We start from the raw sequence: 72,089 nt of genomic DNA, 5'->3' as shown, positions 1-72,089 counted from the left end.
TAATATTGGACAGATAGATTTCACTTTAAGCTTACCTGTAGTTGTAGTTGTTAGCGGCTCTATAAACACAAAGATGTCATTAAATATAAAATTATTAAAACTAATGTTGATCCAGGATAAACAAAAATATATATTTTTTTAATTATTAGATAGATAGATTTCACTTTAAGCTTACCTGGAGCTGGAGTTGTTGGCGGCTCTATAAACACAAAGATTTAATAAAATATAAAATGAATAAAACTAATGTCAATTCAGGAACAAAACTATTTTTTAATTATTGGATAGATTTCACTTTAAGCTTACCTGTAGTTGTAGTTGTTGGTGGCTCTAAAAACACAAAGATTTAATTAAATATAAAATTAATAAAACCAATGTCAATTCAGGAACAAAACAATTTTTTTTTAAATTATTGGATAGACAGATTTCACTTTAAGCTTACCTGTAGTTGTAGTTGTTGGCGGCTCTATAAACACAAAGATGTCATTAAATATAAAATTAATAAAACTGATGTTCATCCAGGATATACAAAAATATATATATATATTTAAATATTGGACAGACAGATTTCACTTTAAGCTTACCTGTAGTTGTAGTTGTTGTCGTCTCTATAAAACACAAAAATGTTATCAAATATAAAATTATTAAAACTGATGTTAATTCAGTAACAAAACTATATTATTTAATTATTGGATAGATAGATTTCACTTTAAGGTTACCTGGAGCTGGAGTTGTTGTCGTCTCTATAAACACAAAGGTGTTATTAAATATAAAATTAATAAAACTTATGTCAATACAAAAAAATCTACTTTGTTTTTCAATGATTGGATAGATAGATTTCACTTTAAGCTTACCGGGAGCTGGAGTTGTTGTTGTCTCTATAAACACAAAGATGTCATTAAGTATAAAATAAATAAAACTGATGTCAATTGAAACAACCTCCTTGATTTTTAGATTGATATATAGATAGCTAGATAGATAGATAGAACTTTAAGCTCACCAGCACTCTCAGTTGACATTCCACCTATAAAAACACAGACATCATTGAATAAAAAATAACACTACTACTGTCAATACATAAGAACAGTTTAATCTTTGTGTAGGTAGGTAGATTAATAGATTGATATATCTATAGAAGAAAGACAATTATATAGACAGATTAAACATTCAGCTCCATCTGATGTTTGTATAGATAGATAAATTACCCTTTCAGCTCACCTGAACTCTCAGTTGACATTCCCCCTATGAAAACACCCAGAAATCATGAATATAAAATTAATAGAACTATGTTCAATACATAAGAACCGTTTAAGTTTTGTGTAGGTAGGTACATATATAGCTATATGGATAAATCTATAGATGAATAGACAGTTATATAGACAGACAAATTAAACAGTCAGCTCACCTGAATTCTGAGTTGTCATTTGATCTACAAAAACACACAGAATTAATTTAATATAAAATGTAATGAACTATCAATTACACAAGTACCATTTGATTTTTCTGTAGACATATAGAACTTCAAGTTCACCTGAATTCTCAGTTGACATTCCATCTATAAAAACACAGACAACATTGAATAAAAAATAACACTACTACTGTCAATACATAAGAACAGTTTAATCTTTGTGTAGGTAGGAAGATGAATAGATTGATATATCTATAGAAGAAAGACAATTATATAGACAGATAGATTAAACATTCAGCTCCATCTGATGTTTGTATAGATAGATAAATTACCCTTTCAGCTCACCTGAACTCTCAGTTGACATTCCCCCTATGAAAACACCCAGAAATCATGAATATAAAATTAATAGAACTATGTTCAATACATAAGAACCGTTTAAGTTTTGTGTAGGTAGGTAGATAGATAGCTATATGGATAAATCTATAGATGAATAGACAGTTATATAGACAGACAAATTAAACAGTCAGCTCACCTGAATTCTGAGTTGTCATTTGATCTATAAAAACACACAGAATTAATTTAATATAAAATGTAATGAACTGTCAATTACACAAGTACCATTTGATTTTTCTGTAGACATATAGAACTTCAAGTTCACCTGAATTCTCAGTTGACATTCCACCTATAAAAACACAGACAACATTGAATAAAAAATAACACTACTACTGTCAATACATAAGAACAGTTTAATCTTTGTGTAGGTAGGAAGATGAATAGATTGATATATCTATAGAAGAAAGACAATTATATAGACAGATAGATTAAACATTCAGCTCCATCTGATGTTTGTATAGATAGATAAATTACCCTTTCAGCTCACCTGAACTCTCAGTTGACATTCCCCCTATGAAAACACACAGAAATCATGAATATAAAATTAATAGAACTATGTTCGATACATAAGAACCGTTTAAGTTTTGTGTAGGTAGGTAGATAGATAGCTATATGGATAAATCTATAGATGAATAGATAGTTATATAGACAGACAAATTAAACAGTCAGCTCACCTGAATTCTGAGTTGTCATTTGATCTATAAAAACACACAGAATTAATTTAATATAAAATGTAATGAACTGTCAATTACACAAGTACCATTTGGTTTTTCTGTAGACATATAGAACTTCAAGTTCACCTGAATTCTCAGTTGACATCCCACCTATAAAAACACCCAGAAATCAATGAATATAAAATTATTAAAACTACTTTCAATACATAAAACCCGTTTATGTTTTGTGTAGGTAGGTAGCTGCATAGATAGCTATATGGACAGATCTATAGATGAATAGACAGTAATTTGAATAACTGTCTATGGACACACAAAGTAAACAGTCAGCTCACCTGAATTCTGGGTTGTCATTTGAGCTAAAAAAAACACACACACAGAATTTATTGAATATAACATTTATATAACTACTGTCACTACATAACAAATGATGGATTTTTTGTGTAGACAGATAAATTTAACTTTGCGCTATTGCAACTATACTCAACAAAAATATAAATGCAGCACTTTTGGTTTTGCCCCCATTTTTTTATGAGATGAACTCAAAGATCTAAAACCATTTTCACATACACAATATCACCATTTCCCTCAAATATTGTTCACAAACCAGTCTAAATCTGTGATAGAGAGTGCTTCTCTTTTGTTGTGATAATCCATCCCACCTCACAGGTGTGCCATATCAAGATGCTGATTAGACACCATGATTAGTGTGCAGGTGTGCCTTAGACTGCCCACAATAAAAGGCCATTCTGAAAGGTGTCGTTTCATCACACAGCACAATGCCATAGATGTCGCAAGATTAGAGGGAGCGTGTAATTGGCATGCTGACAGCAGCAATGTCAACCAGAGGTGTTGCTCGTGTAAAAAAGGTTTAAGATCTTTGAGTTCATCTACATCTCAAAGATCTAAAACTTTTAGATCTTTGAGATGTAGATGAACTGTTCTACATCTATCTATCTATCTATCTATCTATCTATCTATCTATCTATCTATCTATCTATCTATCTATCTATCTATCTATCATAGATAGATGTAGATAGACTACATCTATCTATCATAGATAGATGTAGATAGACTACATCTATCTATCATAGATAAATGTAGATAGACTACATCTATCTATGATAGATAAATGTAGATAGACAACATCTATCTATGATAGATAAATGTAGATAGACTACATCTATCTATGATAGATAAATGTAGATAGACTACATCTATCTATGATAGATAGATGTAGATAGACTACATCTATCTATGATAGATAAATGTAGATAGACTACATCTATCTATGATAGATAAATGTAGATAGACTTCATCTATCTATGATAGATGTAGATAGACTACATCTATCTATGATAGATAAATGTAGATAGACTACATCTATCTATGATAGATAAATGTAGATAGACTACATCTATCTATGATAGATGTAGATAGACTACATCTATCTATCATAGATAAATGTAGATAGACTACATATATCTATGATAGATAAATGTAGATAGACTACATCTATCTATGATAGATAAATGTTGATAGACTACATCTATCTATCTATGATAGATGTAGATAGAGTTTATCTACATCTATCTGTAGTTTATTTTAAGGGAGTACAAACAAATGCTTTAAACAGTGTCAATGTCAGGTATAAACTTCTGAATTTAATTTTATTCCCAGGAAATTATTTCAGATTGACTTTAGTGAGAGCTTACCTGTAACTGACATAAGCAGCACTGCTAGTATGATTATGCGTGCCATTTTTCAAAAGTTAACAGCCAAATCTGCAAAAAAATAAATAAAAAATAAATAGAAAATAAAAAGAAATAGACTTTTAGGAAATGTGAATACACATTGATACAGATTGCACAAAACAAAACATTCCTTAATGCAATTTGTTTCCCCAAATACTAGAGGGTATTTGATTCATTACAAAAAGATAACACCTTTTACCTTTTCGATGTGCCTTTCTGCTGGGTACACACCTTGAATGACAGCCCAGGGCTGCAACAAAGCTTTATACAGTGACAGTTGGCACAAATCCAATGTTCTCTTTTACTGAAACAAAAAACAAAAAGTTGCTTCCTCATAGTTAAGTACACCAATGTTCGGCCAACAAGCATCACCTCACAGGTTCCAGATGTAAACTTAAATGTGACTGGTACTATTGGACCTTAGTGCAGCATTTGATACTGTAAATCCCTTCATTCTGTGAGCACTCGACTGGTTTAAATCCTACTGAAAGGACAGGGACCTTCTTGTGTCAGTAGGTAACTTCACATCAGCGATGAAAAATTACATGTGCGGTTCCCCAAAGGTTCATCTGGGTCCCCTCCTATTTAATATCTACATGCTCCCTCTAGCTCAGATTATAAAAAACAACAACATCAAATAAATGCTGGTTTAGTCAGAGAGCTAGGGTTGTCAGACCTCCCAGGTACAGATTAAGACTTCACATCATCTCTAAGATTTAGATATCTATTTGCACACTTTCTAGCTTCTCAGAAGGGGCTTCTTTGTACATTCAAGCAAATTGCATTTTTTTATGTTCTGTAATTGTTGCTGCTTTTTCATTTAATATTTATTTGAATATGCTTAATTTGTCTATTAATTGCACAATATATTCATCCTTTTGATAAGTTTTTCAGCTTAACTTTACATTTTTGCTTTTTTCATATCAATTAATCTTGTGAGCCAGTCTGGTGTCTTCTGTCCATGTGTCTTTTGCCACTGCCATGACCGAGTTTCCCATTTTTGGGACAATGAAGGTATCTCTATTTGTTTAAAATATGAATACATATTTTACACTTCATCCATCCCATCCATCCATTTTCCAAACCGCTTATTCCTCATGGGGTCGCGGGGGTTGCTGGTGCCTATTTCCAGCGTTCACTGGGCGAGAGGCAGGGTACACCCTGGACAGGTCGCCAGTCTGTCGCAGGGCTATTTTACACTTCAATTTCCTTTAATTTTTATTTTACTGGAGTGAGAATTAGATGAGAATAATCATCATTATGCATGACTTACACCCAGTCCAACTAATCAGGCCTGCTTTACCTTTCAGAACAGGATTGTAAGCCTTAGCTTTTACTACTTCTGCAACTTATTACAAAAAATGCCGCTGTAATGGGTATTTTTGTTTATTTATTTGTTTTTTTGTGTGCAGTGTTTTTATGTAAACCATTGATGGGCATTACATTACTACTAGGTTGACCTGTGAGAACACCTCACTGCACGGAAAAAGTGCACACTCTTCAATGTAAACAAATCTCCAGTAATGTCACTACTGGCCTATATTTTTTTCAGTTCCTTACAAAACTCTTGAATTTTTTAGCTAAAAGATGTTAATGATCAAAGCTGCAAAAAATTATATTAGAACATCTGAAGTTTATTAAGGCAAAAACTATTTCCAATAGTTAATGTTAGATGTGTCTCCAGAAAAACTGCTGAAATAAGCTAAAAGTTCATCAAAACAAGGTCAACATTTAAGGGTATGTATACCTGTGCAACCAAATTCTTTCAGCTGCTTTTCTTAATTTTTTTTTTTACAAATTTCTTTATTTTCAGTTGTGTTGTACATGCGAGTGTCACCGCAAAGCTCGAAACAGTTTTTAAACAATTGATTACAATCTCTTTTTTTACATCATAAAAATCTGAAAACTTGAAGGACCCATGTACACCTTTGATATTCACTCTCAATTAAAAGTCAGGAAAATGATACAGACAAGACTAAACCTTAATTTAATTTAATCAGATCAACTGTGATTTATGGGAAGTGTGTACCCAAGAAAACTGAATGCAATAATTAATCAAAATGTGGTTGGACAAAGTCTTTGTTTTAGACTAAACAAGCTTAGACAACAAGGTTATTGGGGATTTTTTATTTAGTTCATGATAGATTTGTTTGTTTTATTGTTGAATTATAAAGGATATATTACATATTTAAGATGTAAAAAGCTCTGAAGCACATACGGGTGTGTTCAGTTTTTCGGTCCACTCTGTATTTTGTAAACTGATCTAGTCAGGCTCCTCTCTAGCAGAGTGAGGGAAAATGCTTGAATAACAGGGACATTCTCAAATCCTGCCAGCCTGATTTAAAATTGGTCTGTTCTTTAGAAACCTAAACGCAAGAGAATGGCTAACCTAATTCCCTTGAGATCAAGTTCCTGTAATTAAAGCTGAAAATATTTGAAGGAGGTGTGTATGACCTCATTTGAAGTGAAACTACGTGTTGACTAGAAGAACAGGGTCCAAGCTTTAAAAGAATGCAAATTTTAATAAACACTTGGAACAACAATGCAACTATGTAATTAAGCTTGCACCCCCAGATGAGGGAGTGGCAGTTTAATGGGTTAGCGTCACATATCGTCATCTTTCCGCATTGACTTTGCACCAGCTCACTGACTGTGAAGCTACATTTTGTTTTATGAAGAACAGTTAGGTTTTAGAGTTAGTTCAATCAGAACGGGATTAATTGATTTTCTTTTGCATTTTAGGATCAATTGCTATTAATTAGCTGGGATGTTTGTCTCAGAATCTGAAGAATACAGAATTTCTCTATACAGTTTTTGACTGTTGTATATGTTCCAGTTTTGTTGCATGGAAACCGTGGTGTTGCTGGAGTTTTAGCTGGTTTGAGGTTTTGCAGACACCTTCAGCTCTCATCCTTGTGAGTTACTCTAATGTGGATTTCCTGTTGACTCTGTAACATTATCTTGTTGTGTGACTGTTGTGGGAGTTTTGGGTGGAATATTAAACAATAGTAACTGAGTTCCCATCTTTACTAAATGACGAGACGGTGGTATAACGTTCCAGCACTTTTATTGAGAAACAGAGCAGAGATTCACATAGTTGGAAAGTAATCGCACCCCACGGTTCCGCTGCAGTCTCTGTCTGCCCTGTCTCTGTCTGCCTAGCTTTTCGGGCTTCCCCTAATACTGCACCGTGGCCTTACCATGAGACAAAACAAAGACAGTCTATCGTAAACAATCAGTATCCCTCAGCAGCTGCAGCATTTGGCCTTGCAATCAGAAAACAGTGGATCTTATACACAGACATCAGGTCTCCAGGCCTCCTCTGTCCGAGTGGTGTGAGGCCATAGTGACTTCAGAATAATAATTCTTATAACATTCCTCTCTTTTTTTTTTTTTTTTTTTTGATGATGGCGTCGTCAGCATCAAGTCAAAACAAGATGACCCATCATATGAAAATGTGAACAAAGCACAGAGGAACCATTTCTGTAAACTCGTAAAGTGGGACCCAAAGGGTTCCCGTGTTGGAACCGGGTAGTGCTGGAACTTTTAGTACAGATCAACACTTCACATCCTCTGCTGTCCCAGGTTCCTTCTGAACTGTGGGCAAAGAATAAATATGATGTTGGTCTCATCAAAGGGTGTGAACCAGTCATCGTAACCCCTAAATCAGATTACAGACCCTGTCAGAAACAGTACCCTCTGAAACAGGAAGCAGTTGAGGGCATCAGACCTGTTTTCGAATCCCTTCTAAAAGAAGGGGTGATCATTGAATGTCCAAATTCACCCGTGAGCTCGCCTTTATTCCCTGTGAAAAAGGTGAGAGACCAGGGCAAGCCAGTTGAGTGGAGATTCATCCTAGATTTGCAGAGGGTGAATTCAGCTGTAATTGGTCGAACGCCCGTACTACCGAACCCTACCACGATCTTGGCGCAGATTCCTATGGATGCTGCGTTTTTCTCTGTCGTTGACTTGTCCAACGCCTTTTTCAGTGTGCCAGTCCATAAGGACTCGCAGTACTGGTTTGGTTTCCAATTCGAAGGGAAACTTTACACTTTCACGCGTTTGGTCCAAGGCTACACAGAGAGCCCGACTATCTTCAATGCAGCTCTGAAGGCTAGTCTGGACTCTCTGCAGCTGCGTCCAGGTACAACGCTGGTCCAGTATGTCGACGACATTCTTCTCTGTAGTCCCACAAAACAGCAATGTGAGGAGGACACAGTTGCTCTTTTGAAGCACCTCCATTCTGAGGGACACAAAGCCTCTCTATCTAAGCTGCAGTTTGTGCAGCCTCAAGTGACCTTTTTGGGTCACCACATCTCTTCAGAGGGCAGGACTCTATCACCTAAGCGTGTGGCTGCAGTTCAAAACATCCCTAAGCCTGTCACGAAGAAGCAGCTTCTGTCTTTCTTGGGAATAACATCTTACTGCAGAAACTTTGTTCCAAACTACTCAGTGCTGGAAGCTCCTCTGAGTGCCATCATGCATGGTAAAGATCTTCAACCTGCTGATAAGCTTACTTGGACATCTGAAGCCGAGTCTGCTTTTTCTCAGCTTAAATTAGCTTTACAGCAGGCCCCTACCTTGGGTCTTCCGGACCCTAAAAAACCCTTTGTTCAGGCTGTTGATGAGAAACATGGATGCATGACCTCTGTCCTTATGCAGGACCATGGAGGGAAGTTGAGACCAGTAGCCTATTATTCTGGGAAACTGGATCCAGTTGCGGCGGGACTGCCTGGCTGTCTTAGGGCAGTGGCTGCAGCTGAGCGGGCTGTTTTAGCATCACGTGACATCGTGGGCTATTCTGAACTAACAGTGCTTGTGCCTCACAACGTTGCCATCATTCTTCTAGAACAAAAGACTTCACATCTTTCTGCAGCGCGCTGGCTGAGGTACACTTCTATCTTGCTGGACTTGCCAAACATCACTGTGAAGAGGTGCAATGTGTTAAATCCAGCTACACTTCTTCCCACTCCTGAGGATGGGGATCCGCATAACTGTGTGTCGGTGCTGGAGGAAGTTTGCACACCACGACCTGATCTTTCTGATGTTCCAGTGGAGAACCCAGATTTGCAGTTGTTTGTTGATGGTTCGGCTTACAGGGATCGTATCACTGGTGTGAATCGGGTGGGATTCGCTGTTTGCTCATCGCATGAGACCCTGTGTTCGGGTTCTCTTCCTAAACACTTTTCAGCGCAAGCAGCTGAACTGGTGGCTCTGACTGAGGCCTGCAAGTTGGCAAAGGGGAAGACGGTAAACATCTTTACGGATTCCCGGTACGGATTTGGTGTGGTTCATGACTTTGGTGCCCTATGGAAACATAGGAAGTTCTTGAAATCGAATGGAAAGCCAATTCTGAACTCTAAGCAGGTTGCACACTTGTTAGAGGCCATCTTGTTGCCCAAAGGTCATTTCAGTGTGCCGGTGCGCAGCTCACTCCTCGTCTGGTGACGTTATCTCGCAGGGGAACAGGAGGGCCGATGCAGCTGCGAAGCGTGCGGCTGGGAAAGCTCCTCTGTACACTGCCTTCTCCTCCTCTGAGGGCAAGGAGGAGGGTACACCCCCATGTTCTTCTTCACTCACAGACTTGAGTGCGATGCAGAGTTTTGCATCTGCTGGTGAGAGGCGACTGTGGGCTTCTTCTGGAGCGAAGTGCAGAAATAACATTTGGTATGGACCAAATGGGTTACCATGCTTGCCAAAACACTTCTTCCCACACTTTGCAAAGCTAACCCATGGCTTAGACCATTCCTCATACATCAGCATGGCAGCTGCTTTAAAATCTCAGTGGTTCACTAGAGGCTTCAGCTTTTATGCAAAAAAGTTTTGTCAATAATGCATGATCTGCTGTTCATTCAATGCAGGGCGTGCCCCTCAGAGGACTCTAGGTGCACACCCTCCTCCTGGTAAGCCATTTGACCACATCATGATGGACTTCATTGAACTGACTCCTTCTGAAGGTAAGAAGTTTGTCCTTGTCATCGTGGATATGTTCAGTAAATGGACTGAGGCTTTCGCTTCTAAAAAGGCTGACAGCCATGCTGTCACAAAAGCCCTTTTGACTGAGATTATTCCTCGTTGGGGGATCCCGGCTAGGATTTCAAGTGACAATGGATCCCACTTTGTCAACGCGGCTGTGACGGAGGTGGGTAAGTTCTTGGGCTGTGACTTAAGGACACACTGCGCGTATCATCCCCAGAGTTCCGGTGCGGTTGAACGTGAGAACGGAACTTTGAAGTTGAAGCTGGCAAAATGCTGTGAAGAAACAGGTCTTTCCTGGCCTAAAGCTTTGCCTATTGTCCTCACTTATATGAGGATGAGAAAAAGGGCGAAAGTTAACCTCAGTCCATTTGAAATTCTGTTTGGAAGGCCGCCAAACTTGGGCTTTGGACCTAAAAACCGTTACTTGCCCTCCACTTCTTTGTGTGATGATGACATGTTATCATATTGCATTAGGCTCACAAAGGTGCTTTCTGAAATCTCTCAGACAGTGAAGGAAGCATTGCCTGTGGCAGCCGACAGAGCCCTCCATTCGTTCCGTCCAGGAGACTGGGTTCTGATTCGGGACTTCCGCCGGAAGCATTGGAGATCCAAACGCTGGCTGGGTCCATTCCAGGTGCTCCTCACGACGCACACGGCAGTGAAGGTCGAACAGCGAGTTCCTTGGATCCACGCATCACACTGCAGGAAAGTGCCACCGCCGCGGGAGACCGACCGATCGCAGGACAAGAAAGATCACACACTGGCATCATCATCATCCACCTGAGCCACCGAGCTGGCTGTGAGGACTGCGGCCCACCACAAGTTTGGTTCCTAGCAAGAAGAGGTGGGTGAAGAACACTGCTCCGACGGAATCACAATAACATTCCGGGCAGTGATTTGCGTTGCTTGTCTCCAGAGACTGATTCAACAGAGTTTGTTTTGACACGGCTGATCTGTGGAACACAGCGGTTCCAAGAACTAGATTTGTTTGCTCATTGCTTATGCTCCCTAAATATCAGAGAACTGACTGATTAAAAAAAAAAAAAAAAAAAGAGAAAAAAAAAAGGGGAGAGAAGAGGAAAGAAGGACGACGCGTTGCCATCGTCTTATTCATCATCATTCTACATTCTACATCATTCTACATCATCATTCTACACGGCACATCAAGATGACCTTCTTCAGAACGGCTGAGAAGCTGGCAATATGTTGCCTTATGGTTGCATTTTTACTTATACTAATCACATGGTTTTGTGATCAAAATGATTCTAATGTCCTTAAGCGTGTTCCTACTGTTGCTGTGTTAAATTCAGCTGATCCAACCATCACTCAGGCTTTTAAGACACCTCATTTGCAAAGAAGGGTAAAACGACATGTTATTGCTCATCATGGCGTGACTGACAATCTCTGGTGGCAATTGGCAGCTACTACTGCTCGAAAAGTTACAAATGGTAGTTGTTATGTTTGCACCCGTTTGCCGCATGCAACGCAGGGGTCATCTTTACTCCAACCATGGCCGGTTAACATCACCACTGTGTTATCATTTTTTTCTGCCTGTACAACAGCGCCCCGTAACAGGTCCCATATCTTGGGGGCTTCTAAACCCCTGAAACATTTTCCCTGGGCAACTAATTTTTCTCATCATTCTGTGCGCTTCCCTTATGGTTTCTCAAATGCTACAAATGTTAGTGTTGCGGGTTCTGTTATGACCCATTCAGTTTCATCACATATGCGGTCAGCACCTCTGTGTTTTGTTCTTCCCTGTGTCAGATCCAGTTTTAATTTGGGCAATGCAGTTAACTGTGACAATACTGTGCCAGCTTCTTGTGCGCTTACAGATAAAAGACCTTTATGTGCAGACGACCCATTGAAACCATGGCTGAGACTTTTTAATTTGACCAAATGGGGTTTAAGGGGTGGTGCCTTTTCTTCCCTCCAGGTGTATACTCCATCTCCTGATGGTTATCCGTGTCCTACTAATATGGTATGGGTTTGTGGTCATCGTTCCTACCTGTATCTCCCAAGTAATTGGTGTGGTGCCTGTTATTTGGCTTATCTTATTCCCTCTGTTAGGATAGTTGCGTCTGTACCAGTGGGTGCCCAGAATCGCAGGAAGAGGGGAACCAGGATATCAATGGGACGCGAGATAGCCTCAGCAATTTTCCCTGGGTATGGTGCTGTTAGTAATGCTGAAGCCATTAACAGACTGGCTGCAGATTTAGAGAACTTGACAGCTTTGGTGGATGAGGGATTTCAAAGCTACGCCCCGGAATTGAAGGCTCTAAGATTAACTTCCTTACAGAACCGCATGGCTTTGGACATGTTACTGGCAACACAAGGGGGCGTCTGTAAAGTCATTGACTCAGAGTGCTGTACTTATATCCCAGACTCTTCATCAAACATAACCTCTATCCAGCAACACCTGCATGATTTGTTTAACTCCATGGTTAAAGCTGATTCTCCCTCAGCTGAATATGACGGATGGGCATGGCTTACAGGGAGTGGGTGGCAGTCGATCTTGGTTCGTATTTTCACCCCAGTCCTAGTGGTCATTGCCCTGCTGATTGTTTTGTCGGGCTGCTTAATCCCTCTGGTTAAACGAATGTTAACTTCTGCAGTATCAGTTAGCTTCTTTACAGGTCAACCGAATGCAGAACCTGGTGTTTCCCTTGAGAACCATGCCCAAGAAGTTGAAAGTTCTGATCTTAGTAATGATGATATTTTTGATCTGAGTGATTATGACGATGGTGATTATGATAATAATGATTGTGATGTTAATGATACTACCTGCTAACATGGAATACTTTTCTTTTGGGTGACTGTTCCTTGAATTTTATTTTAATTCTTTAAATGTTCCTGACAATGATTTGTTTGATTCAATCCTTTTTTATCAGGGGCTATTCCACAGTCATAATGTCAGATGGGGTTTCCTATTTTCCCTTCATTCGTTGTTTTGGTCTAATGTCAACTTTGATTTAGGCATAGATCTAAGTTTTGATGTGTTACCTCGGTTATGCGTAATCATTTTTTTGTTATTGGAGTTTGAATGTTTACCCAATATGATTCTCAATTGTTCTCACTATCTGCTGAAAGAAAATGGAATGTTTTCTCACACTAAAGATCACTGATTTATGCAACCATTGATTTTCCCTTAGGTGGACCTGGGATCTGATTGGCTCCAAAGATCCTTTAATATTAGCTGGTAATGATAACACTTAGATTCAATACAGGGTTTTCAGGCTCAGATTGGCCGAGAGCAGATTTCCCTGGGAGGGGGCTTGCCAGTTTTTACTGCCCCCTAGGGGTAGCTTTTTCTGGCATTTCCCCTGCCCGCACTGAACCTCTCCTGCCTTTGCTCCTGGTGTTGTAAGTTTGGAGTGCTGGATTATTGTCCATCGTAGGGGTGAGTGGAGAAAGGAGTAGGAGGGTATTCAGGGTGGGTCGGAGTAGACGGATTTGACCTTGGTTACTGAACAGGTTTAGCTTACCATAGTCTAATGTAATTTTAAAATAATGTGCGCATAGGACCTAAAACAGGCCTTACTTTAATTAGAGGAACCCTAAATTGTAGGCAAATGCTAAACTTTGATCTTGTGTGTTAAAACTCTCCGAAGCATTCATGTTAATCACAACTGAAGTTCCAGCACACATGATTTGTACTTGCATGTTCATGTCACGAGTCATCTTGTTTTTGATTTGTAGGTGATCACATAGATTATACATATTCTATGCGATCAAGGGGTGGAATGTTGTATTAATCTTTGCCCTACAGTCAAAGTGACCTGTTGCCTCTCGGACACAGAGCCAGGAGACGAGATGTCTGTGTATGTAATCCACTGTTACTGAGTGCAAGGCCGAATGCTGCAGCATAACACTGTATGGCTGACGACTGTCTAGGATGGGCTGTCTTTGCTTTATCTCCTGCCAAGGCCACGGTGCAGTATTAGGGAGAGCCGAAAGCGAGGTCGGGCAGAAACAGGGGCAGATGCTAGGCTGCAGCCGCGCGGTGCGAATACTTTGTCCATGTGTTGCTCTGCTCTGTTTCTCAATAAAGTGCTGGAACAGTAACACTCCACGTCTCCTTCTTCAGTAAATCTCAGGGAAGTCAGTTATCTGTTCAGAACTCCCATAACAGTGACTTAACCGGGTCAAGTTTCTGGTTCACAACAGTTTGCAGTAAATTCAACATTACCGTTTATGACTGCAAAGTGCAAATGTTCCTAGGGTCATAAATCTATTGAACCATCACTGTTTCACCCTCATTGTGTGTGTCAGTGCATTTAAGATAATTATCTTAATAAACCAGTGGTTTTGCTTTTAATTAAAAGGGTATATGTGCTTAAATGATGGTTATCGAGGATTTAATAAAGAAGTCGTTAACCCAAATACCATACGTATGACTGAAAATTTGAATATTTCCATTGATCAGTTTGTGTCTTTGTTGCAGTTGTAACGATGCAACAATGACACGGTGTGTTGAGAATGTTGGAGGATCAGTTCCCAAACAATTAACTCACAATCAGATTAATAGCAATGAAACCCACATCTAGGTCAGATACACCTGCCAATATTTAGTTCCTTGTTAACACAGGCAGGGTATCAGCCAGTGAATAAGCAAAATGTCATTAGTTCAGATAGAAAGACGTGAAAAATAGCTTTGTGAAGAACTAAATGTATCTTTTTAGATGGACTATGGTATAACAGTCACACACCATCTCTCTGTGTTGTTCTCAAGTCTTTTGTTTACAGAGCTGGACTTGCCGTGAGTGCATGTACTTACATATGAACAGCTGCCATTCAGGGCTGAGCCCCTCCCTGCCCATAAAATGCCACCACCAGGCACAAAATGGTGGAGAAGACAGCCAGTGGATCAAAACTTTCTTTCTCTAACAGCATTATAAAGTCATGAGTTACTTCTTCACTAGACATGTGCCTCTAAAAGGTGATGCTGTTTTGCTGTGCATTTATACAAGGGTTGAAGCCGGAGCGAAGGATGATGATATTGAATTACATCAGCATTTAATTTCCCTCTGGAAATTATAAAAAAAATTTAGAAGGGAATTTTGAATAGAATTGTTGTCTTTGAAATGGCAAGTAAAACGCTTCAAAGACTGTCATCACATAATACATTGTTACTGACTGACTGACAGGTAGGTCGATGAATAAGTCTGGGTAAATCTTTACCTTTTTGTTGCACTAATTGTATTTTTTATTGGTGTATTTTATTTTGAAATACAAAAAATCTACATAAACACCAATAAAGATATTGCTTTAAGCTGGATGAATTAGTAAAACATAACACAAACCAACTTAGAAACTTACAGTATTTCTATATATCAAACACCTGTTTTTTTCTGTCCAGATTCCAAAGGTCAGAGTACAGAACCGCACATTATATTCGTTACTGTCAAGAACCATCAGCACTGGTATCCCCCAGGGGTTATTATTCTTCTGTTTCCCTGTACACAAGAACTGCATCTCTGAGGCTGTGAAACTCTTGATGTTTACAAATGACACCATTGTCATTGGTCTGTTCCAGGATGGTGACAAATCTGCAAGTGGATCGTCCACTGGTGAGGTCAGAACCACCTGGCGCTTAACACGCTCAAGACGGTGGAATCCGGAGAACAATCCCAAACTGAAACACTGTGTCTGCCGTGGATCACGTCCAGTCTGTAGCAACCACCCTTTCCCGGACCTGAGCTGGTCCTTACTCATAGGTGTTGTGTGATTTAGCTCATTCACAAAGTAGGCCAGGTCCAAACTATAGTACAATGAACAATTTGGTCAATATAGAAGATATTTGGGGCTGACCTTCCCACCATTCAGGAATTATACAGATCTACAATTAGGACAAATTTCAAATAACGTTTCTTCAGACCCCGCACATCTTGCAAATAAATAGTTCACACTTTCCACTTGGGTTGTCTACGGAGCACTTTTTCTAACAGCCAGTTGCCACATAAAACAGTTTGTGGCCCCAGGCCTTCAATCTTTTAAACACAATAGACACTTTAAAGCCTGATTGTTCAACTATACTGCTGTGAAATCAAAATGAGTATGATGCACTTTCACAACTCACAATCCCTTTTTCTTTCCTCTACATAAAAACATATAGTTTTTTTTAACAGTATCAAATATCTGTGTTCTGAGAGCTGTAAGTCAAATTTCTTGATTGTGCACACAATCATGGCTGAATTTAGAAAATTGTTACTTAGATACACAACCAAAAAGCCAACAAGAAACTAGTAAATATATTTGATTAATTTGTCCACAGGTATGGGAGCCCCAATTAAAACATTTGTTTAAAATTAGTGTTAGAAGGCAGGTTACAATGCAAAATTAAGTTTGGAAACCTCAGCAATGACCTTAGAGAAGCATCAATCTGGGAAGGATATTTCCCAACTCAAAAACATGTAAGACAGCTGCCAGTCTTTACAAGCATGGATGTACCAGTACATTTACCCCGAGGTTTGAGCGTTTGGTACAGGGAAGGCAAATAATCCCACAACCTCTACTTTTACAGGCCTCGGGAATTTAAGGCAAGTTTCTGGCAATGCGAAGTGAAATAGAGTAAACATGTATGGCTGGTTTGGAAGGTTTTTCAGGAAAAGTTTCTCTCGTTAAAAACAATGTGGCAGCACAACAACGCCCTTGGGATAGATGACAACAAAATAGAGATGTGTTACAAAACACAAGCATTAATTCGACAAAGAGCCTCATACCAACTGTTAAGCCTGGTGGTGGAGATTTGAAAATTTGGTCATGTTTTGCAAAACGTGGGTAATTTGCAGTTGCTGAGACAACCATGGACACCTTGTGATACCAAGGCTTTCCAGGTTCAATGGGAGATCATCTTTCCATAACCTGAAGCTTGGTCCAGAAGGCCTCAGGAATCACGCTGCAGTTGGGGTATGTGGGGATCAACTCACTCATCTGGCAGAACTCATATACATTCCTCTGTACTATATTATTTGTACGTTTCTTCAATTTGTATTCATGATAATTTTATACATTTCCTTCTATTAATTAATCCAAAAATAAGCAAACCATCACTGTTTCACCCTCATTGTGTGTGTCAGTGCATTTAAAATAATTATCCCTATAAAACAATGGTTTTACTTTTAATTAAAGGGTTGTTTGTGCTTAATTGATGGTTACTGAGGATTTAATAAGGAAGTTGTAAACCCAAATACCATACGTATGACTAATGTGACAAAATTGTAAAATTTCCATTGTTCAGTTTGTGTCTTTGTTGCAGTTTTAACAATGCAACAGTGACACGGTGTGCTGAGAATGTTGGAGGATCAGTTCCCAAACAATTTACTCACATTCAGATTAAAAGCAATGAAACCCACGTCTAGGTCAGATACACCTGCCAATATTTAGTTCCTTGTTAACACAGGCAGGGTTTCAGCCAGTGAATAATCAAAATGTAATTATTTCAGATAGAAAGACGTGAAAAATAGTTTTATGAAGAACTAAATGTATCTTTTTAGATGGACTATGGTATAACAGTCACACACCATCTCTCTGTGTTGTTCTCAAGTCTCTTGTTTACAGAGCTGGACTTGCCTGACAGTAATGACCCGACCAAGAGAGGGCCAGGCAACGGGGCTGGAAATAATCGGGCTGTTTAATCAGCTCTGGAGACAGAGGGAGAAGGTCTCCGCGCCGTGCTGGACTAACGCCCCGCATTCCTCCCGCCCAACAACCTTCACCCCGGCTTCGAGGCATCCGACCGCACCTCCTCCGCCCGGCAAGCAGCAGCCTCTCATCTGCCGGTCTGCGGGGAAAGCAGGGGCGTATAAAGGAAATCTCAGGATGGTGCCCAGGCCCCTGCAGCAGCCCCAGTTCAGCCACTCCGAAATGAATAATTGGGATGACCAGCCTCCTTTAGTTCCACGCTGTCCTAAAGCGCCTCACGTGGAGGAATCCAGTCTGTGGGACTTCTTCTATGGAGACAGAGATTATCTGTTCCCCAGCTGGACCATTCCTGCTGCGCACGCCACGGCCAAAGCCTGCGTGGGTGCGCACGTACCCTCATCAACCTTCGCCTCTGCTGCTGTCTCCACCGCGGCCTCACCACCACCAGCAGTCTCCGCATCGCAGTCTGGCTTCCCCCGGCGCAGACGCCGGGCTCACCGGCACAGAACCTCCCTCGAGGCCCAGCCAGACGCGTTCGTCTCCAAGTTCTCTGCTCTGCCGGCCGCAGAAGACAGCCCAGTCCCGCTGGCCGCTAAAGTAAGCACAATCCCACTGGCCGACGCTGAAGATCCCCCTGCACACGCCACGGCCCAAGCCTGCGTGGGTGTGCACGTACCTGTACAGCCGCCGCCGAAGAAAGCTCTTTCCCGCCGGCCGAAGAAAGCTCTGTCCCGCTGGCCATCCAAGGTCCTGCTCCGCCCGCCACGGCCAAAGCCTGCAAGGGTGTGCACGTCCCGCCGCCGCCGGCCTTCGCTGACGTCCCGCCGCAGTCCGAGGCCGCCGACGCTCTCAAGTCCCGGGAGGGGTTCCAGGGGGACCCGCCTCCCTTCCACGACGCTCCCGAGTTCTGCGAGGCGGTCCAGGGGGACCCGCCTCCAGTCTCCGCTCCCCAGTCCGGCGCGGCGGTCCAGGAGGACCCGCCTCCAGTCTCCGCTCCCCAGTCCGGCGAGGCGGTCCAGGGGGACCCGCCTCCAGTCTCCACTCCCCAGTCCGGCGAGGGTCCTGCTCTGGAGCTCCACGTCTGGCAGACCAGGATGAAGCTCCGTCACCGGCCGCCTTAGACCCTGCTTCGCCGCCGCCGAGGTCGCCCTCTGCGACGCCCGCCGAGGACCCTGCTGCTTCGCCGCCGCCGAGGTCGCCCTCCGCGGTGCCTGCCGAGGACCCTGCTGCTCCGCCGTTTGCCACACCCGGGCCATCCTCCGCCGGCCCCATCTGGTCCCAAAGTCGTTGCTGCCGCAGTTCAGTGCTCCCAAGCCACCGTTTTCAGCCACCTGAACGCTTTGTTGACATATGGGAGCCCCAAATAAAACATTTGTTTAAAATTAGTGTTAGAAGGCAGGTTACAATGCAAAATTAAGTTTGGAAACCTCAGCAATGACCTTAGAGAAGCATCAATCTGGGAAGGATCTTTCCCAACTCAAAAACATGTAAGATAGCTGCCAGTCTTTACAAGCATGGATGTACCAGTACATTTACCCCGAGGTTTGAGGTTTTTTGGTACAGAGAAGGCAAATAATCCCACAACCTCTACTTTTACAGGCCTCGGGAATTTAAGGCAAGTTTCTGGCAATGCGAAGTGAAATAGAGTAAACATGTATGGCTGGTTTGGAAGGTTTTTCAGGAAAAGTTTCTCTCGTTAAAAACATTGTGGCAGCACAACAACGCCCTTGGGATAGATGACAACAAAATAGAGATGTGTTACAAAACACAAGCATTAATTCGACAAAGAGCCTCATACCAACTGTTAAGCCTGGTGGTGGAGATTTGAAAATTTGGTCATGTTATGCAAAACGTGGGTAATTTGCAGTTGCTGAGACAACCATGGACACCTTGTGATACCAAGGCTTTCCAGGTTCAATGGGAGATCATCTTTTCATAACCTGAAGCTTGGTCCAGAAGGCCTCAGGAAACACGCTGCAGTTGGGGTATGTGGGGATCAACTCACTCATCTGGCAGAACTCATATACATTCCTCTGTACTATATTATTTGTACGTTTCTTCAATTTGTATTCATGATAATTTTATACATTTCCTTCTATTAATTAATCCAAAAATAAGCAAACCATCACTGTTTCACCCTCATTGTGTGTGTCAGTGCATTTAAAATAATTATCCTAATAAAACAATGGTTTTACTTTTAATTAAAGGGTTGTTTGTGCTTAATTGATGGTTACTGAGGATTTAATAAGGAAGTTGTAAACCCAAATACCATACGTATGACTAATGTGACAAAATTGTAAAATTTCCATTGTTCAGTTTGTGTCTTTGTTGCAGTTTTAACAATGCAACAGTGACACGGTGTGCTGAGAGTGTTGGAGGATCAGTTCCCAAACAATTAACTCACATTCAGATTAAAAGCAATGAAACCCACATCTAGGTCAGATACACCTGCCAATATTTAGTTCCTTGTTAACACAGGCAGGGTTTCAGCCAGTAAATAATCAAAATGTAATTATTTCAGATAGAAAGACGTGAAAAATAGTTTTATGAAGAACTAAATGTATCTTTTTAGATGGACTATGGTATAACAGTCACACACCATCTCTCTGTGTTGTTCTCAAGTCTCTTGTTTATAGAGCTGGACTTGCCTGACAGTAATGACCCGACCAAGAGAGGGCCAGGCAACGGGGCTGGAAATAATCGGGCTGTTTAATCAGCTCTGGAGACAGAGGGAGAAGGTCTCCGCGCCGTGCTGGACTAACGCCCCGCATTCCTCCCGCCCAACAACCTTCACCCCGGCTTCGAGGCATCCGACCGCACCTCCTCCGCCCGGCAAGCAGCAGCCTCTCATCTGCCGGTCTGCGGGGAAAGCAGGGGCGTATAAAGGAAATCTCAGGATGGTGCCCAGGCCCCTGCAGCAGCCCCAGTTCAGCCACTCCGAAATGAATAATTGGGATGACCAACCTCCTTTAGTTCCACGCTGTCCTAGAGCGCCTCACGTGGAGGAATCCAGTCTGTGGGACTTCTTCTATGGAGACAGAGATTATCTGTTCCCCAGCTGGACCATTCCTGCTGCGCACGCCACGGCCAAAGCCTGCGTGGGTGCGCACATGCCTTCACCGGCCAGACCTAGGGCTCCTGCTGCGCACGCCACGACCAGAGCCTGCGTGGGTGCGCACGTACCCTCATCGACCTTCGCCTCTGCTGCTGTCTCCACCGCGGCCTCACCACCACCAGCAGTCTCCGCATCGCAGTCTGGCTTCCCCCGGCGCAGACGCCGGGCTCGCCGGCACAGAACCTCCCTCGAGGCCCAGCCAGACGCGTTCGTCTCCAAGTTCTCTGCTCTGCTGGCCGCAGAAGACAGCCCAGTCCCGCCGGCCGCTAAAGTAAGCACAATCCCACTGGCCGACGCTGAAGATCCCCCTGCACACGCCACGGCCCAAGCCTGCGTGGGTGTGCACGTACCTGTACAGCCGGCCGAAGAAAGCTCTGTCCCGCCGGCCGAAGAAAGCTCTGTCCCGCCGGCCATCCAAGGTCCTGCTCCGCCCGCCACGGCCAAAGCCTGCAAGGGTGTGCACGTCCCGCCGCCGCCGGCCTTCGCTGACGTCCCGCCGCAGTCCGAGGCCGCCGACGCTCTCAAGTCCCGGGAGGGGTTCCAGGGGGACCCGCCTCCCTTCCACAATGCTCCCGAGTTCTGCGAGGCGGTCCAGGGGGACCCGCCTCCAGTCTCCGCTCCCCAGTCCAGCGAGGCGGTCCAGGGGGACCCGCCTCCAGTCTCCACTCCCCAGTCCGGCGAGGGTCCTGCTCTGGAGCTCCACGTCTGGCAGACCGGGATGAAGCTCTGTCACCGGCCGCCTGAGACCCTGCTTCGCCGCCGCCGAGGTCGCCCTCCGCGACGCCCGCCGAGGACCCTGCTGCTTCGCCGCCGCCGAGGTCGCCCTCCGCGGTGCCTGCCAAGGACCCTGCTGCTCCGCCGTTTGCCACACCCGGGCCGTCCTCCGCCGGCCCCATCTGGTCCCAAAGTCGTTGCTGCCGCAGTTCAGTGCTCCCAAGCCACCGTTTTCAGCCACCTGAACGCTTTGTTGACATATGGGAGCCCCAAATAAAACATTTGTTTAAAATTATTGTTAGAAGGCAGGTTACAATGCAAAATTAAGTTTGGAAACCTCAGCAATGACCTTAGAGAAGCATCAATCTGGGAAGGATCTTTCCCAACTCAAAAACATGTAAGATAGCTGCCAGTCTTTACAAGCATGGATGTACCAGTACATTTACCCCGAGGTTTGAGCGTTTGGTACAGAGAAGGCAAATAATCCCACAACCTCTACTTTTACAGGCCTCAGGAATTTAAGGCAAGTTTCTGGCAATGCGAAGTGAAATAGAGTAAACATGTATGGCTGGTTTGGAAGGTTTTTTCAGGAAAGGTTTCTCTCTTTAAAAACAATGTGGCAGCACAACACTTAAATTTCAAAAACTGTATCTGCATGAAACAAAATACTTTTTGAACAACGCCCTTAGGATAGATGACAACAAAATAGAGGTGTGTTACAAAACACAAGCATAAATTCGACAAAAAGCCTCATACCAACTGTTAAGCCTGGTGGTGGAGATTTGAAAATTCGGTCATGTTTTGACCCAAGTCTTGGGATAGATGCATACAACCGGACTTTGATCTATTTTAAATGAAACAGATACATTTGCATAAACCAACACACTAAAACAAATATTTGATATAAACCAAATGTAATTGAATTTTTATACATAAAATTATAAATAAAGGCTCACTCATATAGTTCAGAAAAGATTTACATCAATCCTTCAATGAGCCAACAAGGCTAACCAACAATATATTAACATCTGTGTTCAGTTTCCATTTTCCTACGGTTTATTTTGGTAAATCTTTTCTTCCAGCTGTTTTTGTTTTTACTTGCTTTTATTTTGTTTTTTTATTTTCCAATGTTTTAATCATGTAAAGTGCTTTGCATTGTCCCTGTACTGAAATGTGCTATACAAATAAATTTGCCTCGATGGTGGCACACTATCCAGCAGAACGTAAACGTAAAGTGCACAATTCAAGTATTGTGTGTGTGTGTGTGTGTGGGGGGGGGGGGGGGGGGGGGGGGGAGACAAGGCGCCTCAATAAGATTTAGCCTACTGAGCCTACAGTTTTCTGGCAGACTTAGATATATAGACACAAATGGTTCTAACACAATTTTATTGGTAAGGGAATCTGTCTTTTTTTTTTTTTTTTTTTTACAATATTACTATATAAAGAACGATCGTGTCCCACTGATTATTGCCAACATAGAGCTCCACAGCGACATCTGGTGGGGCCTGGCCCCACATGCAGAGACACCGCAGAACATATTACAGACCATATTCTATACAAATTATACAGATAATTGAGTCTTTTATCAACAGGGAAAGTCAAGAAAAGTCAAACAAATTTAAATTTAAATTTCAGTTTTAATCCATTATATCTTTAAAACTTCCCACATGCAAAAATATCTCTAAACAGTAGTTAGATATTGAGAACAAAATTATTCAATTCAGTTGAACACTTTCTTTAAACATGAATTAGCATAATCATTATGTAAACTTGACACCCACAACACATTATTTCCCATCCTCTGTTATCAATAAGTAATAATAAGAAATCCCACAGAAGAAGCAAAAACGCTAAATGTTAAATAAATCCGAGAAATCGTCTGAAGAACAGCATTACCCGAGATGTAAAGCAAAACTGTGAAAAGCAAAATCCCTGAAGAAGGCTCTAAACAGCTTAAATTATAAGTGACAAAATGTTGCTACATTTTAAATCGGGATTCTTCTTTGATCTCAATTTGCCAAAATTCTGGTCATCAGCAAACTGAAGATCAGGGTAACAATTGATGTCAGATGGCCTGAAGCATCATTTCTGTAGATCAGTTCACCTGTAAAAAGACACGTGTAGAAAATATGTCAATCAATTGTAATATGATCTTTGTGTTTACAAAGCAATGAAAGTTAGAGAGAAATTTACCAGTCGTCTGTTGCTCCCCAAGAACTAGTGGTCCAAGGGACAGACTTCCTGAGTCATGGTAAGATACGTCTCTCCGGCGGCGGTTTTGGTGTCCAGGAGAGCAATCCTGTAAAAAAAAAAAAGAAACACATTAGAGGCTTCTGAAGGTGTATAACTTAATTGTACATGATTTAACCGGACCAGGTCCACAATGGTACTTACAGCTGTGCAGTTGTTGTTTTCCGAAAGACACAAGTGAACATTGCAGTGCAGGTAGATCTCTGTGTAGTTGGTAAAAGTGAACATCCTGAAGGAGAAACGTGCCGCAGTGGAGACACCGTTCTTAATCACCTCTACGGTTCCATCTGCTGGATTGGGGCACCTGTGAAACAGAAACCATGCAGGAGTTAAAATTTGAAGCAGGCAGTAAAGTAACAAGAGTTATAAAGATGACAGATGTTCTCGTTTACTGTGAATCGATGAGATCCCAGCGGACGGGGTGGTCTGCATTATTTTCTGGCGTGGCCCAACAAGATTCCAGAATTGTGGAAAGCTGGTCCTCATCCACTCCCACTGTTTTCACCTCCACGAAAAGCACTTTATTAATTTCAAGGCCTATGATTGCGTTAGTGCTGAAGGGCGTGAGGAAGTCTTCATCTTCATAGGGGGTCATTATCAAACGATATGATCCGGTGCCAACAGGAAGCTTCTTGTCCACAATGCTGCAGAATGAACATTCAGTGTGATCACACAGATGTATGCATTTGATTGTTTGATTAAGCTTCTCTAGTTTATTGGACTAGATTTTAAATAATCAATGATTGGAGTGGACAGATGTAGAACTTGACAAAATAGAACAGTTGGTAAAAGACAGCAAACAGAGAAAATAGGATTGTCACCTTTCCATTGGATTGATGCCCACAGCCATTGACAGGGCTTGTTCCAGAGGGTAAACACAGCAGAAACTCAGATTAAGGGTCCTCTGACGACTGATCAGACCTCCATGAGTGTCCACATCACCCTGAATGGTGTTCTCATACATGAAGTGAGTTCCATTGCTCTAAACAGCAAAAAAAAAAAGAAAAAAGATTGTATCAGTTGACTGTAGCAACAGAATTTAAGTTCTAAACAAGATGTTTTAATTTCCTAACTATACCCTCAGAGTTGTCCCACACAGATGTTCATTGTTGTCAAAGTGGAACACGAGTCGTCCGTCCTGGATCGTCCCGGTGCAAGATTCATTTCGAAGGTGGAGAGCACTGGAGTGAAAGCCCGCTTCAAACAGCTGGCAGCGAGATATCGACATGATGCCTGAACTGCTGCTGCATGTGATGTTTGAGTCTGTTCACCAGAGACAGAAAGATTAAGAGGTTCAGTGGAGCCATTATAACTCAGCACCAGTTATCCTTTCACTGATACACAGATAATCTACAGATCTACTTGTCTCTGAAGCCAGGTTGCAGTAAAGCTCTCCATTCTCTACTGGTTTGCATTACTGCTGTCAAAGAAGTTGATAGACTGGAGTTTCTAGTTTTTAAACGAACAAAAGACTGAATGTATTTTATATGGTAGCAACGCCACCTTAGATGCCAGTGCTTTGGCTTTCAATTTAAATAACACTGCTGAAAACTGAGGGTCTATTACATAATGATTTTACATTTAAAAATCTAATCGACTACTGTCATTATAATATAGGTGGATTCTGAGCCGAGGTCTCAACAAAATTTCATTATGTTGACACTGTGAATGAAATGATTGATTTTCTTGAAAAAGGAATAATTAGAGAACTAACCTCCGGACAGCAAATCTCTCTTATATATAAAAATGCACAAGTGTATATCTATATATCAGAGTTAAATTCTACTCAGCTGAAATGTTAATATCACTTTTTTAATGTTTTTAACCTTACCGTAGCTCTCATTGTTGGGTCTATGGTGGTGCTCATCACAGAAACAGCCGTACACACCATCTTTCTCCCCACACCGCTCATACTGTGTACAGTGCAGCTCTTCACAGGGGCCTGTTTCAGATTAAAAAAACAAAATCTGAAATATTACAGATGAACAGGAAAACATGAACATTACACAGGACAGATCTATAGATAAAATACACACACAAATATATATATATATATATATATATATATATATATATATATATATATATATATATATATATATATATATATATATATATACACACACACACAGAGAAAGAGAGAGAGAGAGAGAGAGAGAGAGAGCACGAGAGAAAGAATAGAAACCTTTACCCTAGAAATAATATAATTACTATATCAATGTGTCAATAAATATGAACTATATTTAACTGATGTCAATAAAAAAATTATTTTGTTATCAACAGATTTATTAATTTCTATTTTTTTGTTGTCAGCTCTATAAACACAAAGATGTTATTACATATAAAAAGGAGTAAAACTATGGTTTTTTTTTTAATTATTAGATAGATTTAACTTTAAGCTTACCTGGAGTTGGAGTTGTTGGTGGCTCTATAAACACAAAGATTTCATTAAATATAAAATTAATGAAACTGATGTCAATACAAAAAATATGTTTTGTGTTTAAATTATTGGACAGATAGATTTCACTTTAAGCTTACCTGTAGTTGGAGTTGTTGGCGGCTCTATAAACACAAAGATTTTATTAAATATAAAATTAATAAAACTGATGTCAATAAAATAAATATGGTTTGTTTTTAAATTATTGGATAGATAGATATAAACACAAAGATTTAATTAAATATAAAATGAATAAAACTAATGTCAATTCAGTAAAAATGCAATTTTTCTTTTAATTATTTGATAGATAGATTTCACATTAAGCTTACCTGGAGTTGTAGTTGTTGGTGGCTCTATAAACACAAAGATTTCATTAAATATAAAATTAATAAAACTGATGTCAATATACAAAAATATGGTTTGTTTTTAAATTATTGGATAGATAGATATAAACACAAAGATTTAATTAAATATAAAATGAATAAAACTGATGTCAATTCGGGGAAAAAAATATATTTTTCTTCTTAATTATTGGATAGATAGATTTCACTTTAAGCTTACCTGTAGTTGTAGTTGTTGGCGGCTCTATAAACACAAAGATTTCATTAAATATAAAATGAATAATACTAATGTCAATTAAGTAAAAAAGCAATTTTTCTTTTTAATTCTTGGATAGATAGATTTCAGATTAAGCTTACCTGTAGTTGTTGTTGTAGTTGTTGGCGGCTCTATAAACACAAAGATTTCATTAAATATAAATTTAATAAAACTGATGTCAATATAAAAAAATATGGTTTGTTTTTGTTAAATTATTGGATAGATAGATTTCACATTAAGCTTACCTGTAGTTGTTGTTGTAGTTGTTGGCGGCTCTATAAACACAAAGATTTAATTAAATATAAAATTTATAAAACTGATGTCAATATAAAAAAATATGTGTTTTTTTTATTATTGTATAGATAGATTTCACTTTAAGCTTACCTGTAGTTGTTGTTGGCAGCTCTATAAACACAAAGATTTTGTTAAATATAAATTTAATAAAACTGATGTCAATATAAAAAAATATGGTTTGTTTTTAAATTATTGGATAGATAGATTTCACTTTAAGCTTACCTGTAGTTGTTGTTGTAGTTGTTGGTGGCTCTATAAACACAAAGATTTCATTAAATATAAATTTAATAAAACTGATGTCAATATAAAAAAATATGGTTTGTTTTTGTTAAATTATTGGATAGATAGATTTCACTTTAAGCTTACCTGTAGTTGTTGTTGTAGTTGTTGGCGGCTCTATAAACACAAAGATTTAATTAAATATAAAATTTATAAAACTGATGTCAATATAAAAAAATATGTGTTTTTTTTTATTATTGTATAGATAGATTTCACTTTAAGCTTACCTGTAGTTGTTGTTGGCAGCTCTATAAACACAAAGATTTTGTTAAATATAAATTTAATAAAACTGATGTCAATATACAAAAATATGGTTTGTTTTTAAATTATTGGATAGATAGATATAAACACAAAGATTTAATTAAATATAAAATGAATAAAACTAATGTCAATTCAGTAAAAATGCAATTTTTCTTTTAATTATTTGATAGATAGATTTCACATTAAGCTTACCTGTAGTTGTAGTTGTTGGTGGCTCTATAAACACAAAGATTTAATTAAATATAAAATGAATAAAACTGATGTCAATTCGGGGAAAAAAATATATTTTTCTTCTTAATTCTTGGATAGATAGATTTCACTCTAAGCTTACCTGTAGTTGTAGTTGTAGTTGTTGGCGGCTCTATAAACACAAAGATTTCATTAAATATAAAATGAACAATACTAATGTCAATTAAGTAAAAAAGCATTTTTTCTTTTTAATTCTTGGATAGATAGATTTTAGATGAAGCTTACCTGTAGTTGTTGTTGTAGTTGTTGGTGGCTCTATAAACACAAAGATTTCATTAAATATAAATTTAATAAAACTGATGTCAATATAAAAAAATATGGTTTGTTTTTGTTAAATTATTGGATAGATAGATTTCACTTTAAGCTTACCTGTAGTTGTTGGTGTAGTTGTTGGCGGCTCTATAAACACAAAGATTTAATTAAATATAAAATTTATAAAACTGATGTCAATATAAAAAAATATGTGTTTTTTTTTTATTATTGTATAGATAGATTTCACTTTAAGCTTACCTGTAGTTGTTGTTGGCAGCTCTATAAACACAAAGATTTTGTTAAATATAAATTTAATAAAACTGATGTCAATATGAAAAAATATGGTTTGTTTTTAAATTATTGGATAGATAGATTTCAGATTAAGCTTACCTGTAGTTGTAGTTGTTGGCGGCTCTATAAAAACAAAGATTTCATTAAATATAAAATTAATAATACTAATGTCAAATAAGTAAAAAAATCTATTTTTCTTTTTAATTCTTGGATAGATATATTTCACATTAAGCTTACCTGTAGTTGTAGTTGTAGTTGTTGGTGGCTCTATAAACACAAAGATTTCATTAAATATAAAATTAATAAACTGATGTCAATATAAAAAAATATGGTTTGTTTTTAAATTATTGGATAGATAGATTTCACTTTAAACTTACCTGTAGTTGTAGTTGTAGTTGTTGGTGGCTCTATAAACACAAAGATTTAATTAAATATAAAATGAATAAAACTGATGTCAATTCGTAAAAAAAAGCTATTTTGCTTCTTAATTATTGAATAGATAGATTTTACATTAAGCTTACCTGTAGTTGTAGTTGTTGTCGGCTCTATAAACACAAAAATTTTATTAAATATAAAATGAATAAAACTAATGTAAATTCAGTAAAAAAGCTATTTTTGGTTTTAATTCTTGGATAGATAGATTTCACATTAAGCTTACCTGGAGTTGTAGTTGTAGTTGTTGGTGGCTCTATAAACACAAAGATTTCATTAAATATAAAATTAATAAAACTGATGTCACTATAAAAAAATATGGTTTGTTTTTAAATTATTGGATAGATAGATTTCACTTTAAGCTTACCTGTAGTTGTTGTTGTAGTTGTTGGCGGCTCTATAAACACAAAAATTTAATTAAATATAAAATTAATAAAACTAATGTCAATTCAGTAAAAAAGCTATTTTTCTTTTTAATTCTTGGATAGATAGATTTCACTTTAAGCTTACCTGTAGTTGTTGTTGTAGTTGTTGGCGGCTCTATAAACACAAAGATTTAATTAAATATAAAATTTATAAAACTGATGTCAATATAAAAAAATATGTGTTTTTTTTTTATTATTGTATAGATAGATTTCACTTTAAGCTTACCTGTAGTTGTTGTTGGCAGCTCTATAAACACAAAGATTTTGTTAAATATAAATTTAATAAAACTGATGTCAATATGAAAAAATATGGTTTGTTTTTAAATTATTGGATAGATAGATTTCAGATTAAGCTTACCTGTAGTTGTAGTTGTAGTTGTTGGCGGCTCTATAAAAACAAAGATTTCATTAAATATAAAATTAATAATACTAATGTCAAATAAGTAAAAAAATCTATTTTTCTTTTTAATTCTTGGATAGATATATTTCACATTAAGCTTACCTGTAGTTGTAGTTGTAGTTGTTGGTGGCTCTATAAACACAAAGATTTCATTAAATATAAAATTAATAAACTGATGTCAATATAAAAAAATATGGTTTGTTTTTAAATTATTGGATAGATAGATTTCACTTTAAACTTACCTGTAGTTGTAGTTGTAGTTGTTGGTGGCTCTATAAACACAAAGATTTAATTAAATATAAAATGAATAAAACTGATGTCAATTCGTAAAAAAAAGCTATTTTGCTTCTTAATTATTGAATAGATAGATTTTACATTAAGCTTACCTGTAGTTGTAGTTGTTGTCGGCTCTATAAACACAAAAATTTTATTAAATATAAAATGAATAAAACTAATGTAAATTCAGTAAAAAAGCTATTTTTGGTTTTAATTCTTGGATAGATAGATTTCACATTAAGCTTACCTGTAGTTGTAGTTGTAGTTGTTGGCGGCTCTATAAACACAAACATTTCATTAAATATAAAATTAATAAAACTGATGTCAATCTAAAAAAATATGGTTTGTTTTTAAATTATTGGATAGATAGATTTCCCTTTAAGCTTACCTGTAGTTGTAGTTGTAGTTGTTGGCGGCTCTATAAACACAAAGATTTTGTTAAATATAAATTTTATAAAACTGATGTCAATATAAAAAAAATATGGTTTGTTTTTGTTAAATTAATGGATAGATAGATTTCACTTTAAGCTTACCTGTAGTTGTTGTTGTAGTTGTTGGCGGCTCTATAAACACAAAGATTTAATTAAATATAACATGAATAAAACTAATGTCAATTCAGTAAAAAAGCTATTTTTCTTTTTAATTCTTGGATAGATAGATTTCACTTTAAGCTTACCTGTAGTTGTAGTTGTTGGCGGCTCTATAAGCACAAAGATTTCATTAAATATAATATTAATAAAACTGATGTCAATATAAAAAAATATGGTTTGTTTTTGTTAAATTATTGGATAGATAGATTTCACATTAAGCTTACCTGGAGTTGTAGTTGTAGTTGTTGGTGGCTCTATAAACACAAAGATTTCATTAAATATAAAATTAATAAAACTGATGTCAATTCAGTAAAAAAGCTATTTTTCTTTTTAATTCTTGGATAGATAGATTTCACTTTAAGCTTACCTGTAGTTGTAGTTGTTGGCGGCTCTATAAGCACAAAGATTTCATTAAATATAATATTAATAAAACTGATGTCAATATAAAAAAATATGGTTTGTTTTTGTTAAATTATTGGATATATAGATTTCACTTTAAGCTTACCTGTAGTTGTTGTTGTAGTTGTTGGCGGCTCTATAAACACAAAAATTTAATTAAATATAAAATGAATAAAACTAATGTCAATTCAGTAAAAAAGCTATTTTTCTTTTTAATTCTTGGATAGATAGATTTCACTTTAAGCTTACCTGTAGTTGTAGTTGTAGTTGTTGGCGGCTCTATAAACACAAAGATTTAATTAAATATAAAATTAATAAAACTAATGTCAATTCAGTAAAAAAGCTATTTTTCTTTTTAATTCTTGGATAGATAGATTTCACTTTAAGCTTACCTGTAGTTGTAGTTGTAGTTGTTGGCGGCTCTATAAACACAAAGATTTCATTAACCATATTATTAATAAAACTGATGTCAATATACAAAAATATGGTTTGTTTTTAAATTATTGGATAGATAGATTTCCCTTTAAGCTTACCTGTAGTTGTAGTTGTAGTTGTTGGCGGCTCTATAAACACAAAGATTTTGTTAAATATAAATTTTATAAAACTGATGTCAATATAAAAAAAATATGGTTTGTTTTTGTTAAATTAATGGATAGATAGATTTCACTTTAAGCTTACCTGTAGTTGTTGTTGTAGTTGTTGGCGGCTCTATAAACACAAAGATTTAATTAAATATAAAATGAATAAAACTAATGTCAATTCAGTAAAAAAGCTATTTTTCTTTTTAATTCTTGGATAGATAGATTTCACTTTAAGCTTACCTGTAGTTGTAGTTGTTGGCGGCTCTATAAACACAAAGATTTTGTTAAATATAAATTTTATAAAACTGATGTCAATATAAAAAAAAAATATGGTTTGTTTTTGTTAAATTAATGGATAGATAGATTTCACTTTAAGCTTACCTGTAGTTGTAGTTGTAGTTGTTGGCGGCTCTATAAACACAAAGATTTGTTAAATATAAATTTTATAAAACTGATGTCAATATAAAAAAAAATTTGGTTTGTTTTTGTTAAATTAATGGAGAGATAGATTTCACTTTAAGCTTACCTGTAGTTGTAGTTGTTGGCGGCTCTATAAACACAAAGATTTATTTAAATATGAAATGAATAAAACTGATGTCAATATAAAAAAAATATGGTTTGTTTTTAAATTATTGGATAGATAGATTTCCCTTTAAGCTTACCTGTAGTTGTTGTTGTAGTTGTTGGCGGCTCTATAAACACAAAGATTTAATTAAATATAAAATGAATAAAACTGATGTCAATTCGGGAAAAAAAGCTATTTTTCTTCTTAATTATTGGATAGATAGATTTCACTTTAAGCTTACCTGGAGTTGTAGTTGTTGGCGGCTCTATAAACACAAAGATTTCATTAACCATATTATTAATAAAACTGATGTCAATATACAAAAATATGGTTTGTTTTTAAATTATTGGATAGATAGATTTCCCTTTAAGCTTACCTGTAGTTGTAGTTGTAGTTGTTGGCGGCTCTATAAACACAAAGATTTTGTTAAATATAAATTTTATAAAACTGATGTCAATATAAAAAAAATATGGTTTGTTTTTATTAAATTAATGGATAGATAGATTTCACTTTAAGCTTACCTGTAGTTGTTGTTGTAGTTGTTGGCGGCTCTATAAACACAAAGATTTAATTAAATATAAAATGAATAAAACTAATGTCAATTCAGTAAAAAAGCTATTTTTCTTTTTAATTATTGGATAGATAGATTTCACTTTAAGCTTACCTGGAGTTGTAGTTGTTGGCGGCTCTATAAACACAAAGATTTTGTTAAATATAAATTTTATAAAACTGATGTCAATATAAAAAAAAATATGGTTTGTTTTTGTTAAATTAATGGATAGATAGATTTCACTTTAAGCTTACCTGTAGTTGTAGTTGTTGGCGGCTCTATAAACACAAAGATTTATTTAAATATAAAATGAATAAAACTGATGTTAATATAAAAAAAATATGGTTTGTTTTTAAATTATTGGATAGATAGATTTCCCTTTAAGCTTACCTGTAGTTGTAGTTGTAGTTGTTGGCGGCTCTATAAACACAAAGATTTAATTAAATATAAAATGAATAAAACTGATGTCAATTCGGGAAAAAAAGCTATTTTTCTTCTTAATTATTGGATAGATAGATTTCACTTTAAGCTTACCTGGAGTTGTAGTTGTTGGCGGCTCTATAAACACAAAGATTTCATTAACCATAATATTAATAAAACTGATGTCAATATACAAAAATATGGTTTGTTTTTAAATTATTGGATAGATAGATTTCACTTTAAGCTTACCTGTAGTTGTTGTTGTAGTTGTTGGCGGCTCTATAAACACAAAGATTTAATTAAATATAAAATGAATAAAACTAATGTCAATTCAGTAAAAAAGCTATTTTTCTTTTTAATTCTTGGATAGATAGATTTCACTCTAAGCTTACCTGTAGTTGTAGTTGTAGTTGTTGGCGGCTCTATAAAAACAAAGATTTCATTAAATATAAAATGAATAAAACTAATTTCAATTAAGTAAAAAAGCTATTTTTCTTTTTAATTCTTGGATAGATAGATTTTACATTAAGCTTACCTGTAGTTGTTGTAGTTGTTGGCGGCTCTATAAACACAAAGATTTAATTAAACATAAAATGACTAAAACTAATGTCAATTCCGGAAAAAAAAGCTATTTTTCTTCTTAATTACTGGATAGATAGATTTCACTTTAAGCTTACCTGTAGTTGTAGTGGGCTCTATAAACACAAAGATTTAATTAAATATAAAATTAATAAAACTGATGTCAATACAAAAATATGGTTTGTTTTTAAATTATTGGAAAGATTTCACTTTAAGCTTGTAAATAAGCTTGAAAATAAAAAAAACCTGCCTAATTTTTGAACAGAGAAATGTTGCAGCTCACCATTTTCACAGCCGGGTGGATCAACACCAGCTACTTTCCAGCTCTTGGCAAACACCACTTCAGAGCTCACCACCAGACCTTGTGGGGTTGTAAAGTCATCTTCAGGGTGATTGTTGAAGTTTCCACAGAGGCCACATGTGTTGTTCTGGTAAGTGTAGGGCACACTGATCCGGACGTGTGAAGACATGTCATAGGACACCAACACTCCAAAGTCAGTGCTGATGATCATGGAGGAACCAGACTGATTAACCCGGATAGCGCCATTGCTGAGGGCAAATGGGGCTGGTAGAGAGTTTCCATTGACCTGTAACCATCACAATAAAAAATGTGGCAATTATGAACAGAACAAAAAATGCTCATGTTTTGTTACAGTAAGAAAGAATGTCTCGTTACCTTAGCCACACCAGGAGCTCCTTTATTGAGCTCAATAGTTTGATTGTAGACAAAGACTTTGACAAGCTGTGTGCTGCCACCAAGCTCGTTCTTTCCCTCTACTCTGTAGAAGGGCACGTTATTCTGACACTGCTCGGATAGAACGTGAGTGCATGTGCTCTGAAGGGGAAATGTTGCGTTGTCAAAGGTGTTGGTCTCTCCGCCCACGGTGCAGGTGCGTCTGTCCACTGACATGCAGGAGTATTGGAAGGATGTTGGCTTACAGACTTGGGAAAAGGGGCAGGGTTCATTGATGCATTGAACCCCTGTTGTGGTACAGGTGCACTTCTGTGCACAGGTGCTGTCACTCCAGAAAGAGTCGTCAAGTTGAACAGATTGACCTTTAAGAAAAACAAAACAGGAACAATAATCATTTGAGGGCTTTGATTCTATTCTGCAAAATAAATTGTTGAATTATGTAAAGTTTGAATTTTGGCATTTCAAACACCACAATTAGAATGATATCAAAGAAATGAAGGGGTTAAAGCGGAAAGATAAAACTGAAGAGCTGCTTAGTGTTGAGTGCACACATTTTTGCAGTTCTTCCATCATATCAAATTTTAAATTTATTCATATAGCACATTTAAGAACAACTGCCATTGGCCAAAGTGCTGCACACAAAAAGAAAAAAACAAAACAGTCAATGGTAATTCAATACAAACCCTGTATAAATAAAGAAAAGTAGAGAAAAACTTGCAGTGTTAAAAGCCAGTGAGTATAAATCTGTTTTAAGAAGAGATTTAAAAGCACCAAGAGTTGAGGCCTGTCTAATATGAAGGAGCAGCTGGTTACACAATTTAGGAGCTACAACACAAAAGCCCAAACAACTTTGTGGACCAGTCTGGACCTTGGGACATCTAATACAAATGGGTATTAGATCTAAGGGATCAAGAGGGCACATAAGGCTGCAGGAGATCAGATAAATATGCAGGTGCCAGCCCATTTGGGCCTTATAGATCAACAATAAAACTTTAAAATCTATTCTAAAATGAACGAAAATTGTTCATGTTAGGAGGCGAGCTGCAGCGTTCTGGACCAACTGCAGTTGTGAGAGGCTGGCCTGGCTTATACCCACATACAAAGAATTGCAATAATCACATTGGGAGCTAATAAAGGTGTGAATCACACATTCAAAATCATTGAAAGCTAAAAATGTTTTCACTTTGGATAACAATCTCAGGTTAAGAAATGATGTTTTTACAACAGAACTAATCTTTTTCTCAACATTAAAACTGGAACAGTTTTAAGATTTTCACATGAGATTTTACTGAACGGGGCTTTCATGAGACACAGACTGGGGTTGTCCCTTGTTCCCCCCAAGACATGTACTTATTATTAAAAAGAAGTACCTTCCATTTAACACAGCTCTTACCATTGTAATTGCAGCCTGTTGAACCTTGATCTACACGGAAGACCCAGCGTCCAGGTACATTGACGTTACTATGAAGCCTGAAAAAGGAGTTGCTTCCGACTGCATTATTAGTCATTGATCCAGGGATGCTGAAGTGGTGAGAGGAATCGGCTGTGTCATATCCAGCCTAGAAATTACATGTGCATGGTTAAATGCATTTCCTTTTGTATTTCACAGAGATGTGCACTCGGTTGAACACAGCATTCATTTGTATTGCTCTAACCTGTACAGACTTTGATGTATTTGCTATGGACCCATAATTCATCAGCACAAATGAGAATTGCCCATCGGTGGTCAAGACGACCTGAAAGGTTGTTTGCTGTGAAAAAAAAAAATATATATAATTTTTTTTAAGAAGGAATTATTAGAACAAACACATTTTCTTTTAAATTTCAGATCACATATCAAATTGATTTCAGCAGCTATAGATATATCACTCACTTTTCCATTCTCGTTAAAATAGGCAACATTTTCCCATGTTGCAATAAAGACCCAGTTGGCATGAAAGGAAAGGGCTGGGAAGTATACATTGATGTCATCCGAAACTTGCTGCAGAACTGGGCCACTTGAGCGCTGAAAATAGCTGATGTTGCCACTGCGTGTGTTATCTAAATCGGCCCAGAATGGAGCGATGATGTCTCTGCCTCCATGCCTTGGAAATTGTTCAGGAATGTAGCTAGACCATGGTGCATCAAAGGTCAGATCACCGTTGTTGTTCAACTGAAAAAACAAACAAACAATCAAACTGGTTACTGATAATAACTTACATTTGTTTTTGTTTTTCTCTTTACAGTAAAAAAGTGACTTGAAGTATAAGAAATTAGGGAAACATACAAAAATCTGAGAGTAATGCTGGCCAAAAAAGTTAAAGCTCTTTGACTGTGGAAGGTTGAATCGAGGGGCGCTTCCATCATCTGATCGGGGGCTCTTCACTCCAAGATTTTGGTAGGGGTAAAGTGGTCCTACAAAGTAAATGAGAGATTACCTGATTAAATTGGAATGTAAATTTGGATTACAGCAGCATTTTAGAAGCATTCCGTATAGGCCTTTATTCAGAATTAACGTTAGAGGTTACAGTGCCGTGCAAAAGGAACTCAACCCCCCTGTCATATGTATCAGACAGAAAAATAGATGGATAACTTTAACGTTCAGCTTACCTTGGGCCTGTGTTGTCACTCCACCTATAAAGAAACACAGATTAAAAATATAAAAATCAATATAACTAGATTTAGACAACTGCTTATTTGTGTTACTAACTTTTTTAATTCAATGTACAGGTATACATAAATGTAACTAATTCATGTATTATAGTTATTATTAGTGGTAGCAGTAGTAGTAGTAGTAGAAGTATCAGCATTTTTATTATTAATAATAAAAAATTAAACATCATCATCATGGGTTGTCAGTCAACTTATAAAAACACAGATATCATGGAAACAAAAGACCCATTTGATTTTTGTGGCAACAGATCTTTAGCTTTTGCTTAGCTTTAGTGTCTTACTAACAGTTTTTATTTCCACATATACAGGTATATATTCTGTTCATAACTTTTATTGACAGAATTTCTAGGCGCAGCCAAGGTGTTGAGGGGATCTGTTTTGGTGGCGTTAGGATTGCGTCTCTGCTATTCGCGGATGACGTGGTCCTATTGGCTTCATCAGGGCGTGATCTACAGCTCTCACTGGAGCGGTTCGCAGCCGAGTGCGAAGCGGCCGGGATGAAAATCAGTGCCTCCAAATCCGAGACCATGGTGATGAGCCGGAAAAGGGTAGAGTGCCTCCTCCGGGTTGGGGAGGATGTAGTGCCCCCTCTATGGTCACGAGCTTTGGGTCGTGACCAACGATATCCCGGATACAAGCGGCTGAAATGAGTTTTCTACTTAGTGTGTCTGGGCTCTCCCTTAGAGATAGGGTGAGGAGCTCAGTCATCCGGGGAGGACTCAGAGTAGAGCCGCTGCTCCTCCACGTCGAGAGGAGCCAGTTGAGGTGGCTCGGGCATCTGGTCAGGATGCCTCCTGGACGCCTCCCTGGTGAGGTGTTCCGGGCACGTCCCACCGGGAGGAGGCCCAAGGAAAGAGCCAGGACACGCTGGAGGGACTATGTCTCTCTGCTGGCCTGGGAACGTCTTGGGATTCCCTCGGAGGATCTGGGCCAAGTGGCTGGAGAGAGGGACGTCTGGGCCTCCCTACTGAAGCTGCTACCCCCACGACCCGACCCCGGATAAACGGAAGAAAACGGACGGACGGATATACAGATATACTTATTAATACATTAATTAATGTAATATCAATAATAATGACAGGTGTTTAGAAATATGTATGCTAGTTTTATTTCATGGAATGTATTACTTTTAATGAGTTTCAGGATATGATTAACCTGGCACATTATCAATCAGGACATTTAGCAGAACTGTCTGAGCTTATTGGGCAAAGCAACACCTAGTGCCCGCCTACCAAAGGTTGGTTTTAGCCAATCACTGTATCAAATTGAAACGTAAGCAACAGGCGCCATGAGAAACCACAGGTTACAATGGCAACTGGCAGCTATCGCTTTCATTAAAGCAGTAATTCCAGCCTTAAACCCATTATACTGCAATGTGATTGGCTCAAACCGTCTTTGGTTCGGTCACAAACGGTTGAAGCAGGAGTGGTGTTTGTGAATACACAAATACCGCAAGAATTCAGCTTGCAGGCAAGGTCAGGATAAGATAACTTTAACATTTATTTATTTAATATGATTACTTTTTCCATTAATATACTTTCATTTAATAGATTTCTATTTGATCTATACCCACTTAGTCATGCAGGGTCATGGGGGGCTGGTGACTATCTAAATCAATCAATGGACGAGGTGGTGTACACCCTGGACAGGTCACGAGCCCATTACACATTTTTTCTCTCTTACGGGTGTTTTTGCAGATTTTTTTATATAGTGGAACATTTTTACAGTTGTTTATGTCATAATAATTTAAGCATACATTTTCAAGTCTATGCCACAAACATCCTTTTTAAAGTAAAGCTGTCTTATAAAGAAACTTTAAAAACACACCCTCAGGAGTTTAAAAAGTGCTGGAGTCTGCAGCAAACGTTGTGCTGTTAACATGTTAGGAAGGTCGGCAAACATTTTTCTTGACTCATTACCACCAAGGTCTAACGGTGGATATACATTATTAAACACTGTATTTAATTTTTTCACAAGAAATCATTTAAGAACAAGTTGTGTGGCTGCTTACCTGTAGCCAACAGAAGCAGTACAGGGATTATGATTTGACCTGCCATTCTTCAAAAGTTAAAAGTCCAACCTGGTCAAAAGACTTTGTAAAAAGTAATAAGACTTTTAGGATATATTAATCCAGACATGCACACATATTTAAAATAAAACAATAAATGCAATTTACTCCTACAAAGACATTAAACAGTATTTTAGTTATTGGGGGAAAAAAACTTTTTTTTTACCTTTCTATGTGCCTGTGCTGCGTCAACACCTCGAATGACAGTACAGGGCTGCAACAAGGCTTTATACTGTGGCAGCTGGCACAAATCCAGCATTCTCTGTTTTCCTGTATTGAACAAAAGACACAATCCTGCTTCCTCATATTTTAGCACGGTAATGTTTGATCAACAAGGATCACCTCATTGGTTCCAGGTAAGAACATTAACACGTTAATGGGTCTGATTCATATTTACTTTCTTTCTTTCTGTTTCTTTTTGCTACTTTGACAGCAGATTTGTCTAAGTAGAGTTTGTGTTAGTTTTAGCTCTGTGAGAGCATGATATCCTGTCCAGGTTGGATGGACTACAACGCCCATTGAACCCCTCATATCCCACATCGTCATCCCATGTGGCGCCTGCTGCACTCTTCTGGACAGAGATCTCTAAAGTTGAAAGCTGAAGCCGACGTCCCAGTTACAGTTTTCCGATCACCACTGGGGTCTTCACGTATTACAACTTTTCCTCAAGTTTTAGCCCTTTTTACTGTACATTCCGTGCTTCCTCTGTACCCTTTTTCTTTGGGATTGCAACAGTTTCTTTTTTTCCCCCTTTTTTTTCCTTTTTTTTCTCCCTGCAACAGTTTCAGGAGATTTCAACCATCACTTTCGTAATAAGCTCAAGCTTTTGGTTGTGTAAATTACATTTTACAAAGTATTTTCGAGTTTGCAGCTAAAAACCACAGATTAAGCATAACATTATGACAACCTGACTAATAGTGTGCTGGCTCCCCTGTTGCTGCCCTGACCCATTGAGGCATGGACTCAATATACATCTGAAGGTCTTTTGTGTTATCTGTCATCAAGATGATAGGAAGCACTATAACTATGAAGTGGGTCCTTTGTTGTCCAGTACATCCTGCAGACGTTTAACCAGAATGAGATCTGGAGAATTGGAAAGCCACATCAACACCTCAAACTCATTGTTGTGCTCTTTAAAGCAATCCTTAGGGAGTATTTAACTTTGCAACAGTGTACCCTGCTGTACTAATATACTAGTTGAATATTTGATTGTTGTTTTTGCCTGGTGACTGGCTGGTGACCTGTTTGTTGTTGCCCAGTGTCTGCTGGAGATGGATACCAGCCCCCATGACCCTACACAGGTAACTGATTATACTACACATGGAATGTTTTCATGAAATAAATGAAGTGGTCAGATTTTTGTGGAACATGGATTTGTGATTCATGTTAAAGCCGAGATATAAAATAGATCTCATACTTTTGCCTTATTAGAAGTAAGGCATATAACTTCTGAACTCAGTTGTCATGGGCCATTCTCAGCAACAAGAACAGGATATGGGCCACTCTTTTTAATGCATGATGAAGCTTATCATCTACCTGTGGTGTTGGTCAAAATTGTACAATTGTGACTTGCCATCAGGGGCCACACAAAATCATCCAAATGTCCCCCTAAAAGGCAATTTGGGCATCGCTGCCCAAACTTTCACCTACTTTTGTGACAAGATGCTGAAATGAAAAGCAAATGTTTTGCATGTTTGCAGAACATTGATCTGCTCTGGACGGTGTCTTGGTCCTTTACATTTTCCACTCATGTTTAAAGTTTAATGGATGCAGACTGAGGACAAAGTGAGGTGCATGTGTAATATTTCCTTTATCAGCCTCCTGGTTCTTGTGGCTTTAAGAGCAGAAGAAAAAGAGTGTGTTGGAGTAAAGCAGGGCTTATCATTATAAACATACAATTCCACACTCACAAAGAAAGGTTTTGCTTTTCTTACCATAAATAGTTCACATAAGGTGCAAAAGCAACAAATGATTAAAATGTTTCAAATTATCCATACCTTAGAATATTAATACAGAATATATTTCTGATGCTAGAGAATAGTGGGGTATATTAAACTAGCAAGTTCAAGTCTTTAACCTAGTGTTCTTTTATTTCTTTAGTAATTAATCTCTTTCGCTTCACAACTTTAGTAATTAATAGGCATACCTTTCATCAACCACACCTGACCTAAATCTTTCACATCAATGAAAAGTATTTAAGGTGTGCTGTGTTTCAACATGAAATTTAACATTCCTAATTAATTGTACAGGTGGAGCAGTGCAGAGGTAAAAACAAAATAATTGGATCATGGATGCCTCAAACACTAGGACTGAATAAGGATTAAGGCGTGACAATTATGCTAATGTCAGAGTTTCCTTCTCTGATAGAAAAGCACATAACCAAGTAGAAATAATTAATTATTTTAATGATAAGAAGTTTGTTATAACAATTTATATCTATGCTGACAATGATTAAAGGAAGATGTTTGAATTTGTTTTTGTTTAAATTAAAATATTTCCATTGTGACAAAAATGAAGAATAAGAGATATGATCCGGAATATTTTAATCAGTGCAAAAAAGATGCTATGGCAGATCAGTCTTTCGTCATATTTTCACTTTGATTAAGAGGAATGGGTAGCTGGTTCAGAGGTTCGTATCATAAGACAGGATTTAACAACATTTAAGTGTGTGTATACTTATACAACCAAATCCTTTCAGCTTGTTTACTTTTTTTTTTTTTTTACAGATTATATATTTTTTAGTTGAGTTGTACAGGAACAATATCACCTGAAAGCTTGAAACTGTTTGTGTTAAAATCTAATTATTTTACATCACAAAAACCTGACAGTTTGAAGGACCTGTGTACAACTTTGATGTCCACACTGTGTAAGAGTCAGGGAAATTATACAGGGAAGGGTGAACCTTATTTTAGTTTAATCAGATTAACTGTGATTGATGGCAGGTGTGAACCCAAGAAAACTGAGTGCAAAAACCGATCAGAAATTGGTTGACTCTTTTTAGACTAAACAAACCAAGACAATCAGGTTATTGCCAATTCTTTTGTTATTTTATTATAATTGTGTTTGTTTTATAGTTTAGTCATAAGAAATATATAACATATTTAAGGTGTAAAGAGCTCTGAAACACATAGGGGTGTGTTCGGTCTTTAGATCCACTAGACTGCCTTTTTATTCACCCCGCAAGTTTGGTTTATTCATTCTGGTCGGTGTTTACATCGCGCCGCATTCAAACGTGCAGGTCGCACAGATACTGAGAGTGGAGCAGAGCGATTTACTTTAACAAAGGAAACCTCACTCATGAACTCCCTAAATATAGACAGTTTATTAAATGCCCGACCAGAGAGGAGAACATTCTGGATTACTGTTACACCACAGTCAGAGATGCTTATCACGCCATTCCCCGTGCTGCACTGGGCCAATCTGACCACATCATGGTTCACCTGATTCCTGCTTACAGGCAGAAACTAAAGCTCTGCAAACCTGTAGTGAGGACATCAAAAATGTCGACAACTGAGGCTGTGGAGGATCTTCAGGCGTGTTTGGACTCTACTGACTGGGATGTCTTCAGGGCTGCTACCAATAGTCTGGATAAGTTCACAGAGGCTGTGACACCTTTATCGGCGTCCTGGTTCTTGTGGCTTTAAGATCAGAAGAAAAAGAGTGTGTTGGAGTAAAGCAGGGCTTATCATTATAAACATACAATTCCACACTCACAAAGAAAGGTTTTGCTTTTCTTACCATAAAAAGTTCACATAAGGTGCAAAAGCAACAAATTATTAAAATGTTTAAAATTTTCCATACCTTAGAATATTCATACAGAATATATATTCTGATGCTAGAGAAAAGTGGAGTATATTAAACTAGCAGGTTCAAGTCTTTAACCTAGTGTTCTTTTATTTCTTTAATAATTAATCTCCTTCGCTTCACAACTTCAGTAATTAATAGGCATACCTTTCATCAACCACACCTGACCTAAATCTTCCACGTCAATGAAAAGCATTTAAGGTGTGCTTTGTTTCAACATGAAATTTAACATTCCTAATTAATTGCCCAGGTGGAGCAGTGCAGAGGTCAACACAAAATAATTGGATCATGGAGGCTTAAAACGCTGGAACTGAATAAGGATTAAGGCGTGACAATTATGCTAATGTCAGAGTTTCCTTCTCTGATAGAAAAGCACATAACCAAGTAGAAATAATTAGTTATTTTAATGATAAGGAGTTAGTTATAACAATTTCTATATATGCTGACAATGATAAAAGGAAGATGTTTGAATTTGTTTTTGTTTAAATTAAAATGTTTCCATAGTGACAAAAATAAAGAATAGGAGATAAGATGTAGAATATTTTAATCAGTGCAAAAAAGATGCTATGGCAGATCAGTCTTATTTTCATATTTTTACTTTGCTTAAGAGGAATAGGTGGCTGGTTCAGAGGTTCACATCACAAGACAGGATTTAACAACATTTAAGTGTATGTATACTTATACAACCAAATCCTTTCAGCTTTTTTCTCTTTTTTTTTACAGATTATAATTTTTTTTCAGTTGAGTTGCACAGGAACAACATCACCTGAAAGCTTTGAAACTGATTGTGTTAAAATCTAATTCTTTTACATCACAAAAACCTGACAGTTTGAAGGACCTGTGTACAACTTTGATGTCCACACTGTGTAACAGTCAGGGAAATTATACAGGGAAGGCTGAACCTTATTTTAGTTTAATCAGATTAACTGTGATTGGTGGCAGGTGTGAACCCAAGAAAACTTGCTTATCACGCGGTTCCCCATGCTGCACTGGGCCAATCTGACCACGTCACGGTTCTCCTGATTCCTGCTTACAGGGAGAAACTAAAGCTCTGCAAACCTGTAGTGAGGACATCAAAAATGTCGACAACTGAGGCTGTGGAGGATCTTCAGGTGTGTTTGGACTCTATTGACTGGGATGTCTTCAGGGCTGCTAGCAATAGTCTGGATAAATTCACAGAGGCTGTGACATCATACATCAGCTTCTGTGAGGACTGCTGTGTTGCATCAGAAACCAGGATGAGCTACAATAATGACAAACCCTGGTTCACAGCCAAACTCAGAAGGCTAAGCCTGGATAAGGAAGAGGCCTTCAAGAGTGGGGACATATGCAGATTCAAAGATGCAAAATACAAGTTTAGCAAGGTGGTGAAAGAGGCTAAACGACTGTATTCTGAGAAGCTGCAAAACCAGTTTTCTGCGAATGACTCTGCTTCTGTCTGGAAAGAGCTTAGGCAGATCACAAATTACAAGCCTAAAGCCCCCCTTCCCCCTGACTCCATGAACGACCGACACCTAGCCAACGACCTGAACAACTTCTACTGTCGTCAACGGGACGACAAAGGGACAGTCCTGCATCCACCCCCCACGACACCACCCAACAGATCACCTCCACCTCAGTGACAACTCTTTCTATACACGAGAGGGACTCTTCATAAGACAGAACCCCTGAAAGCTGCTGGACCAGATTCTGTCTCTCCATCCAACTTGAAGCACTGTGCTGATCAGGTGTCTCCAGTGTTCACAGACATTTTTAACACCTCACTAGCGACATGTCACGTGCCAGCCTGCTTAAAATCCTCCACTATCATCCCTGTTCCCAAGAAGCCAAGGACCACAGGACTTAATGACTTCAGACCCGTCGCTCTGACCTCTGTGGTTATGAAGTCCTTTGAGCGCCTTGTGCTTTCACACCTAAAATAAATCACCCATCCCCTCCTGGACCCCCTACAAGTTGCCTACAGAGCCAACAGGTCTGCAGACGACGCTGTCAATCTGGACCTTCACTACACCCTCCAGCACCTGGACTCTGCAGGAACTTGCGCCATGATCCTATTTGTGGATTTCAACTCTGCCTTCAACACAATCATCCCAGCTCTGCTTCAGGAGAAGCTCTCCTAGCTGAATGTGCCTGACTCCATCTGCAGGTGGATCACAGACTTCCTGTCTGACAGGAAGCAGCACGTGAAGCTGGGAAAACATGACTCTGACTCACAGCTCATCAGCACTGGTCCCCCCCAGGGCTGTGTTCTTTCTCCTCTGCTCTTCTCCCTGTACACCAACAGCTGCACCTCCAGTCTTTGCAGACGACACCACTCTCATCGGACTTATCTCTCATGGTGACGAGTCATTCCAAAAAAAGGTAAAAAACAAAGCAACTGGACTTGTTTTCCGTAGTTGAAGACGTTTCGCTTCCTCTCCAGGAAGCTTTCTCAATTCTACAATTGGGAAGAATTGAGAAAGCTTCCTGGAGAGGAAGCATAACGTCTTCAACTACGGAAAACAAGTCCAGTTGCTTTGTTTTTTACCTTTTTTTGGAATGACAATGGATGGCTGAGAATCTTCACCAGCATGGTGACGAGTCCGCCTACAGGTGGGAGGCTGACCATCTGGTGACCTGGTGCAGGGAGAACAACCTGGAGCTCAACGCTGTAAAAACAGCGGAGATGGTTGTGGACTTCAGGAAGAACTCAGCCCCAGCTACCCCCATCACCCTCTGTGACTCCACAATTGACACTGTGGAGTCTTTCCACTTCCTGGGAACTATCATCTCCCAGGACCTAAAGTGGGAGCTGAACATTAACTCCCTCACCAAGAAAGCCCAGCAGAGGATGTAATTCCTGCGGCAGCTGAAGAAATTCAACCTGCCAAGGACAATGATGGTGCAGTTCTACTCCTCCATCATTGAGTCCATCCTCACCTCCTCCATCACCATCTGGTACGCTGGTGCCACCGCTAAGGACCAGAGCAGACTGCAGCGTGTCATCCGGTCTGCAGAGAAGGTGATTGGCTGCAATCTTCCATCTCTCCAGGACCTGTACGCCTCCAGGACTCTGAGGCGTGTAGGGAAGATTGTGGCTGATCCCTCGCACCCCAGTCACAGACTATTTAAGTCACTTCTCTCTGGCAGGAGGCTGCGGTCCATCAGGACCAGAATCTCACAGCACAAGAACAGTTTTTTCCATCTGCTACCAGCCTTGTGAACAAGGCCAAGAGCCGCCCGTGACCTTTGACACTGCCTCTCTCCCCCGTTCAGGACTTACAAGCTTCTGCGTTACATTAACGCACAGTTTACTAAGTGTATACAGCTTCTGTATATATATCTATTCTTTTTTGTCTGCACCATCAAAACCAAGTCAAATTCCTTGTAAGTGCAAACCTACTTGGCAATAAACTTGATTCTGATATTATCTGATCTAACTTAGTCATGCTCCTGCCTATGTAAGTGAATGCCCAGCAGGGGGTGAAGGGAAAACATACCAGACAAATGCTCAAATCCTGCCAGGTGGATTTAAAATGATTCATATTTTATTTTAGTTGGTTAGAAACCTAAACATAAGAGGCTAACCTAATTCACTTGAGATCAAGTTTCTGTAATCAAAGCTGAACATATTTCAAGGAGGCGTGTATGACCTCCTTTAAAGTGAAACTATCAACTAGAAAAAACTTGGTCTAAGGTCTAAAACAATACACATTTCAATATACACTTGGAATAACAAAGCAACTTTCTCATCTTCATCTTTGTGTTTTGACTTGGCTCATGCATACTGACTGAAGCTACATTTTGTTTTTTTAAATAAATGTTAGGTTTTTGAGAGACTTTAATCGGAAAGATTTTCTTGTGCATTTTGGGATTGATAAATATATAGATATTAGCTGGGATATTTGTTGTATAATTTATATAGAATACAGAACTTTTCTATGAAGGTTTGATCTTTTGTATATATTATGTACTTCATAGGTGTGCAAGTGTGTTTGCAATGAAACCGCGCTGTTGATGGAGTTTTAGCTGGTTTGAGGTTTTACAAACACCTCCATCTCTCATCCTTCTCACTCTAATGTGGATTTCCTGTTGACTCTGTAACATTATCTTTTTGGTGACTTAACCAAGACAAGTCTTGGGTTTACAATAGGTGGCAGGAATTAATTTTTTTCCAACATGTTCCCATACAAAAGGAGTTTCTGACTATAAAGTGCAAAATTCCTGGAGGTCAAAATATGCTGAATAATCACTGCTTCGCCTTCATTGTGCGTGCAGAAGGTAAGATAATTACCTTATTAAAAGGATGGTTTTGCTTTTGTTTTACTATGCATGCGTGTTTAATTGAGGGTTATGAGTCAACTAAAGCAGTCATTAACCCAAATATCATATGTATGACTAACTGATCTTGTATATTTCCTCTAATTTGTTTGTGTCAGTAGCATTTGCAACAGTGATGCTAAGGGTTGAAAATGTTGAAGGACGAGTTCCCAAACAATGAACTGACAATCATATTAATAGGAATGAAACCCAAATCTAGGGCAGCTAAATAATGTTCAACAACTAGATACACCTACAACTATTCAGTTCTTTGTTAACACAGGGAGGGTATCAGTCAGTCAAGTAGCACCAGCTGAAAATATTTAGGAAACAAGATGCAATGAAGTCAACTTGCTGAAGTTCAAACTGAGGACCAAAAATGAAAGTTACAATGTGACTGTCATAAACTAGGCAAGTTAAATAGAAGATATACAGCAGCTGATTTACAAAAAACAGGCAAAATGAATGATTGTACAAGCAAGCACCTCAGAGTAGCTAAAATGTGTGCAATTGGCCATAAGCGTCTGAGTGACAGTGTAAATGATTCTTGATCAGATCAAGAACCAGTCAAACCATTATCATGTTTGTAAACACTTAATGAGTTTGTTCGGAGCAGCAGAGACTATAAAGTCTAACAGCAGCTGGGATGAAGGACCTGTGGAAGTGCTCCTCTAACCATAGAGGATGCAGCAGTCTGTCACTGAATGAGCTTCTCTCCATGCATGGAGTGGGAGACATTGTCTATCAATGATGTTATTTTTCTTAGTCCTTTTCCCCCCCACTACCTGCACTGGGCATCCCAAAACAGAATTGGCCCTCCTAATGAGCGTATCTAGCCACTTCCTCTCAGAAATGCAACATTTAAAGATAAGCTGCTGCCCCAACATACCACACCGTTGAAGATGGTTGATGCCTCCACAGAACCAGAAAAGGTCCCCAGGAGCGCCCCTGGGCGCTCCAAAAGACATTGGCAGGTAGAGTATGCCCTCAGAGAGCCTCTAGTCCTGTCTGTTAAGGTAAATGGTAAATTATCAAGTCTGACAACCCACGAGACACACACACACACACACACACACACACACACACACACACACACACACACACACACACATATATTACCATTGTACCATATACCATATGTGACAATAAACATATTATATGACTGGCAAGTGCAGTGTCGGATACATACAGCGACACACACTTGCTGTTTCATAGCATAAGTAGATTACTGTAATTTATGGTAAAAAATAGGCACATCACATTGCATATTCAGTATGACATCTATGAAGTCTATAAATCATGTAATATAACATATTATACAAATTCATCACAACTAAATGAGTGTGTTAATGGAGCATAATACTACTGTACTTAGATATTAAGAATAATATCACACACATGCACACATTGTCTGATGATGTGCAAAAGGGCTAAATTGATGATGTACATGTAAGATACATGTATTGATTACACTGTTATGGTAAATACATACTACTTATAATTTCAAGATTTTACATCAAGACTGAATTACAAGTACATGTCTGTTAATGCTATAGTATTTTTCTATTTACAAATTGTGCATGCATGTTGCCATATACTTTTATGCTGTGGCTGTGCATTAGCCTTTAAATCTGACATATATTTACAATATAGCGAAATTAATGAACCAATTTAATCACTCCACAGAGCTTCAGTTTCTACATGGGCAAAATCACATAAACTTGCAAAATAGCTGGCAACATCAAATTCATATTTTGTTTTATGCACATAGTAACAACAAGAAATGGACAATTACACTTCAATGTTCAAAAATTCCCATGGAAACTCCTAATGACAAGAGAGCACTCATGGTTAACAAATGCTCTCATTGTACAAAATGCAAATGCTATTACAAGATGTACCTACTGCCATACACATTCAAGTGTACATGTATATCTATACATTACATACACAGTGTGTGTATGCAAACACACACACACACACACACACACACACACACAAATGTATGCCTTTATTAATATTGCAAGTAACTACACGTCGGCATGTTTATGCTGTGACTCCATGAGAGCACCAAGGTGGTGGCAAATGACTTCAGGTTTTCAGCCAATCGGATATCCAGAGAATAAATAGAGATCAGTGGTAGCCCCAGCTGCCCTGGGGCAGACTGACATAAGGGAGGCTGCTATGCATTGGTGTCACCGGGCCCTCTGGCACCCCCGTGTTGTCCAAGGACACAACAAGGATCTGTGCTTGGCCTATGTCTATTTTCCCTTTATCTGCTGCTGTTTGGTCTTCTTTTACGTTCTGTTAATGTAACCTTTCATTGTTGTGTAATGATTTGCAGCTTTATGTGCATTTAACCACTGGTAACTGGGCTGACTTGTTGAAAATCTGCTTGTTTGCCATTAGGGGCTGGTTATCCAATAATTTCCTGCTTCTTAATGCTGACAATACAGATTTAATGGTCATCGGACCTGAAAAACGTCCCTATTTCATCTTGAATATTGAAGACAATATCATAAAATGTGGGGACAAGGTAAAGAACTTGGGAGTGTGCTTTGATCTGGACCACACAAACGCAAGCAGAAAAAGAGCTTATCAAGAGGGAGTAAAAAACAGCTGGGACTGAGTGAAAGGAGAGCAATCAGTTGAATGATAAACAGCTGAAACTAATGAGAACTAAAAAGCTGGGATGAGCAGGGAAATGAACAAGAAAAACAGAGGAGATCTAACGATCTAAACAAACCCCCTAAATAATTGACCTTCAAAGATTGAATTAAAATGACAACGCTAGAGAAAATATAGGCATAGGATCATTTACCAAGAAACTTCTAAGAAACTTTAAGAACCAGTCAAACATGTATGCAAGAGATGATCAAATCATGGTAAGACTGTTTGACGTGATTGTAGGAAGAACAACAACCTTTAAGTTTGTACAAACTTAATGACTTGAAGATAAGTCATTTATTTCTGTTCTTTTCCCCCCACAAGCTTTTTCTATTTCACAACAATACCTAGTTTAACCTGAAACACAGGGTGAGGAAGAGTGAGCTGGAAGGAGCTTTTCCAGGTAAAACCTGGATGTTGGCTCAGTTGCAATGGAGTCATATTCCAGGTAATCTTCAAAACAACAAAGCCAGCTTGGCTTTTTTTCTAATGCGGAACAATGTTTAATTACCAACATTGATAAACTGAACCTTCTTTCTTTTCAACTTGAAACAATTTGCAGTAAGTGCAGCAGCTGTGCACGAACCGGGAAGTCTCAGTATTGTAGTTGTATATGAGGGTGGTGGGAATTCTCCCTTGTATTCATGAAAGTACAATTGTGAACACAATATTCAGCTTTAGAGGAGTTAGAAGATCACATTCATAATCATTGTTCTTGTTTATTGTCTGCTAGAAACCATGACTCTTTATTTAACACATTCTTACCCCCTACTCGTCATACATTGATGCTTGGTCAGGTTCCCTGCACGGGGTACCCCCTTCTCGTCTTTATTTGATGTGCAGGGTGCCCTCGTAGAATATTATAGCAACGCAGTCTACATTAAACATTTAAGCAAAACATCTGTATTTACATGCATTTAAACACATTTCTAGCAAAACGTATGTACATTATTTTCATAATCTTCGTTCAGGGAGGATAGACAATATTTCATTCATTAGTTTAGGCCAATATCTTAAAGAGTTCCATCTCAGACAGACGGGAGGAAGTGACGTTTCCTACCTACGTCACCGAGTTGCTACGAGATTTCAGCCCTCAGCGAATAAGCTTTAAGCAAAACATCGGCAGTTATATGCATTTTAATGACAACTACAGCGAAATGTATGCATGATATATTTATAGTCTTCGTTCAGGGAAGGGAGACAACTTTTCCTTCAATAGTTCAACTGAGGATTTTTCAGTACGTTCTCAGAAAGACGTGACAGCTATGTTGTTATGCTCGTTGCCATTGCCAACAACGTGACCACGTACATCCCCCCGTCCACTGACTTCCGCGATCATAAAAAAACAATATTTAATGAAAACATCACAGTTCTATGCATTTTTATGACATATCTAGTGAAAAGTAAGCATAATATAGTTATAATCTTCATTCAGGGAAGGTAGACAATCTTTCCTTTATTAGTTCTGCCAAAGGTTTCACTGTCACGTGTTCTACCGCGTGTGAGTTGACAAAAAGCAGGCTGCGTTCCAATTACTCTCAACTTATTCAGCCTCGCCTACTTTTTCATCAGCAGCACTTCTGCTTTGTCTTAGCACTTCTAAAAAAGCTCTAAAGGGAACGAGTCTGCCTCATCAAAGGGCTCAAGTCTCCCAATGACCATGAGACATGCATTTGCCTGACTTCACACGCATTGCATTCCTCACACAGAACAATAAAGCCCATAATGAATGGGCTGCAGATGATCAGTTTACAGCACTGTCTATTCAGAGCTCAGTCTAAACCCCGCCTTCTGCATGGCTGTTTCAGCTTTTTTCACAGCTCGTGGGCATATGTAATTCCTGTAGCAATTCGTGTTAAGAGTTGCAAGGAAGAGCTGGAAAAGCGCCAATCAGTTTAATAAAATTGTTAAATTTTAGCCCTGTGACTGTTGATCTGTACAGGATGTAGTCTATCCCACATCTCGCTCATTAATAATAATAATAATAATATTATCATTATTACTACATTATATATATATAAATACAGAGCATTGTTTGAGTTAATTGGACCCCGGGCCAAGACACAAAAATCAGGAAATCTGGTCTCCCTGTGTTGGTGACAGTGGGGCAGACTATGGGATGATCCTGGATTGTTTAGTTAATAAGCAGTAGCGTAATCTCTAATCCCTGTATTATGGTTTGCTACGCTTAGTAGTAAAGGTTAGGACACTAAGAAGCCCAGCTTTTTTTCAGCACACTACTGTGAAAATTGTCATGCCATGCCTCGTTCTAAAAGCTTAAATCCTACAAATTCCAGGCACTTAATTGATTTTAAAAGCTGTAATTTTACTTCAGCACAAAAGATGCAACCAAAGCTAGAACTATTTTTTTCCCTCCCAGTGTCCTGTCTAGCAATGTGGCAATAAGAATTGATGTCTTAATGCCAAATAGAGCTTGACAGATTTTACTTTCACAAGTGGAGCAATCAGCTTTCGCCATAGTGCTCCGATTGATTTATGCATGTAAATAGTTTTATTGTGATTCCTGTGGGGAGAATTTCAAATTATGTGGACACTACAATGGGAAAGTAGGAGAGTAAAGGAAGCACAAGAAGAGAAAAAAAAGAAAGAGAAGAGGTGAAAGAAAGAAGAGATAAAAGGGCAATAATGATAAAACATCTTCCGTCTGCTTCATCACCTGAAAAGAGATGTAAAAAGAACAGCACAACAAACTGACATAGTGTAACATAGAGTAACACCTTGATACCATTGCTAAATCATATGTATTATTATTTAAGCTGACATGTGTAAAGTGATACATGAGAAAATAAAGTGAAAAAATAAATAAATAAATAAATTATGGGCTTTCTGTATATAAGTGAACACTTAGAACCTGAAACCCAGCACCTGTGGGTGTTTGTGAGAGCGCACTTGTGTATGTGAAATTTATCCAGAAGAAAATTGCTCAACAGTGGTTGTAAAAAACCAAAGGCCCGCCTTCCCCGAGCACCGAGGCAGGCGCCAAGGGACCCATAACCCTGGACTCCCAAAGGGGCCCCCAAAGCAGGGCGCCCAAGAGGGGCCAACACAGGAAATCTGCTTCGTCCTGCACCTTACCCTAGCAGCCCCTCCCCCCCACCCCTTTTTGGGGAGAGCAGAGGCGTCAGCCCCAGTCCCGGCAAGCCGCCCGAGCCCCACAGCAACCCCCCGCCAAGACCCCGGACCCGGTGGCCTGCTCCTCCTCCAGGCCCCAGACTCTGTGCCACAGAACGGAGGGTTGGAAAAGACCCTAATTCTCCCTACGCCTGCTCAGATGTTGTGTTGTAGCATGTGGTTCTCAAGTGTGTTTAAAACTGGGAGCACCGAAGGGGGTGCCCAGCACAGTCCACCCCCCCTCCGGAAGGTAGCTGGTGCCAGCGTGCCCCCTCCAAGCAACTGCCCAGAACCCTCAATGTCTAAATGCGAGAGGGGGTGGAGGGAGCCGTGGCTCACACAACATACAAGAGCCTACAGCAGTCCCAGGGAGCCAGCTCCCCTACTGACTCCAATAGGCATTACCGCTCCCCGAAAGCCCACCCGGAGAGGGGCCCGCAAGCCAACCACCCAACAGGACCAACGCCTCCACCCCCTCCCCCCCAGCCCACCCACCAAGCCTCCTGGCTTTCCTCCAAAAAAAATATAGATAAATATTAAGAGGGGGGACCCTGGCTAGCCAGCCCACACGAGCCATCCACAACCCCACCCCCCAGGCGAAACCCTCACCGGGAGATGGCATGGACCAGGACTGAGACAGGGGGCCGGACACAAAGCCCACCAAAACGTCCACATCCACACACACCCCCTACCCCCCACTCGTAGATGTAATCCCTCCCCAACACTAACATTGAAACAACTCACCATACATACAACAATAGACATCCAGGCTGGGTTAGTTCCTACTCCCCCTCCCCTCCCCCCACTAGCAGAGTACCGCTTGCGGAACTCCCCAAGGCTGCGGTAGGCCGCCCGTAGGCCTACCAAGCCCCTCCCAGATGGGGGTAGCAGACCCCGGGGTCAGACCCACCAGGCGCCCCACTCCGAGTGGCCCTGGATAGGGACACTCTGAGTGTCCCTATCCAGCGCAGTGGCTGGATAGGGACCCCCTATCCAGCCACTGCGCCCTGCAGGACGCAACCCACCGCCCCCCATTCCACTAAGTGATGATGCTGATCACAGGAGCCCAAAGAGATCGATCAGATGTGGATGCAGATGCTGTCTCAAGATTAATATGATCCAACAAAAGATCTCTATACTGATTGATACTGAGATTTTCCTTACTTTTCCAATTCATGAGGATAGTTTTCTTTGCGATACATAATGCAGTGAAAACTATGCAAACTATTTTTTTCCCAGAGGGCTTTCCTCAAAGTTACCCAGCAAGCAAACTGATGGGGAAGGTGAAATTTTACAACTCAGGCACTTTGATAAGTCCTTAAATATCTGTGCCCAGAACCTCTGGACTGGTGTGCATAACCATAATGCATGGATATAATTATCGGGACGATTGCCTATGCAGTGTGGACAGATATTAGATGCAAAACCCATCTTGAATAATCTTTGTACTGTGTAGTGTACTCTATGAAGGATTTTGTATTGTATTAATTGTAAATTGGTATTTTTAGTCAGTTTGAAAGTTCTTAGACATATCTGAGCCCAGATGTTTTGTTCAAAGCTGATTGATAAATCCTCTTCCCATTTCATAATAGGAAGAGATATTGAATCATCTATTTTAGTCAGTGTCCTGTATGATTTACACAGTAGTTTGGGGGTTTAAAATCTAGAAAGTCTAAGTCAAAGCTAGAACTATTAACAAAACGGCACTGGACGTTGCGAGACAAAATGGTGCTACCCATCCTTGTCATGATGCAGCCTGAAGACTGCTCTCTTTCCTGCCTCCTCCTTTCTATGCGCAGCCCTGATCAGGATCACCTATCAGGCTGTAATCAACTAATGACTTGCTCCACCTGTTTATACCCCTATAAAACTCACCTTCAGTCTGTTCCTTGTCGCCAGCTCATATTCAGTTATCAAACACCTCGCCTGTCAGTTCCAGTCCTCGTCCTTCACGTCTTGCTCCCTGTCTGTTCAGTTAAGTACCTGTTTGCTGTGCTGCTGGATTCTGCTCTTTCGTCTCCGTCTTCATGTTCTCTGGTCTACACTCCTGGTTCTGCAGCAGCCCAGCTCCTCCGACTCCTGACAATCATCTCCGCTCCATTCCTGTCAGCCAGCCCCTTCACCCCTCAACTCCCGTCTGGTAACTGTCTCTGGTTCTCATCATCCATCATCCACTGTTTGCAATAAACTCTCAAAAAACAGCTCTGTGTGTGTGTGCTGTGTCTGGGTTCATCCAAGACAGATCATGACAATCCTGACTTCCTGAATAAGGTCAATAGAGGGAAATGCAACATTTAAAGACAGGACCTGCAATTCATCACATTTTGATGACATTTCTACCAAAAGAATACATAATGTTTTCACATTAGTCTTTGAAGAAGTGTAGATAATAATTCTATAGTGGTTTTCCCAACCCTAACCACTTTCAGTGGATGCTGCTATGTTTTGTTTTTTTTTGTGGTGTGTCAACTTGTGACTCTGAGGGAACCTGACCAAGTGTCAATACTCTCACGCAACATTTTTAGGTACACCTTGTTTTTGTTATTCAGAGCTGTTCAATGTGATTTAAGTCTGTTGTCTGGATGTCATAAACTGCTTGTCTTTCTGTATTGTGTAATGTTTTACAATGTATATATATATATATATATATATATATATATATATATATATATATATATATATATATATATACATATACATATATATGTGTATATGTAGGTACGTACATACATAAAGCCTGGTGACCTGTCCAGGGCGTACCCCACCTCTCGCCCATTGAATGCTGGAGATAGGCACCAGCACCTCTCATGACCCTTACAGGGATAAGCATGACGGAAAGTGCGTGTGTGTGTGTTTTTTTGTTTTGCTCTACAATCACCCAATGGTGTCATGAGCGTTCAACATCAGCGTATAACATTAATAAAGCTCATTAATGTTGATTAATGGTATTCTGTGTATCTTAAGAGAAAGCTACTAAGCTGGTTACCTTGCTGTTAGCTACATGCACGTTCCTTCCTAGCTTCCTCTTGCTGGTTGCTCTACTAGTTTTTATATATCCAGTTTGCTTCCGTTCATTGCAGCTCTGCTGCTGTCACCGTATACTTTGAAAATGGTGGAGAGTTGCAAGAAGCAAATTGTCTTATAAGTTTATCAGGAGAAGAGGAAGGCCTCAGAAGAAAGAAATGAGACCAGAGTATATATATGTGGTGAGTCAGACTCAGGAGTTGAAATTGTGAGCATTGGGGGCATTGAATGGTAGTGTTTTGTTACTGCTTGGCAGTACCAACATCGAGCATTGCTGATCCAGCACCTCAATTCAGCAACTGAAACTGCTACAACAAACATTGTGGTTGATTAGCCACAATAATGTTTGTTGTCTGTTTAACAGATGTAATTTCAGGATCAAATTCTTCTTTAGAGGTTGGCTTGATTAGTTAAAGCTATATCCCTTGCATTATTACTAATTACTAATACCAACTGGAGACCCCCAGGTCAAAATGGGAGTCACCTCCCAAGGTAGTGGAGAACGACAGAGCTAAGGTCCAGTGGGACTTCCACATATAAACAGACAAAATGAAAAAAATATGTAACATCCTTCAATCAAACTCAAACCACGCCTATATTTCACACCTGTCAAAAAGTGACAGCCGGAAGTCCCGCCTTCCACTTCCGGCGGAAGTCCCGCCTTCCTTAACCGGATGTTACGTCACGTCCTTAACCGGAAACCCCACCTTCTACTGTAACCGGATGTTACGTCACATCCTTATCCAGATGTCCCACCTTCTACTGTAACCGGATGTTCCGCTTTCTACCTCCAGGGGTCGCTGTCCCGGCCCTCGGGAAAAAAAAAAAAAAAAAAAAAAAAAAAAAAAAAAAAAAAAAAAAAAAAAAAAAAAAAAAAAAACTGCCCCCCACATCCGGAGTTCACCCACCCACCCCCACATCCGGAGTTCACACCCACCCCCACATCCGGAGTTCACACCCACCCCCCACATCCGGAGTTCACACCCACCCCCCACATCCGGAGTTCACACGCACCGCCTTCACCCCAGCCCCGGTTGTCATAATATCAGGCCCTCTCTCAAGCCTCAATAGTGATTGAATCCTTTTCAACATGGCGTCAGGAAGAACCAGCATTGAACCCATCATTGCTGAGACACCCGTCACTATCTGGCATGATCAGAGCGATTTTTGGCAAGCTCAGCATACCCCTCACAAGGCTACGCTGTTTTTATGCAGAACTCAGATGCCTCCGAGCCAGCGTCTGCAAGAACAATGGTCTTTGGAGCCCTATGGAGCCCGCGGTAAATGGGGGTACGTCTTCAAATATGAAACCGGGGAAATGTACCTCTTTCAATTGGATGATGAAGGTGACGAGCTGCATACTATCAACTCCTTGGGCATGCTGACATCAAACGATTGGGCTGTTCTGAAACTCGTCATGCTTCGCAAACTAGCCCCTGAAGAAGCGAATCCAGCAGCAGGCCCTTCAGTGAGACGAAAAACTAGCTTCATCCGACTAAACCCCCAAGAACCTATTCCAGCAGGGCCCTCTGTGAGACAACAAGTCGAGGATGGAATCAAGGATTCACCCCCCGCTAAACGGCCACGTCAACAAGTCGAGGATGGAATCAAGGATTCACCCCCCGCCAAACGGAGCAAACAGCCACGTCAACAAGTCGAGGATGGAATCAAGGATTCACCCCCCGCCAAACGGAGCAAACGGCCACGTCAACAAGTCGAGGAAGGAATCAATGATTCACCCTCCGCTAAGCGCTGCAAACGAGTGCTGACCGACCTGAATGAAATTGACAATGATTCAGGAAATAGGATCTTCTCAGCTACTTGGCAGTCGAAGACGGGGGTTAGCGGTCGATGGTTTTTCCGTGCAAGTCTCAAAAAGGCTCAAGATAAAACACAGACGGTTATGTTCATGCTGGATTATTATAATTCTCAATGTGGAGTCTTCAGGACATTGCTAGCCATTCCCTTTGATGCCTGGCGTGATAAGATGATTGCAATATCAGACCAGATTTCAACGCTTTTTCGCGATTGCCGCAACTGGAAGGACATTTTGGGGGTCAAGAAAGCGCTTGCATTTTAGACCCACCCCTCACAACTGCCAATACCACCCCTTCAACGTTAACCACGCCCTTCTCTGTATATAAATAGCACGGGTCCCTGGACGACGACAAATTGCCCCCGGAGCTGTACCCCTCTCCTTCAACCGCAGCCTCACCAAGAGAAACACCATGAAGTGGTCCGGATCTCGCCCTGAAGGCCTCGACCTATACCAAGAGATCTTTGTTTTAAGGAGTGACAATTCCGTGTTTACTCCCTCGCTACCTCAGATGGCGACCGTGGATGAAGATTCACCAGCGGTGAATCTTCCTGCCTCCCCGCCGCTTTCCCAAGACCTGCCCTGTGGCCATGGAGATCCGACACCCCCGATGGAGCAAGCCCTTGAGAGTCAGAGGGAATCGGCCTCGGCACCCCCGTCGCCACCTGCGGACACGCAAGCCCTTGAGAGTCAGAGGGAATCGGCCTCGGCACCCCCGTCGCCACCTGCGGACACGCAAGCCCTTGAGAGTCAGAGGGAATCGGCCTCGGCACCCCCGTCGCCACCTGCGGACACGCAAGCCCTTGAGAGTCAGAGGGAATCGGCCTCGGCACCCCCGTCGCCACCTGCGGACACCCTGCCAGACGATGAGAGCGGCGCAGATGAAAACGATGGGTGGATTCGCTTCGGTTTCATCAAAGCGGTGAAAACTGTGCTGTATCGCCTTTTGACCGCTGCGATCAGACAATACATGCACGAAATGTGTTACGGAAGCGTTAATAACCGTCCTAGTCAAAAAGAGCATGGACGCTTGAAGCTGCTTGAGAACGAGCTCTACGAACATAACTACTATGGTATATTGCGAGTACTTTATAACGAACGTTTCATGGATGCAGTTCAACAGTTTCTAGCCGCTCGCAACATCCATCATGACAACGAGGCTGTTAATGCTGTCATACAAGCGTATCTGTATGAATTAACGATGGTGAAGCGTGTATTTAATACAATATATGGCGGGTATGATCGGCTGGTTGAAGAAAACTGTGAACTAAAAGAACAACTTGATGCCATCACAGACTACTGGCGAGGGTCTTGAAACCAATGCATACATGTTTTCTCATGTCTTTTTATATATTAAACTAGTTAGTGACATCGTATTAAAAAAGAGTGTCTGTTTTATTTTCTACATCTTTTCTTTATGTATATAAAAATGTTTTTTTTTTTACAATTACTTAGTGGTATAATAAATGAATGTAATTTCTTTCCTGATTATGTTAATAAAAAAATATATAAACCCTGAATACAGACGTCTTCTCCTTCATTTAGCATCACTACATGTATGTGGTAAGGTATGGCTGAAGAAAAGTTAATGAAACGTGTATATTACACACCTGCCCACCCTGGTTCTTTTGGCGGAGTAGATAGATTACAGAGGGGTATGGAAAGTGAAACTGGTAAGAAGGTCCCAATTGAAAAGGTTCGAGACTTTTTATCAGAACAAGATGCATATTCTTTACATAAACCAGCGAGAATAAGAGTTCCTAGAAATAGAGTGTTCGTCACCAGACCTCTAAAACAGTTTCAAGCAGATCTTTGTGATATGCAGAGTTTATCCAAAGAAAACGACGGCTACAATTATTTATTAACCGTTATTGACGTATTCTCCAAAAGAGCCTACGTCAGAGTTTTAAAAAGGAAAACAGCGTCCGATGTCGTAACAGCTTTCGAGTCTGTTTTAAGGGAGAGCGGGGTTCCAAAGAAACTTCAAACTGATGACGGTAAAGAATTTTTCAACAAATCATTCAGAGCGTTAATGGATAAAAACGGAATTGAACATTTTTCCACAGCTAGTGAAATAAAAGCCTCGGTGGTTGAGAGGTTTAATCGTACGTTAAAATCAAGAATGTGGAGATATTTCACAGCAAACAACACTCTCCGCTATGTAAACGTGCTTCAGGATCTGGTCAAAAGTTACAACCACAGCTATCATTCGAGTATTAAAATGGCCCCTGTGGAAGTCATTGCTACTAACGTTTTTCAGGTGTTTCAAAATTTGTACGGGACCAATTCCAAACGCTGCACAAAACTCAAGATGGCGTTTAAGCAGGGTGATCATGTCAGAATATCGAAAGTGCGTGGAGTGTTTGACAAAAAATATGAACAGAGTTTCACGGATGAAATCTTTACAGTTACAGAAGCGTTACAACGATCGCCTCCCGTATTCAAGCTGAAAGATTTAGACGGAGAACCCGTCCGAGGTTCTTTTTACACGGAGGAGCTTCAAAAGGTAAAAATGTCGAAAAACAAAATGTATCAAGTGGGTGAAATATTGGGCAAACGCACCGTTCGGGGGGTCAGACAGGTCTTAGTACGATGGAAAAATTGGCCTGAGAAATTCAACACCTGGGTGAAAGCCGATGACCTGCGTGATGTATAAAGCAAATGCTGCTCTCCGGAGGGTTGAGATTGCACCATGGATCGTATGGCCGAGGACCAAGGGTTTCATCTGACGCTACCATCCAATGCAAGCGTTGATGTTTTTAAGGATAATAGCATATCTAGTTTCCGGGTGGATTTAGCCGAACCTATTAATTTACAAGGTCACTGGCAGGTGGCTTTAACGGAGGTTTCATACCCTCACACATGGCATAACGTCCCCTCAGAAAATGCTTATTTTGAATGGCGGAAAGCGGATGAGGAAAAATTCCAGCGCGTACAGATTGGAAACGGTTACTACAGTAATTTGAATCAGCTTATCACAGAGATTGAAGCCCATCTGAGAAAGATAGATTCTGATATTTATTTCAAAGTCAACCGAACGGCCAATATACTCCAATTTCAAGCCGGAGCTCAGAACCACCTACGTTTTCCCGCTCCAATTGCATACATGCTTGGAATGGAACCAGGAAAATGGGTCAAATTCGACCACTGGCACGCCCCTAACCCTATCGATTTTAGGGCTGGGTTCTACCATCTGTTTTTATACAGCGACGTTGTTGCCTCACAGATGGTGGGCGACATTCATGCACCGCTATTGCGGACCGTTCAGGTCCGAGGTTCTTTTGGGGATGTTATAACTGAAATCTTCCATAAACCGTACTATATTCCTGTCGCCAAGAAACACATTGAGAATATACAAGTTGAAATTAAAACGGATCAGAACACCCCGGTGAAATTTACATACGGAAAGTGCATTGTGAAGCTGCATTTCAGACCCGCTGCCTCACATCGAGCGTTTAGATGAAAACAGAATATGCATATAAAAAAACACCGGACTGCGGCTGGAATCATTCATAGCAGTGCTTTCAGTCGTATCAGCACCGCTTAAGCGCTGTAAAACGCGAGAAGGAAAATAAATAAAAAATCTAGAAAACATGGTTTTCCTGAGAGAGGACCCACACCGTTTCATATCCTATTACCAGAGCCAGGTCGGGGGCGCTTTACCAGGTTTCTATGGCGCTCCTGTTATGTACGGGCGGGGGATTGGATCCATATTTTCAAAACTATTCCGTTTCGTATCGCCCCTAGTTAAATCCGGCTTCGCGATAGCGAAACCCCATCTGAAAAGGGCGGCCACAAACATTGCTTCAGACGTCATAGGTAAAGCAATGACCAAAATAACAGGTGTGAATAACCAGGAGGGGTCAGGGGTGATGGTTTTGTCGAGAAGGGCTAAAAAGCGACCTCCGGGGCAACGTGCGCAACGTGCTTGGCGCTCACATAAACTCGCACCGCGGAGGAAGAAGAAGCCAGTTCGCAACAGCAAGCCTAGGAGTAGGAAGTCTGCTGCGAGCAAGGATATATTTAACTGATTTAGTATTTTAATTAAAAAACCAATCATGGCTCTTTACATCAGAAATCATCAGAATGTACCCTGGCCGAACTGGATCTTTTCACGGTCCCTATGACTCAACTATCTGTGGAAGATAAGATTTACACCGAAATACTACCGGTGTCAGCTATTACAGACACGGGGCCTATTGAGTTCTTTATCCCCGGAGATGGAGAAAAATACCTGGATCTGAACGACACCTTGCTTCATGTTCGTCTACAAATTACCAACGCAGACGGGAGCAACTTGGCTAATGATGCAGCCGTCGGACTGATAAATTACCCTCTGAATACAATGTTCAGTCAATGCGACGTTATGCTGGGAGATAGGTTAATTTCACAGAGTAGCGCGACTCATCCTTACAGGGCCATCATTGAAACGTTACTCAATTATTCAGAAGATACTTTAAAGAGTCAATTTAGCGCAGGTCTCTTTTACAAGGATACAGCTGGAGCAATCGATTCTATTGTTATGTCAGATGGTCCTAACTTGGGTATGAACCGCAGAGCTTCATTCACCGCTAATTCAAGGGAATTACACCTGATGGGACCGCTTCACGCTGATATATTCTTTTGCGAAAGACTCCTATTAAACTCTGTCGACATGAGAGTTAAATTGACCAGAGCTAGCGATGCATTCTCTCTGATGGGACCTCGTGATTCAACCTTCCGACTGAAAATTCTAGGGGCTTCTCTATTTGTGAAAAAAGTTTCAGTCTCCCCGGCTATCCGGCTCGGTCACGCTTCAGCATTAATGAGAGGAAACGCTCTATATCCACTTTCCCGCGTGAACGTGAAAACATATTCTATCCCAGAAAATTCCAGGATATGTACACAGGAGAATCTGTTTCTGGGTACTTTACCGCGATACATAGTTTTAGCTCTGGTTGATCATGAAGCGTTCACAGGCCGGAGAAGCATGTCACCTTTCAACTTTAAGCATATGGATGTAGAATATTTAGCTCTCTGCAAAGATGGCAGACAGGTGCCTGCCAAAGCGTTTCAACCTCAATTCAATAATGGTATTTCAGTGAGGGAATATTACAACATGTTCACCGCTACAGGTCGTCATTTAAAAGACCTTCCTTTAAGCATTGCTCGTGAGGAATTTAACGAAGGCTACTCCCTGTTTGTTTTTAATCTTACCCCGAGCGAGGACGCTGACGCTCTATCCCCGGTGTGTAATGGGAATTTGAGACTGGAAATGAGGTTCCGAGTTCCTTTGCCTCACACTACCACCCTCGTTGTGTACGCATGTTACGATTCAATTTTGGAAATCGACTCAAAAAGGCAGGTCTTGATGGATTTTTATTAAAAACATGGATAACCACCAAATCGAGAATTTGATGCATCATCTCCTGGGGGATTTATTTCACGGCGTCTGGGCATCTGATCAACTCCCCCTGCTGAAGCGCACATACGAAGGACCGGCCTATTTCATCGTAAACACTCATCCTTCACACATGCCTGGAGAACACTGGCTAGCTTTGACTCTGGAGAATGATCAAGCCACCTTTTTCGACTCTTATGGATTCAGCCCTGATTTTGAATTTTATCCACCAAGCATAGTGACATTTTTGAAAGATAGATCCTCTAAAATATTGTATCATAATCGTCAACTTCAAGACACTCTATCCGTCGTGTGCGGTCATCACTGTGTTTATTATCTGTGTCATAAAGCCTGTGGGCTTTCAGTGCATGACATACTGGCTACCTACCGCGATGACGTTTATGAAAATGATGTCATGGTTTATGATTTTGTGAAAAAGTATCAGAATTGTAATAAAAATAGGGCCTCGTGCTCGTTTATTCACGGAACCTGCTCTTTACAAATGTTTAAAGATTGTTACAAGCTGTAACTTGTCTAAAATAAAAACACTGTTCACATGAATAATTTTAAACATTAAAGTTTTCTTTATTACAAATCCATTTCTCCAGTTTTTATTTCATACAGACTTTTAGGGTGAAAATTTCAACCATGCAGGGGTTATGTTGACTCTCTTGCTTCGAGCACGGCCATTTTCAGGGGCGGGATGCTCAAAGTCTATTCCGGAGAATTTAGGGGACAGCACAATTTTTCCTTTTCGTTTCACGACGGGCTTATCTTTGTTCTTCTCCAATACACTCGCTTCTGCCATGCCTCTGTATTGGTCACGAGCTTGCGGATTACTGACTGACGACACGGGGATGTTTAACTCCTTCAAGACAGCCATGAACGGGATCCAGCCTACAGGTTCCTGGGTTTGTGTTTTCCTCTTAAAGGGGAGCAAAAGATTTTTCAGCAAATCAACCAGATGTGAACCCCCCATCACACGATCGCGATAAACAAATTCGCCTTTCGAAGTCCAACTCGTACCGACGTGCATTAACCTTTTCAGTATGTATTCAGCATTTTTGCGATCTCTGTTAGGCAGAGCTCTTAAAACCTCGATAGCGGTCTGATCCAATTCAGCAGGAGAGGCTGTAAAACCGTTAGAAGCAGAGCCAGCCTCATTATTTCCAGGCACAGGGTCACGTTGCACATTTAAAGTCACCTGGGGTTCGTCCTGCTGACCCTGCTTCATCAGAGTGAGATATCTCTGTAACAGAGCGTTGTACCTTTTAATTTTTTCATAAGAACTCAGTCCCGGTTCATTCAGTATCTCTCTCATTTTGGAGTCCAAATCCTCTTCGGCCGTCTGTCTGATGGAAGGCTCTGACGGGATCAAACGTTTGAACTGATGCGGTGAAACCAGATACATCTTTTGTGCAGTCCTAAGAGACATTTTCTCTCATCTCCTGATGACACCTCCCAACACCTCTCCTAATAAAGGCGCGACGACGCTCAGCAAGGGAAGAACAGGTAGTCCTTCGATGAATTTAATCTTTTTATTCATTTTCTGCAATTCAGAATACATACTTTGAAAACAGGTGTAAATCCAAACAATATTTACAGGAACAACATCCATAACATGGTTACAATTCTGCAAAACAGTTTTAACAAAAAAAGATTTTCCACAGCCACTCGGCCCTGCTATTAGAAGTGAAAAAGGGGTTTTGAATCTAGGATCGAATTCAACCTCCTGTGTTTCATGGGAGAGAGACATTTTTTTTTCCCCCCACAGTTAACCTTTTAATAGCCAAATGGAAGGGTTGTCCCATCAGGAAAAAGCCTTCTTTTATCATAAACGACGCGCACCTTTTTCTGAAATGCTGCATTTTGAAGCTGGAAGCTCCTTTTATTCCTTCTGATGGTGTGCTGTGGAGCCTGTAAAACATCCCCTGTAGAACCTTGCAGATAACCTTCTACCAGGTCTTTCACGCTGTCAAAATTCACCCTCTCACTGCACTGATGAGTCTGAGTGATGCCTTTAAACTTCATCACCACTTGTTTTCGGTGTCTGGTCTGGTAAGCGTAGCTCTTTGGGCCTGCGGAGACATACTCTTGTATAAAATCACCTGATAATTCATCAGTCAAGTCCCCCAGAAGGTTACCGAGCTTGAGGGAGGTCTGACCCGGTTTAACCACATAGATCAGACTGTCCGTGTCAATGTACAGAACGCGATCCTGAAGTTGCTCAAGACAGGTGTACAATTTCAGACGAGCATGAGCAGTTGTAAAGGCAGCAATGAAGACGTTATTCACCTTGTTGGTTGGAGAAATACAACGCTTGCTGTATTTCCACTGAACCATGCACATTTCATCATTCAGGAAGTGAAAGTAGCTGACTGCGTATTTACCTGAAAAAAGGAAGTTAAAAAACTCTTCGGGCTCGCTCACAATGCTTGTCTGAGCCAAATCATTTCTCTGTGCAAATTTGCCCCAAAAACTGTTCAGACACAATTTAGCAACTTGTCTTTTAGCCGGATTCACCTCAATCTTACGTACATCTAGTTGGATGCCCTGCTCACGTTTGTAGTCTGCCACATATTTCAAACGACTTTCCTCATCCGTAGCTTCAGCAGGAAAACCTGAAGCTTCCTGTTTACCCTTCAAAAAAGTGTGGATATATGGTTTAAAGATTGAACTGCTCTGTTTTTCAAAATGCCAGACCTCAGTGATTTTAGCAAGCCTATATCCCAGCTCAAGAGCCTTGTTGAATTCCACACTTACCCATACACCTGTTAGCGCTCTCTCTTGGTCAGAGTGGGTACAAGGGCCCGTCTGGTAGTTCAACTCAGCGCAAGCCCGGCACAGTGTGAACACCAGTTTACCGGTAGCGGTCCTGTACGGCAAAACGGGAAAAAACAGACCACGAGGCGGGTACACGGTCGCTCTGATAAGTCCAAAGTAGCTACGGGGATCGTCGAAATCTTTGCATATGATTTCGGGATGGCCTAGTGGATAGCTGCAGCTAGCATTCACAAACGGATACAGAGATGTGAAGTCTACATAATGCACAGATTCTTCGACCCCTGCAGTGTACCTCAGCCTGAGGGCACTGGTTCTACCCCCAAACAGAGCGTTCCGCGGGCAAAGAGGTGCCGGGGCACTGAAACAGTCCAGAAACCTTTTGAGACCAGAGTGTGACGCCTTCATTAAATCCCAGCTATGCTCCCACATAACCTCCAGGCGCACCCCGTAAACCGACTGCAATACCCTGGCTCTCTCGATGGTAGCTGCATGGAACCTTTCATAGCAGACTCCTCTGAGCGGGCACGTCTGGTCGGCTGGAAAACATTCAGGACAACCATGGTAAAAGCAGCCATTAAACTCAAATACAGTTCGAACGCCTCGGACCTCCGCGTATCCGTCCACATAATACGGCCCCAGTTTCATTTCACCTCGGTTAAGAGCATGTTGAATGAAAATGCCCCGTTCAGCAGCTACCCACTCCAGCCATTGAATGGAGGCGTCTGAAAAAGTCTTGCACTGACGCCGTAAGCGGGCAACTACAGGCCTCTGCTGTTTTTAGAGTTTTAGCACAAATTCAGGGGTGAAAGGCTGTGTTTAGCACAAGGGGCTAGCACTTTTATTGTTCAAGTTACCTGTTTTTATTGCTATGTGTTTCATTGTTTGCTGGATGGGCTTTGTGTGTTATAAGAGGGCAACTACAGGCCTCTGCTGTTTTTAGAGTTTTAGTCTGAATTCTGAGGTAAGGCTTTGAATAGCAGTTTCAGTCATTGTGGCCTGCTTGCAGAAGTATATATCTTCCATTGCTGTTATTACAATATATTTTATTTATTTGTTTCAGCGCCAACAACTGCTGAACTACAAGACCTAGATTTTACACTAACGGATATTGGTAAGATGTGATTCAGCCTTGTATTAAAGTATATTTTTATTAAAATCACAGTCTTTAAAATACTAATACTATGTTTCAACCATTGTTATTTTTCTGTATTCCAGATCTTACCGACAAAGGGTTAATTGACGAGCGTTACGGTTGTCCGAACCAGCCAAATCAGAATGACTTCCACAAAGAGCTAGCGGTGATACAGCCTGGATCGAGCAGAACGCAAACGTCCCGCGCTGAAAGATTGTGTCCGAAGCCATTCAACCCAAGTGTGTTCCACGGAGAGCTAGCGGTGACACAGCCTGGATCCAGCAGAACGCAAACGCCCAGTGAAGCAAGATTGTGTCCGAAGCCAGTCAAACTAAGTGTGTTCCACGGAGAGCTAGCGGTGACACAGCCTGGATCGAGCACAACGCAAACGCCCCGTAAAGGAAGATTGAGTTTAGCTAAAAGGAGGCTCCCAGCAGAAATAGCTGCTCAGAACACATCAACACCAAAGCGGCAGAGGACTGAAGAACATAACGGGTCAGTTGTTGTAATAAGTTCTCCAGAGACATCAGAGCACCACGATCGCTTCCCCGAGGAAGCTCCCCGGCTCACCACGTCACACGGCCTCCCTCGAAACGTTAATCAGGGGATAACGCTTCCTGCAGCACGTAAGTTAACTATTATAAGTCTCAAACTAACTCTGATGGTACATTTTCTGAATTAGTCCGGCTCATTTAGTGTATTTATTCATTTACCCACAGTAACACCCCGCCGTGACATTGTTGCTCAAGCACTCTTTACGGCTGGAATACAGCCTCATCCCGATACATTTGGCCAGACGGACGGTAAGCATGCAAGTGTTCTATGCTATATGTTATTATTATTTATTTATCATTTCTTCTTCTTCATGTATTACCTTGTTTAAAAAAGGTTGTCTCTCCCTGCTTACTATTTCTACAGTAACAATTCAGTCTGTACACCAGAATAATGACGCCGAGCTAATAGCAGCAGCAGCAGAAGCGGAAACAGCAGCATCAGAAGCATCAGCACATGATCGGTCTCGTCCTGCCTCATCTGCTCAGCACCCTGGTGAGTTTGTGGTGCTGTTGGTAACACACTGGCAGTGAAACGGTAGGGTTGCAGTTCTAAACTGCAGCCCTTGTAACCCTTAGCCTATTTTTATTTATTCTTTTCTGTCATCTTTTTCTTTTCGTGTATTACCCCCGTTTTAAAACTCTGTCACCGTCTGCTTATTTTAATTTGTAGTAGCACAGGTCATCCGCCGTGACGCAGGAAAACACAAGAAGAGGCGGAGTCTCAGAAGCCTGTGTTCGTCAGTCCTGAGAGTTCAGCAAAACTTCAAGCAGTTAATCATCAAAGCGGATGCGGCTGGTCCAATTATTGATGGTACATCTTAAGTTCAATGCTTTCAAAGAATTTGTTTGTAATATAATACTTTTTTTTTTTATTCAATACTCATTATGTACGATAAAATTAATTATATATTTTTTCATTCTTTTATTACAGCCGCTGCATGGGCAGTAACGCATATGCCAGTTGCTACGGGACGTCAAGCTGCCCTCTACCGCCGGAAAACTGCTGCGCTTCTGAATTACTGCGAGACTCTGATGGTTGAACTGGTTGACCCGACGATGCCAGTACCGTTAACCAGCTAAGTTGTAACCTGTTTTTAAAAAAAAAAAAAAAAAAAAATGGAAAGTCAACAAATCAGAGAGGCTCTGGATGGAATTGTTGAGGCTGTAAATCAAAAAAGCGTCCATGCTCTTTTTGACTAGGACGGTTATTAACGCTTCCGTAACACATTTCGTGCATGTATTGTCTGATCGCAGCGGTCAAAAGGCGATACAGCACAGTTTTCACCGCTTTGATGAAACCGAAGCGAATCCACCCATCGTTTTCATCTGCGCCGCTCTCATCGTCTGGCAGGGTGTCCGCAGGTGGCGACGGGGGTGCCGAGGCCGATTCCCTCTGACTCTCAAGGGCTTGCGTGTCCGCAGGTGGCGACGGGGGTGCCGAGGCCGATTCCCTCTGACTCTCAAGGGCTTGCGTGTCCGCAGGTGGCGACGGGGGTGCCGAGGCCGATTCCCTCTGACTCTCAAGGGCTTGCTCCATCGGGGGTGTCGGATCTCCATGGCCACAGGGCAGGTCTTGGGAAAGCGGCGGGGAGGCAGGAAGATTCACCGCTGGTGAATCTTCATCCACGGTCGCCATCTGAGGTAGCGAGGGAGTAAACACGGAATTGTCACTCCTTAAAACAAAGATCTCTTGGTATAGGTCGAGGCCTTCAGGGCGAGATCCGGACCACTTCATGGTGTTTCTCTTGGTGAGGCTGCGGTTGAAGGAGAGGGGTACAGCTCCGGGGGCAATTTGTCGTCGTCCAGGGACCCGTGCTATTTATATACAGAGAAGGGCGTGGTTAACGTTGAAGGGGTGGTATTGGCAGTTGTGAGGGGTGGGTCTAAAATGCAAGCGCTTTCTTGACCCCCAAAATGTCCTTCCAGTTGCGGCAATCGCGAAATAGCGTTGAAATCTGGTCTGATATTGCAATCATCTTATCACGCCAGGCATCAAAGGGAATGGCTAGCAATGTCCTGAAGACTCCACATTGAGAATTATAATAATCCAGCATGAACATAACCGTCTGTGTTTTATCTTGAGCCTTTTTGAGACTTGCACGGAAAAACCATCGACCGCTAACCCCCGTCTTCGACTGCCAAGTAGCTGAGAAGATCCTATTTCCTGAATCATTGTCAATTTCATTCAGATCGGTCAGCACTCGTTTGCAGCGCTTAGCGGAGGGTGAATCATTGATTCCTTCCTCGACTTGTTGACGTGGCCGTTTGCTCCGTTTGGCGGGGGGTGAATCCTTGATTCCATCCTCGACTTGTTGACGTGGCTGTTTGCTCCGTTTGGCGGGGGGTGAATCCTTGATTCCATCCTCGACTTGTTGACGTGGCCGTTTAGCGGGGGGTGAATCCTTGATTCCATCCTCGACTTGTTGTCTCACAGAGGGCCCTGCTGGAATAGGTTCTTGGGGGTTTAGTCGGATGAAGCTAGTTTTTCGTCTCACTGAAGGGCCTGCTGCTGGATTCGCTTCTTCAGGGGCTAGTTTGCGAAGCATGACGAGTTTCAGAACAGCCCAATCGTTTGATGTCAGCATGCCCAAGGAGTTGATAGTATGCAGCTCGTCACCTTCATCATCCAATTGAAAGAGGTACATTTCCCCGGTTTCATATTTGAAGACGTACCCCCATTTACCGCGGGCTCCATAGGGCTCCAAAGACCATTGTTCTTGCAGACGCTGGCTCGGAGGCATCTGAGTTCTGCATAAAAACAGCGTAGCCTTGTGAGGGGTATGCTGAGCTTGCCAAAAATCGCTCTGATCATGCCAGATAGTGACGGGTGTCTCAGCAATGATGGGTTCAATGCTGGTTCTTCCTGACGCCATGTTGAAAAGGATTCAATCACTATTGAGGCTTGAGAGAGGGCCTGATATTATGACAACCGGGGCTGGGGTGAAGGCGGTGCGTGTGAACTCCGGATGTGGGGGGTGGGTGTGAACTCCGGATGTGGGGGGTGGGTGTGAACTCCGGATGTGGGGGTGGGTGTGAACTCCGGATGTGGGGGTGGGTGGGTGAACTCCGGATGTGGGGGTGGGTGGGTGAACTCCGGATGTGGGGGGCAGTTTTTTTTTTTTTCCCGAGGGCCGGGACAGCGACCCCTGGAGGTAGAAAGCGGAACATCCGGTTACAGTAGAAGGTGGGACATCCGGATAAGGATGTGACGTAACATCCGGTTACAGTAGAAGGTGGGGTTTCCGGTTAAGGACGTGACGTAACATCCGGTTAAGGAAGGCGGGACTTCCGCCGGAAGTGGAAGGCGGGACTTCCGGCTGTCACTTTTTGACAGGTGTGAAATATAGGCGTGGTTTGAGTTTGATTGAAGGATGTTACATATTTTTTTAAAATGGTAATGGCCAACCAAACGGACATTGTGATCACTGACAAGCAGCAGAGGACAACCGTTATGATCAATGTTGCCATCCGGAGTGATGGAAACATCAGGAAAAAAGAGCACGAGAAACTAAAGAAATTCCAGGGGCTCAGGGAAGAACTAGAAAGAGCCTGGAAGGTGACAAAAGTAGTGCCTGTGGTCATCGGAGCACTTGGGGTAGTAAACCCTACTCTGGAGAAGTGGCTCCAACAGATCCCTAGATAACATCAGACATCTCAGTCCAGAAGAGTGCAGTTTTAGGAACAGCGAAGATCCTAAGAAGAACCCTCAAGCCCCCAGACCTCTGGTAGAGGACCTGAGCTTGAGAGACGGAGAACCACCCACCCTGCTCAGGAGTATGAGAGGTGGGTTTAGGGGTAGGGTTAGGGACAGACCATTGAAAGGTTTGAAAAGGTTTTTAGGTGTTTGTTTATTTATTTAAGAGTAAATGTGCAAAAGGGGACATGGAAACACATTTGTGGAAAGAGTTCTGACATAGTGAACATTTACCTCACATGACTGTTTCTGCTGCCGTCTTCCTGGATATTCTCATAACACTAGAAATCATGGCTGGAAGCAACAACAGGCACATTTGGACAGACAAAGAGACTCAAGCGTTTCTTAGTCTTAGTCCATGACAAAACTGTTAAATTAACGTTGGATGAAAAAACAGCAAGGTAATGCCACAGTGTATCAGGATTTGCAATCTGAAATGTTTGCTAAGGAACTTGATGAGGTCACACTAACCCTGACATTAGATGTTCCATCACCTGGTTCTTTTGCTACAAACCACTAGATGAAAATTAAACTAATTCACATTTCTTTTTTTTTTTTTTTGCAACATTTTAAAAGTTCACTCAAAA

At 40.5% G+C, this 72,089-nt stretch overlaps 2 protein-coding genes and 2 long non-coding RNA genes across 4 annotated transcripts; 2 read left to right on the top strand and 2 right to left on the bottom strand.

The window, feature by feature from the left end:
- Positions 1-716: 716 nt before the first annotated feature.
- On the bottom strand, positions 717-1,239 carry LOC118564333. Its single transcript, XR_004931771.1, has 4 exons — positions 1,216-1,239; positions 998-1,021; positions 852-875; positions 717-740 (listed from the first exon to the last, which is right to left on the bottom strand). It is a non-coding gene; the product is annotated as an uncharacterized LOC118564333 (long non-coding RNA).
- A 22,053-nt stretch (positions 1,240-23,292) lies between these two features.
- Positions 23,293-39,492, bottom strand: LOC118556480 (alpha-tectorin-like). The gene is made up of 19 exons (XM_036142573.1): positions 39,383-39,492; positions 39,160-39,240; positions 37,086-37,109; positions 36,763-36,890; positions 36,370-36,648; positions 36,152-36,247; positions 35,890-36,055; positions 34,479-34,858; positions 34,120-34,389; positions 29,801-29,807; positions 26,464-26,487; positions 26,330-26,353; positions 25,757-25,867; positions 25,004-25,188; positions 24,747-24,907; positions 24,318-24,569; positions 24,070-24,229; positions 23,869-23,974; positions 23,293-23,779 (listed from the first exon to the last, which is right to left on the bottom strand). Exons 2-19 carry the CDS (start codon positions 39,203-39,205, stop codon positions 23,685-23,687), a joined length of 2,514 nt encoding a protein of 837 aa, XP_035998466.1. The 5' UTR covers positions 39,206-39,240; positions 39,383-39,492; the 3' UTR covers positions 23,293-23,684.
- Positions 39,493-58,345: 18,853 nt separating this feature from the next.
- LOC118564329 (protein IQ-DOMAIN 14-like) lies at positions 58,346-59,294 on the top strand. Its single transcript, XM_036141793.1, has 2 exons — positions 58,346-58,594; positions 58,655-59,294. Exons 1-2 carry the CDS (start codon positions 58,371-58,373, stop codon positions 59,271-59,273), a joined length of 843 nt encoding a protein of 280 aa, XP_035997686.1. The 5' UTR covers positions 58,346-58,370; the 3' UTR covers positions 59,274-59,294.
- A 7,581-nt stretch (positions 59,295-66,875) lies between these two features.
- LOC118564330 lies at positions 66,876-67,520 on the top strand. Its single transcript, XR_004931768.1, has 2 exons — positions 66,876-67,233; positions 67,338-67,520. It is a non-coding gene; the product is annotated as an uncharacterized LOC118564330 (long non-coding RNA).
- The last annotated feature ends 4,569 nt before the right edge of the window (positions 67,521-72,089 follow it).

This window comes from Fundulus heteroclitus, chromosome 10 (assembly GCF_011125445.2).
Source record: "Fundulus heteroclitus isolate FHET01 chromosome 10, MU-UCD_Fhet_4.1, whole genome shotgun sequence".
NCBI classification, from domain to species: Eukaryota; Metazoa; Chordata; class Actinopteri; order Cyprinodontiformes; family Fundulidae; genus Fundulus; species Fundulus heteroclitus.
Note: the sequence above shows the minus strand (reverse complement) of the source record. Positions and strands in the feature narration are given on the sequence as shown.

Bases quoted from the DNA above. Each gene is read 5' to 3' on its own strand.
- LOC118556480 (XM_036142573.1), bottom strand. From the start codon at position 39,205: ATGGCAGGTCAAATCATAATCCCTGTACTGCTTCTGTTGGCTACAG. The intron at 36,248-36,369 runs GTGAGTGATATA...TTTTTTTCACAG, and splicing joins ATTTTAACGAGAATGGAAAA to CAAACAACCTTTCAGGTCGT. The intron at 34,390-34,478 runs GTAACGAGACAT...TGATGGTTACAG, and splicing joins GAGCTCCTGGTGTGGCTAAG to GTCAATGGAAACTCTCTACC.
- LOC118564329 (XM_036141793.1), top strand. From the start codon at position 58,371: ATGAAGTGGTCCGGATCTCGCCCTGAAGGCCTCGACCTATACCAAGAG. The intron at 58,595-58,654 runs GGAATCGGCCTC...TGAGAGTCAGAG, and splicing joins CAAGCCCTTGAGAGTCAGAG to GGAATCGGCCTCGGCACCCC.